Source organism: Vulpes vulpes, chromosome 8, assembly GCF_048418805.1.
Source record: "Vulpes vulpes isolate BD-2025 chromosome 8, VulVul3, whole genome shotgun sequence".
NCBI classification, from domain to species: domain Eukaryota; kingdom Metazoa; phylum Chordata; class Mammalia; order Carnivora; family Canidae; genus Vulpes; species Vulpes vulpes.
The window spans coordinates 58,854,436-58,926,291 of record NC_132787.1 but is presented as its reverse complement, the minus strand read 5'-3'; the positions used below and the strand labels follow the sequence as shown (position 1 = coordinate 58,926,291).

At 47.1% G+C, this 71,856-nt stretch overlaps 1 protein-coding gene across 1 annotated transcript; it reads right to left on the bottom strand.

Moving 5' to 3' along the window:
- Window positions 1-11,299: 11,299 nt before the first annotated feature.
- On the bottom strand, window positions 11,300-64,026 carry NGF (nerve growth factor). Its single transcript, XM_025994687.2, has 3 exons — window positions 63,981-64,026; window positions 18,978-19,101; window positions 11,300-12,208 (listed from the first exon to the last, which is right to left on the bottom strand). Exon 3 carries the CDS (start codon window positions 12,194-12,196, stop codon window positions 11,471-11,473), a length of 726 nt encoding a protein of 241 aa, XP_025850472.1. The 5' UTR covers window positions 12,197-12,208; window positions 18,978-19,101; window positions 63,981-64,026; the 3' UTR covers window positions 11,300-11,470.
- Between the last annotated feature and the right edge of the window lie 7,830 nt (window positions 64,027-71,856).

Sequence of the window (71,856 nt, the reverse complement as noted above, 5' to 3'; positions counted from 1 at the left end):
GGACTTTGTTTTTCATCCATATCAAAGCTTCCCTAGCATCCATATCTTCTCCCTCTTTGATTCCTTCCCTATGCTTTTAAGTATGTTCATACATTCCATGTTAAACAAGAAAAGCAAACAAGTAATCTCTAATCACGCCTAAAGTTCTACCTCTGAGTTCCACGATGGAATCTCAGGGTCATGATACGCACAAAGTAGTTTGACTTCCTCAAGGCATTTGACAACATAGCTCATGAAATCCTTGCAGACAGGATGGAAAAAGCAGATTAAAGGTTTATGACAACTGAGTTTAAGAAGCAGTGGTTGTAGATCAAAACTAATCTGGAGGCAGGTCTTGGTGACCAGCCAAGTGGCTCTCTCCCATGGCCTCATCTTCCTTTAGGCTCCTTGTTCTGCATTCCATTCCAGCCATGCTGGCCTCTTTTCAGCTTCCAGTACTTCTGGGCTCTCTTCACCACCAGACCTTTTACAAAGGCCTTTGCATCTGTCTAGAAACTTCTTTACTTTCATCCTCATTTGGTTGGTCCCACGCATCCCTCACCTCACACATGATCCTTCTCTCCAACTAGGTCAAACCCCTTTATTATGATGCTCAGGGGTCCCTCATATTTCCATTTGTAGCACTCCTCATGGCTGCAAAGTTATTTATTTTGGGGTTATCTTTCTTCTTCACTAGACTCTAAGGAGATGTTTCTTTTCCCATGTCCGATTTTTCTTACTGATGCAGTCTCAGTTCCTGTACAGCTCTTGGCTTGGATGAACAAATGAATGAATAGAAAAGCTGCAGTCCAAGTTAAGCAAATTCAAGACCTGAAAGTATGTGAGAGTGTGCTGCCTGGGGTCCAAAGTTGACAGGAACAAGCAAACAAATAAGGAGAGTGTTCAAAGTGAGTTTGCAGTGAATTTCTTGGACCAAGGTCACATATGTTGGTATTTCTTTTAAAAGCTCCAGGTTGGCCCGAGTCACAGGCCTCAAGCCACAATCCTCTGGAGGTTGAGCGAATCGATCAGAATGTTGGATCACCAGATCAGGATTTAGAAAAAACGCAAGATCAATGATCCTTCAAATCATTGGGCCTCTTTTATCAGTCTTACACTTTAACCTCTAGGGGGAGCTCTAGGCTTCTTCTCCTCTTACCAGGGGACCAAATAGAGGGGTGGGGCTCCTAATAGGAGGAATAATACAATGATTAAGAGGAGATGGACTGAGCAGATGCTTTTATTCATCTCTTGTTTCATGGTTTTCTTTTGTTCTTAGTTTCTTTTCTTTTTCTTCCCTGCTGTTTGTCATCAGATGGGCTTGTTTGGATGAGATCACACAAGTTCTACAGCAGTCAGAGGTGCTCCAGGCCAGGTTGCCAGGGTGGGAGACATTATGGGGATATGAGGGGGTAGGTGGGGCAATGCTATAATTAGGAGTAAAGATCAAGCTTTTGCCTGATGTATTATTGGTGCTTTTATGCCTTTAGCTGTCATCATGTTGGAAGGAAGCTATTACAAAACATAGTTAACATGTCAGTGAGCCAGGCACTGTGCTAGGTTCTGCAACACCATAATGGGCTAGACATAGTTCCTGCCCACAGAGGCTTTCGATCTCACTGTTTAGTCAGCCACACTCCTATGTTTAACCTAAATAATAAGTGGCAGAGATGAAAGATGGAGGAGTACTGGTTTAATAATAGTAAGAAAACAAAACACAACAAAAACCCAAGGAATTATAATTTACCATAAACTCAAAGTGAAAAAATCTAGAGTGATGTGGCAGCTGAAAAAGTTTTTGTAATTTTAGGCTCCATTAATAGAAATATACTGTGTGGATCAAAGGAGTTAATAGTCCCATTGTAATTAGTGCTGGTCAGTCCACATCTGGAGTATTGTGTTTCCTTCTGGACACCACATCTGAAGAGAAACATGGACAAATTAGAGTGTCTCTAGTGAGGGCTGCCCGGGATGGTAAGGGGGCTGGAAACCCTATCATACACAGATAATTGAAGGACCTGGGAATGTTTAGGCTGGGAAATAAAAGACTTAGGTGGGGGATATAATAGCTATTTTCAAAGATTTGTCATATGGCAAAGGGCATGGGCCAACTTCATGTGTTGCTACAGAGAACACTTCTCAGGGATAGCTCTTGAGAGAACTGGTGGAAATGTTGGAGAAAGATTTTTAGTTTGACATGAGGAGAAATTTTCTAGCATCCAGGCTGTCCAATGGTGGACTGGGTGTTCTCTTTTCTTACCATTTCAGTTTCTTGTCTTCTTTCCTGCCTCTCTTTCCAAGAACTGGTTTGCAGGTTCTTTTTTCCTCCCTAATGATCTCAAATTCCTGATTCTTCTTGGTCATGATGGAATGAAGTCTTAGAATTTACTTCTGTGTGAGTGGATGGTAATATTGACAACTGACACTATGCTAAGCAGCTTATTGTGGAGATACTGATTTTTATTTAAAGCAAAGTATGGAATAAATATAGTCATCATTCCATTTTAGAGAGGAAGAAACAAAGCTTAGATGGCTTGCTCGAAGTCACATACCTAGTATTGTGGACTGAGTAATACACCCCTCAAATTCATATGTTGAAGCCCTAGCCCTCAATATAACTGCATTTGGAAATGGGGCCTCCAGGGAAAAAAGTTAAAGTTAAACAAAGTCTTAAGGGTAGGGCTCTGATCCAATAGGGTTAGTGTCCATATAAGACCTCTTCCTTTTCCTCCTGATTATGCCCCCTCCTCTCTCTCTCTTTCCCTTCCCTCCATGGGAGGACATGGTGACAAGACACCATCTATAAGCCAGGAAGAGAGCCTGTACCAAAACTCAAATCAGCCAGCACACTGATTTTGGACTGCTCAGCCTCCAAAGCTGAAAAAAATTATTTTCTGTTGTTTAAGCCACCAGTCAATGGTATTTTATTAAGGCGACCCAACCTAACTAAAGCAGTCAGTAAATGAAGATTTGAACCCAGAAATTCTACTTTCATAGCCTATTCTAGCCACCCTGTTATACTTGCCTTTCTCCACCAAAATATAAATTCATGAAAAAAAAAAACCAGAAAAACAAATCAGGTAGATTCAGAGTTTGGACCTAAGTGGACTAATGGAGTAGGATTTTTTCCCCCAGTGAATGGGGGCAGGCGTACATGGCAGAAATAAGTAGGTAGCTTGTGTGAGTGTATTGAGGGCAGCATTGCTCAGTGTGTTCTTCTGGACTTGTCACTTCTTGCTACCTGAACTGTGCACAGTCTCTTTGTTAAAGGGAAATAGTACTCAGATCCACCCCGTAGTCCAGATGGTCTGCATGTGTCATCAGGCTGGACCTACTTTATTTAGTGGCACAGCCAGGATTCTGATTCAAATATTGCCTTCCTTCTCTGACACTCTCCCTTGGTGCCACAGGGATCTGGATATTCTATTTTAATTGTGTCTTTATTGCTTGACGTGGGACAAAGTCTTTTATAATGAATAAGACAATTGAAAAGCTCTTTCCTCTTAAGAGGCTCTATGACTCACTAATGCACTCAAACCACAACTCAATAAAGCCATGATTAAAGTCTATGTCGAATAAATCTCTCAATGAGCAGAGTTTTGCATGCTGTTACCACAAGTCATCCAAACCCTTTGATGTATGTTGGGCCCTCTTGCTCATAGACCCCTGTCCTATCATCACTTTCCCCAGCCATGAATCTTACGCCTGTGTGATTTCTCAGTGGAGAAGTCTTGTCTAATGGGAGGTACAGAGGGAAGGCTTCCTGGAACATGTGGAGAAAAACCAGGAAAGTGACCCAAATGAAAGGTAAGCCTAGAAGAAGAAAATCAGCAGCAAATGGATAGCTTTCCCAGCTGGACTTGCACTGAATCCAGGGGCTGCTGGAATGAGTGAACAAGACTGATTTAAAGGAAGTTTTGCCCACATTTTCATCTTCTGGTTCTTGTTCTGTGTAGAATTATGTTGTGGAAAAAAAAAAACCACACACACACATACACACAACAAAAAACCCACCCTTCAAACTGTGTCTGAAACAAAATTCTTTCCAGAGATAAATTTATATTTATCACCTGAGGCTGTAAGTACCAATACCAAGAGGTAACTGAATTATCTGAATATATGATTTCTGGTATACATGTACAACATTTTCTTTGATTTTAATGCTTCCGGCAACTATGAATTCAGAGAGAACTAACTGGCCATCTGTTCTGATAAACTCGAGGTGGCTTGAATTTTTTGCAATTTTTTTCAAGCAAAGTTTCTCTTAGGGCAATTGAAAGCCTCATTTCTTTGTGCATTCATGATGCTTTACTCAAAATAGTGATTTTTTTTAACTTAACAGGTAAAAGGGGGATTGTAATTACAGCAGCAACTGTATAGATCCAGAAAGGAGCCACATAAAGAGAAAAGAATAGAAATGGATGTCCTTTTAATTTTTTAAAAGATTTTTTTATTCATGAGAGACACAAAGAGAGGCAGACACATAGGCAGAGGGAGAAGCAGGCTCCTTGAGGGGATCCCGATGCGGGACTTGATTCAAGGACCCTGGGATCATGCCCTGAGCTGAAGGCAGATGCTCAACCACTGAGCCATGCAGGTGCCCCTGGTTGCCCTTTTTAAATGATAATCTTCATATATGACTGACTGTAAAGAAACTGTATATTGCCCTTGAAGGGTGAAAGCCAGAGGTGGAAACTCCACATATGGCCATCAAGAGATCTGGTTTGGGGTTTTCAAATGCTTCGAGTGCCTCCTGATATGGTTGGGCTATGGAATTAATCTATTTAAAGCTGAAGGGAGACAAATTCTGAGACCAATTGGAGCTACTTGTTTTACACACTTAACTGTGACTTTTTTCATTTTTACAACCATTGCCGATAGCTATATCGAGTGTTATGTAAACTGTTCTGGGTGCAGTAAAAACAGCCCTTGGGGGAAATTTTAGGACAGATCGGAATGTCTCACAGTGTTGAGGATGACTTTTCATCCCTCTGTTATCAAGATGGAGAAACTGGGGGTCAGAGAAGAAAGGGAGCTTGCTCAGATTTATTTTGTGAGGGAGAGGCTCTGTATCAGGCTTCTGTGGTGGTGCTTTGCTTGTCACTGACTCTTTTTCTGCAAGTAGGATCGAGCCTGGTGCTGAGTGGCAGATGCCCCCTTTTCTTCTTCTTCTTTTTTTTTTAAGATTTTATTTATTTACTCATGAGAGACACACAGAGAGAGGCAGAGACACAGGCAGAGGGAGAAGCAGGCTCCCTGTGGGGAACCTGATGCAGGAATTGATCCCAGGACCCCAGGATCATGACCTGAGCTGAAGGCAGACACTCACCACTGAGCCACCCAGGTGCCCCATTTTGGTATTTTCTTTAGCAAAACCCACCCAGCTGGATCAGAGAAGATCCAGCATCATAGCTCTTGAAAGCCAAGGGAGTGCCCAGAAGACCCAGATTCTCACCCGGGTGTTGACCCATCCAAGTGCCACCTCTGCACCAAGGAAACGGACCTGCTGGTTCTTGCTTTTACTGACAAGAGAAAGAGCTGGTACCTAGGTGCCAAATCCAGATCCCTGATGTGCACGGGTGTGGGTGGGGTGTGGGATGGTTAGTGCCAACCTCTGTAGAGCCTCAGGAATGAACTCCGCTTGCAACAGCCTTCTCCTGGCAAGAGTTAATGCTAAGGTGCAGCCGGAGGAATGCGAAGGCTGCAGAGCCAGCTCAGGGGATTGCTATTGCAATCAGGACGGCCCGAGTCAGAGCTCCAAAGTCCTTTGAAGGGATGCCAGCTCAGACACATGTTTCCAATTATCATATGCAATCTTGAGTCAGTGTGCAAGTTGCACTTTCATTATGTCAAAGTGAAAGGAATGGTGAGGGCAAGTTAAAGGGGAGAGAGGCCGCCAAGCCCAAGAGGGCACAGAGCTGTGGCACCCAACATCAGCCTAGGCGGCTGGCAGGCCTCCGGCCCAAATCCATCCCCGAGGCTAGGGGCTTGTGGTGCCCACTCTGAGGGCCAATCTTTTTCCTACTCATTTTGGGGATTAAGTAAACCTGGCTGATAAGGCTGGAGGAAGCTTCATCTTCAAGAAACTCTTGGACTCTTTTTGCATTTGGGCTGAGTATGAAGATTTTGTGGATAGCATGCAAGGACCTTGTGTTCATCCACAGGATTTCACACCGTTCTTCCTTGGGTTTTCCCAAGGTCTGTCTGTGCAGGAGAAGTTTTTTCCCCTTTGCCAGTTTATAGCTCAGAATGAGGCAGCTCTCCTCTCTCCCTCATCCAGGGTTGGGCAATCTCTTGGGTGGGTTTTACATGGTGTGTAAATCTAGGTAAAGTCCCAATGCAAATGATAATTTCATTTGATTTTTTTTTTTTCCAAACAGGTCTTAGAAGTTGTTTCCTTCAGGAAGTCTTCCCTGATTTACTCTTTCTACCTGATTGCTTCTTAGCACTGTGGCTGTCGTTTTGAATGTTTATCTGCACGGGTTTATATGTCCCTCTGTGTTTTTAAGTCAGTATGAGTGTAGGTTACACCGGCTGCTTCTTAGCTCTGGAGGGCTCTCTTTGTATGTGTCTTTGTGTGTTGTGTCTATATGTGGGCATACATGTATATATATAGCCATGTGCCTATTTATATATGTTTTATATACAATGATTTACAAAGTGCCAAGCACTGGACTAAGCACCTTACAATTCAACAAAGTTGGCTCTATTATTATCATCCACATTTTCCATATAAGAAGACTGAAGTGCAAAAAAAAAAAAAAAAAGAAGACTGAAGTGCAGAGAAATAAGGTAATTTGTCTGATATCACTCAGCCAAGCTTGTGGTGGGACCAGGATTCCATTGCAGCAGTCTGATTATGCTCATCACCCTGACACCAACCTCTGAAACCTTCTCTGATGACTCTCATGCAGTGACCTCAGGAAGGTCTTTAACCCCTTAACTCATTTATTGCTGACACAGGGGAGGCACAGACAGGGTGTATGTTTGGCGGGGGGGAGTTACTGGACAGGGGGTGGAGAAAAAGATAGGAATTCAATCTGTCTTAACCTGCCCTAAGGTGCTGATCAAGTGCCTGTCACATGCAAGATCGGGCCAGGTGCCAAGGGGACACAGATGAAACGCATCCTTGATTTTAAGGAGGAGCCCTGGGTTGGAGGGCTTCTCTCCAGGCTTCTGCTGCAGGAAGGCCTGCCCAATTTAAGCTTGGCCCTGGACCTCCCGAGCTGTCTCCACCAAACCCAGGTGAATTTTGAGAAGGTCGCGTCTGTTTTGTTGCACACCCAAGTGAACTGGACCAAAACAGATCCCACGTGCTTGACACGTGGAAATTCTCAGAGCCAGTGGTTTATAAACTTGCCAAAGGCCAGAGGAGTAAACACATCCCAGAGAACCGTGGAGTAGTCCTCTGGCAGTGAGGCATGCAAACAGAAAGCACAGATTTCTGGCACGCGCCTTAAGGTGGTCCTGGGTTTGGAACCCAGAGGCTTGCTCAGAGGTGAGCCGCATGAAGTGCTTAGTACTGTGCTGGCACGTAGCAAACTCTTAGGGAATGGCAACAATCACCACTAAGATTGCTTGTCACAGAAGGACCTGTGATGCATATATGAAACTGTTCATGAACCTCCTGGCCCTGTTGAAAGCTGCTCCACCCTGTTCGAACATCCTTTCAGGGTTTTGCAGCCAACTCAACTTTTCAAACCTAAAATTTATGACATCCTTCTGAAGTGCTAGGTGCTTATGGATCTTTATATATTATCTCCTATAATCATCTCTAGCCCCTCTGAGAAAAGTGCAATTATTATTCCCATTTCTCAGATGAAGAAATTGAAATTCAGAGAAGTGAAACAACTTGCCTAAGGTCACAAAGCCTAAGTAGAAGTACCTGGCTTGTCTGCCTCTGAAGCCCACACCCTTCACAGTGACTCTTGAACCTTTAGAATGTGTGTGGCCTTCCTGACCCGGGGTTCAAACAGAATCTGAAGCTGAAGAACTGCTGGCTCTTGCTCTTGACCTTCTGGGCCTGGCCATGCTGTACCCATACTCATAGTTCATGACATCCGCTGACCAGACGGTTTCCTTTACCCAAGTTATACCTCTGCCAGTAAACTGGGGTTCTATGAGTACCAGCATAGCTGTTACTTGCCTACAATCATTACAGGAATCGTTCCGTTTAGGATAAGTTACTTTTTCCTTATACATGCATAGGATGTGGCTGTTTACTTTCAAATATGTGGTTTTGCTTCCTGGTCATAACTCTGGGAGATAGGAATGATTATTTTCATTTCCCAGCTTCAGTATCTGAGGCCAAAAAGGAGCCGTGGCTGGCCAAGGCTCACAAACAGGAATGGGGGAGTGGGGCCTAGAACCTAGCTCTGCTGACACCAAGCTCCTTGTTTGTGGCATCACACCGGGGTTGCTGCCTCAGTGCCTGGGGCCTGGGGGGCTCCCCCTGTTCCATTCAAGCCCTTGGAAGAAAGCCTGAGGTCCCTGCCGATTGGGGCCCTGGGATCCTCACAGCCCACACGTGCACTCAGCTCTGCACCCCCCCGATTCCTAACTACTCCGTTCTCTAAGGAGCAGAGACACGTGGCCCGGGAGGGGCAGATCCTGCCCCTGTGTCCCCTGTCCTCCATCCAGTTCTGCCTCGGACACTTCTCCCATAATACAGATTATACAGAGGAATAAGTGGTGAGACTTCGGAGAAGAACATTCTTGTGTCTCATGGGGATGAACATGGCCATTTGCTGGCTGCTGAAAATCTGGATCTCTGGGGTAGGTGTTTTGCTGGTGGTGGAAGCTGATCTAGGGGAGGCTAGCGCTCCAGCTGGAGGAGGAGAGGTCAGAGGGATGGATTTGGAGTATAAACTAGAGCCAGGCACCATATTACTCTCGTCCCCCAAAACCAGGAATTTTACTTTTGCTAGGAGGGCTGGGCCATGTCAGGCGGAGGATGAGCCAGGGTCTGCTCTAGTTTTCTTTGGCATGCTAGAAGGAGGCCTTCCGGGGAGGGTGTCTGCTCTGACTCTCCAGGCTTTGGGGAACTGGGTGGGAAATCTCAGGGAGGTGAGCACAGGAAGGGCTGGGGGGATTCTCAGTAGGACATAATGGGTGGTTTTGAGCTATTGTTCCAATGTGTTCAAGTGTCTGGCACCCTGGTGACCTGGGCCAGTCTCTCAGAGGCAGGCCGGGTGGATCTGGAAGCCAGAACTCCCCTCTGTGTGTGGGGGGGGAGGGGCGGTTTGTGGGCAGAGTCCAAGCTGCACAACCACTAGGCTCCGGGTTGTTTTTGGACTGTTCCAACTCCCTTCGGCCAAACTGCTATCCTTGTGCGTGGTGTGAAAACACTGCCTCCCACACAGCGACTCGGGAATTGGGCCTCGAGCTCTGTTGCCTTTGGGGAAGGCCTTGGTGTTAGTGGGGTGAGGGAGACCTCCTCTTACCTGACCCTCGACCCCCGTCCTTCCTCAGAGCCTTGGAGGCTGCCTTCCCTCCAGGCAGGCCGGAAGAGTCCAGAATATATATTCTAGATGTCCCAGTGGTCTATAGCGCGGGGAGTAGCTGCTCACAGATGAAGCTTTGGGACTGGGAGCTTCCTAAGTGCCTCCCTCACTGGCTGCCCTTGTCATATCCAGGGCCCCCCAGGCCTGCCAGCCCTTGGGAGGGAGGCCCCCCAAGAACTGTCTGCAGGCGGAGCCAAGAGGCTGAGGCCACTGGCGCTAGAGCCCAGAAAAAAGCCATAGACACAGGCCAGCAGGAAGGCTCCCTCTCCCCAGCCTCTATCTGACCAAGTATCTCGGCACACAATGTTCTGGTTGGTGTTTCTTGAACATAAATCTTTATTCCAATTGCAGTAGCTTTGATAGGAAAAACAGGGCACATTTCATCATACTCTTACCCTAATCAAATGTCTCTCTTCCCAAAGCTCTCCATGTTTCTAATCTGCCCTATTTGGATTGGGTTGGGGGCGGGTGGGACAAACAAAGGAATGAATAGGACCCTTTGCTTTTTTTTTTTTTTTTTTAATCAGAGGGACCATTTAGATATAAAATCTAGTGCAGGGCTTTCACCCTGGGCAGGAAATGATGGCAAGGAAAGCAAAAAAAATTGCTGAAATTCTATTTCAGTGTAAATGAGATTTACACTGAGGGGAGAAATTATGCCTTCAGGGGAAAAAATTAAAAAGTTACTGGGGAAGGTGGCAGCTTGAGGATGGGTGGAGCCCTGCTCTCTGTCACTCCCATGTCTGGCCAAGACCTCTTGAAGTAGTCAGTGTTGAGGAGTACAACCCCTCAAAACACGACTACTCAGGGTGTTGGAGTTTGGGGAGGCCTGGGATCCTGAGGCTGGTTAAGTACCACACATCTTCCTCCTCTTCCTTCTCCGTGGCCCCCTCCTCCCCTGCCTCTCCTCTCCACTCTCCTGTTCCCAGTCTCCTATCGGGGAGGCGCAGGAGGGCAATGTTCCCTTCTGGCCTGGCCCACTTTTCCTCTGTACCTCCCTGGCTTTTGTGTCAGTTCTTACCCTGTTTACCTCTTTTCTCCACCCTCCATCTTCTCTGCAGGTTCCCTGACCCCATCCACCTTCGGCCACTTGTGGAAGTCACCCAATTAGAAATCAAATAGTTCTTGCTAGGTAGGTCTCTGCCTCCCTGATTATAGGCCAACGTTGGGACCGCTGGACGTTGCTGTGGGCTGTCAGTGGGTGGCAAGAGGGCTAGAGGCCTTCATGTTTTCTCAGATAATGAACACTTGGGCAGGAAGCCTCTGGGGGCTAGGTGGGGGACCAGCTGTTAGTCCTAAGGCAATGTTACCATGAAATCAGATCTACCATGACAGAGATTATTTCGTTACCATTCTTCCAGACAGCATTTCAGGCAAAAGCACATCTCCCCCTAAAAACAAGCCAACCTCATAGGTCTTTGGTGCAAGTCTCCTCCTACTATACAGTGAGTCGCCCCCAGGACCCAGCCTGGGCATCGCCGAGGTGGGGACCTGCTTCTGCTGAGGCTCCATGGACTTCCCCCAAGTAAAGCAATCAAGGCCCACGCATTGGGGCTGTGGGACAGGTAATCCAAGGATTTAGGTAGCTTTGGCTCTGGAATGCAGAGCAGAGTCGCAATCCAGCAGACTTCCCTTTCTAATTATGTCCGGCTTAGGCTAATATGTGAACCCAGTCAGATTTCCCTTAAGTTTGCAGAGCTGGCTGGGGTGGAGTGAGAGTTACAGCCAGGGGACGCTGTGGGTAGTCCACCCGCACAGTGGCCGGGGCTTGCACATGGTCACACTGGGAGAAAGAACTGGAGCGCCGGCACACCGGATGCTTCCAAAAATTTAATAAATAATGATTTTTTAAAACTGTATAAACTATAAATTACCATGCAGTCCTTATAATTTAAAATAATTTACAGGTTGAGGTAGGGAGGGGCCCAGGAGGGTGTGGAGGGGGAGCGCGGGGAGGGTGGGGGCCGCCCGCAGGTCAGGCTCGCAGGTCAGGCTCGTCTCCCGGCCTTCCTGCTGAGCACACACACGCAGGCCGTGTCGATCCGGATGAACCGCCAGGCAGCCTGCTTGCCGTCCATGGTCAGCGCCTTGACGAAGGTGTGGGTGGTGGTGCAGTAGGAGTTCCAGTGCTTGGAGTCGATGCCCCTGCACCCGCTGTCCACGGGGGTGGGGTCCCGGCACTTGGTCTCAAAGAAGTACTGTTTGAACACACTGTTGTTAATGTTCACCTCTCCCAGCACCATCACCTCCTTGCCCTTGATGTCGGTGGCTGTGGTCTTGTCGCCCACCCACACGCTGACGCTGTCGCACACCGAGAACTCCCCCCGGTGGAAGACAGGGTGGGACGAAGACCGCTTGCTCCTGTGAGTCCTGTTGACAGAGGCGGTGCTGCCGGCCTCCAGGTCCAGGTCCTGAGCGTCCGCAGCCACAGGTGGGGGGTGCGTGCTGAACAGCACGCGGGGCGAACGCAGTCGCCGCTTTTTAAAGAGTTTGGGATCCACAGTGATGTTGCGGGTCTGCCCTGTCACCCTGGCAGCTATTGCCGCGGCCGGGGCGCTGCGGGCTCTGCGGAGGGCTGTGTCAAGGGAATGCTGAAGCTTAGTCCAGTGGGCGTGGGGGATGGCGTGTCCTGCTGGGACATGGCTCTCTGGATGCGGTTCTGCCCGGATGCCGATCAGAAGAGCTGTGATCAGAGTGTAGAACAACATGGACATTACGCTATGCACCTGCCAGGAAACAGAAACAAGGGTCAGTCCACCGGAGCCTAAGGGCGAGGTGACCTTGGAATTCACTGTCCAAACTGGGAGACTTTTGAGAGTGAAAGGGGCTGCTGGCCATAATTACCTGGGACAATAGGCATCTATCTGCAGGGCTGGCTCAGATGACTGGAGATGTGGTCACACCATGGATGGGTAGGCTTTTTCAAGAAGGGACAGAGCCAGGGCACTCCGGGGTGGCTCAGTGCTTGAGCTTTGGCTCCGGTTGTGATCCCGGGATCCTGGGATCAAGCCCCGCATCAAGCTCCCCGCAGCGAGTCCCTGCCTCTCTTTCCGTGTCTCTCATGAATAAATAAATTAAATCTTACAAAAAAAAAAAAAAAAAAAAAGGAAGGGACAGAGCCCCTGAAATTCTGCCCTTTGGCTCCCATGTGAACTTGCTAGCACTGTATGCAGAGTCCCTTGAGTGCTGTGCCTGCCCACTTGAGGCAGCTGAGGGCGGGCGGTGTGTGCCTGACACCTGTCCTTAGTGCTGTTTCCTGCCCAGTGGCTTGACTCCCCTGGGAAGGCAGTGGGAAGGGTTGCTGGGGACTAGTCTGGACGCCTCAGCCCTGAATACACCCTCTTCAGACAGCAGCACTGGCTCAGCTCTGAGATCTGGTGACTCTGGACCCTCGTTACAAGTCCATGAAGCATCATGTTTGGTCAAAAAGCATATAGCTCTGGACCATGATTGCCAGCCTATTCAGCCACCAGTCAGCACTCACAAATACCGATGCTGAGGATAGCTCCTTGTTGTGTGAAGTTTTAAAACTTCTCAAGCACATTCATTTCTAATTTCTCATTAGTCTGTGTGTTGGGTTAGGATTTTTCATCTTTCTTTCATATACAAAGAAAGTAATCCACAGAAAATTAACCAACAGGTCTAAAGTCATCAGTGCCAACAGGACTAGAAATAGAACCCAAAGCTGACCCGTTACTCTGCCAGCCCACCCTTCCTCCTTCCTCTTCACTTTCTCTTTCATTCTTACAGGTACCTTTGCCTGTTATTATTTACTCTTATGTGAGTATAAACCAAATGGCAGAAATCCATCTGTCCCCAAGAGGCAGTGCAAGCCCCTCTGGAGCATGGTCCAGACAGGGCTCCGCACTGCACTAGAGTTGCCCACCAGTGATCACCCCCAGGGCAGCTAACTGTGGGGGCCCCAGTCACTACCTGTAGATGGATATTAGGTGTCACCTCCTCTGCAAAGCTTCCCTAAATCTTGGTAGGGTTAAAGGCATCCCCTAGAGAGGGTGCTCAAACTTCCTACTCCATCTCTACCGCCTCCCCATTCCCACAGATCATTCTGCATTGGATCTGGATCCAAACCTTATTTGGATTCCCAGCTCAGTTACTTGTTAGCAGAGGAAAGTCCCTTAATCTTTCTGAGCCTTCGTTTCCTCATTGATAAAAAGCAGGTGCTAAACACTATTTCATAGGGTTGTTGTTAGGATTGAAAGGTGCCCACACACCTACTTAATTCTGAGTCATTCCAATGTCCTGTGGTCAAGGACTTCGTCTTCTTCAGTCACACTGCTCTCTGAGCCGGTTCCATGCACACCTTTTCATAGCACGCTCATTACCTTGATTAAATTTCTTTTCAAGCTCAGTGATTTGAGCTTGTCTCCCCCACTGGCTGCAAGATCCTGGAGCACACAGCCATGTCTAATCCACCTGCCCTAATCACTCGATCCCTCGTTGTGCACCTCCCCTGTCTTCCATGGTGGCTGTGCATAGCCCTATCATCTTTCCTTAGTGCTGTGGATAATCAAGTGCATGCCTGACTCTTCAGAGCACTTTACAAGCTGTACCATTTGTAGCTGTATATTTCTGGGGCCATGCGCAGTGCTGGCATACAGTAGGTCCTCAAAAAATATAAGAAGAATGAATAAAGCAATGAATGGGGATGGCTTGAGAAGCTCACTCTCTGCCTTCTTTTCACTGTGGTACATGCTTTCTTTTGGATTTTGTGGACATGGCTGATTGCTGCATTCCTAATCTGTTTCAAAGTGATACATTCTTCTCCTCAATACTATGCCTTTTTTTTTTTTTTTCAGCTGGAACTAGGCAGCTCTTTGGTGAGACACCAAAAATAAAACCACCAAAATTCTTTTCTCTTGGGTTACTTTGAAAAACATTGGTGTTTGCCCCAATCCTCCAGCCGGCCATGCTGATGAGGTGGTGGCACATCTGGGCTTTGACCACTGCTGGGCCTGCTGGCTAATGGTCTGGAAGATAATTGTCCAAGGCAATTGCCACAGAACCGATCATTCGGTTGGTTGGCAGCTGGGTCAAGCCTCTTAGTTTGCTCCTTTTCTTTCTTCCCAATACATGGTAGCTCTCATCAGATAGAAGAAGGGAGAAGAGATGAAACCGAAATTCATCCGTTTATATCCAAATTAGTAACAGACTTTGGATGGGGAAATGGATCTCTCATCAGATAGAAGAAGGGAGAAGAGATGAAACCGAAATTCATCCGTTTATATCCAAATTAGTAACACTTAAAATTTGGATGGGGAAATGGAAAAAAAAAACCACTAAAATTTAGAGTTTTGATGGTAATGAGGGACATACTGCTCCCTATTTCCCATAACCAGAGGTTCCTACCTCCTCCTACAGTCTCCTCTTTGGTAAGGTCATCCTCTTCTAAGGAGTCAACTGAGACTTCTGTGGGATTGATGCCCATCCATACCGCACCTCCAGCCTGACTTCTCTTTTGAAAGCCTGTCCTGAACCTCCAGCCACTCTCCATAGATCCTGATGTTTTAAATGCAAGGTACCCCAAACAAAAATCTTTACATTCCTGCTCCTCATTAGGATAATCACTCCCTGCCCTCCCTGTACTCAACAGCAGCAGCCCCATTTTGGACCACTTGATGTTTTATGATGGAGTTCCACAGCTGCTATCTCCTGTGAACACCGCCCCCCCCCCCAATGTATTTCTCCAACCTTTTGCTTTATTCTGGCACTGGAACCACCATCTATTTGTTCACCGGCTCCAAACCTCAGCTTGCCACTGGCCTCTGCTCCTTCCTCCCAGCCCTCCCCCAGAACTCTGCATTCTGCTCCGGTAGCATCTCTTGAAACTGTATTTTCTATTCTCACCTCTTATTCCTAGTTCATGTCACAGAACAGTCTCCCAACTGATGTCCTGGAGGCTCCTCTCTCTTCTCCCAGTACCAACTGCCCCTAGCTACCCCATTTAACCTCTTGAAGCACCGCTCTGATCACATCACCCTGCCCAGGAGATCCAGCGGTGAGTGGTAGTCTAGGGAGCCAGGAACCAGGCAGACACTGCCCTTCTACTCCTCTTCCATGTTTCGCATTTCAGGCAAATGGCACTCCTGTGGCAGTGCAGGCTTGTGCTTCCCCACATTGTCCCTGGTTCAGACTCTTTTATGCCTGGCATATTCCCCCTCGCCCTCCTTGTACCTTTTCTGCTCCCCATCTCTGCTGGTTGGAGTCCTACCCTGTCATCTTTTAGCACGCAACTTAAACACCACCTCCACTGGGGACCTTTTTCTATTTCTACAGAGACAAACTCTCTCCTTTCTCCACCTCTGTAAAGCATTTCCTTAATGCTGCCTTAAGGCAGTTGTGTTCTCTTATCTTCCCACCTACAGGCAAACTCCCTAGAGATGGCAAAGCATCCTATACATCTCCCTTGTGTCCAGGTGACCTAGTGTTCACAGGTGACTCCAGCTCTAAGAATCAGTGAGTATGTGGATGAGTCCCTTGCTTCTGTGCTCCTTCATTTCTTCATGTGACCGCGGATCCTTAAGAAATCTTCCAGCTTAGACATGCTTCGAGTTTAAGCATCCATACAGGTCGCTGTGCTGCCTACCACTCTGCAGGTTCTACTGAACTGACTTCACAAAGTTCTTTAAGTCAAATGTGATTTCTCAGTTTGCTGTCAGAATAACACATGGTAGTGGAGGGCATTTAATCACAGCGGAGATCTACATCAGGGACAGGTTGTTTTATTAAGATTTGAAAATGTTCCAGATATATCTCTTATTTGGGCCTTAGATTAAAAAAATTTTTTTAAATTGATTCACTCATAATAGCATGCCCCATAATCTTTTTAAAAAAATTTATTTATTAATAATAAAAGTATACTTCCTAGCTTTTTTGTCAAATGAGAATATTGCCATGTCTGACATTTTCCCATAATGCAGTGATGATATAAAATATTTTATTTTTATTTGTTTATTTTCATGAAGCTTTTTATTTTAGTTTCAGTTTAGTAAACCGTGTCGTATGAGTATCGGGTATATAATACAGTGATTTAACAATTCTGTGCATTACTCAGCACTCTTCATGGTAAGTGTATTCTAATCCCCTTCACCTACTTCTTTTTAAATTAAATATGTCTTTCTTTTTCTTTTTTTAAGATTTTATTTATTTATTTGAGAGAGACAGAGAGAGCATGAGCAGAGAGCCCAATGCAGGGCTGGATCCTAGGATCCTGAGATCATGACCTGAGCCAAAGGCAGATGCCTACCTTACTGAGCCATGCAGGTGTGCCAAATAAGTCTTTCTTTGTAAAAATCATCAATGAAGCAACAAAGAAAAGAAAAAAAAGTATGATTTCTATTCTAGTGATATAATGAACAAAGCACAATTTACAAAAGAACATTCTCTCCTTGGTTGATGTGAACCAGGGAGTGAGTTTTATTTATCTATTTTTAAAAACAGCCTTTGAAGCCTTTCTTCTGAAGACATGACAGTCCTTGCCAGCGCTTCACTAAGCAGAGCCCTGTGAGCTGAATGATCAGCCAGGGATGATGCCATTAGGGGCTCACACGTGGGAACGTGTCTGTGTCATGCTGAATGTTCTGTGTTTGTTCCACTTCCTAGTCTGAATGGAGAATCAATGATGAAGAGTGTGTGTGTGTGTGGGGGGGGGGGGGGTTGCCTTTTATCCAGGGCTTCTGTGAGTGCCCTGTTCTGGGCCAGTGGTACATTCTGTGGGTTTCCAGTGGTTCCTAGCCCCAATAATAACAGAAATTTCCTGAACGATCCCACATTCTTGTGGCGAGGAGGCCTGATGGCACCGGAAGATCGTGCACTGTCCAGGGAGGGTGATAATTCCTGCCTCAGAGGGGTGGTGCCTAGAGCTGTTAGTGATTCTGGGGCCAAGGATTGGCTCACTGAATGGGAGTCACTAGTGTTAGTGAGACGAGGTTCCCATGGCTGAGGAAATCCAGCCTCTTTCTCTTCCTCTTCCTGCTCCATCTCCTCCATGAGAGTGGGCCAAGGGTCATTTTCAATGTCCCCTTGGCCTTGCTCGAAATGTACACCCGCTGCTGTCTTCAGTTGTAAAGACTGGGACACCCCCAGTTGTCAGGGCCCTTGTGGATTGTGAGAGGCATTCTGTGGCTCCTCAGCTCCCTCAGGGAGGTACCCCTGGGGCTGCAACAGAGAAAAACATTGCCAGGATAGAACCCAGTGAGCGTTTCTCCTGGCATCTCCTGGGGGAAGCTAGGAGTGGAAGGGACACCAGAGATTATCAGGTCCAGGGGTTCAGGGCATCAGAATCACCTGGAGGTTCTGCTAAACTGCAGGTTGCTGGGCCCCACTCCCAGAATCTCTGACTCAGTAGATCTAGAGTGGGGCCCCTAAATCTACGTTTCTCACAAACTCCCTAGTAATACTGATGCTGCTGGGCCGGGGACTGCATTTTGAGAACCAGTGATCTGGTCCAATCCTTAAACTTGACAGAGGAGATACATGGATGTTGGGCTGTGAGTGACCTAAGGTTCTGCAGCTAGTGAGTGGCAGGCTCTGCACGTGGATGCTTGGCATTGCTCAGCCTTAGCACCTTCCAGAGGACAGCGCCCCGAGGCCGCACTTACTGGTTACCAATATCAAAATGAAAAGTCCACTCAACAGATGATAAGTTTTACCTTCCTCATGCCACACATCTTGACACTGGGGAATGCCTGGACATTTGATGATTTTCATATTTGGTTTTTCAGGTTTCTGGGCATCAGGTAGATTTGGTCCAAAAACACTTAAAGTGCCCATGATTGAAATATGCAGCCAGAAAGCACGAGCGCGTACAGCACCCGTGGCTTTGCTGGGAACAGAAGCTACTGGTCTGTATTCTTAGACATACGTCTTAAAATGAATAAGGTGAGATCGTAATTATCATCATCCTTTATCGGGCATAAGTATCTCATTAATCATCATCACAGCAAACTTGGGAGGAGGCCTTATTGTTCCCGTTGCACAGAGGAGGAAACAGAGAGGCAGTAAGAGTGAGGAATCCGACATGGGCACACACCTGGTGGAAGTGGCACTCAAAGCTGGCCTCCATCCCCTGATCTGGAGTTCTCCCTGCCTTCTACTCCACAGCCAAGGGCGATCAGGGACGTTTCATCTCACAAGGTTGCCTGCTTAGAGAGACCAGGAGCTGTGTGGAGGGTCTGACTGATGCTCTGTCTATTCAAGGGAAACATTATCCTGTGTTCTGTTACTTCAGAGGTGGGCAGCTCAGACTCTTAACATGTCTCTGGAAGCTGTGGGGCCAGCAGAGAATATGGGGGACTTTCTCTTCCAGTTGGACGAGGGAGAGCCACCTGTGCCGTATCACTGGGACCCACCCCAGGTCTCTGATGATTAGCAGTTAGATGGGACGCCCCTTCTTCAGCCCTGGGGCTCATTTCCAGCTCTCCTGGGACGCTCCAGAGCCAAGAGCCTTGGCGAGGCCAAAGCCCCTCACGTGCTTACCTTGATGTGGCCAGGACAGAAAGCTGCTCCCTTGGAAAAGCCGTTATTGGGCCCAGACGCTGAGCTGAGCTTGGGTCCAGCATGCCATCCAGCCCCCTAGACTGCACGACCATGGGCCAGGACTCTGTGGAAGGAGAGAGCTGGCATTAGATGGGCACTTCACCATATTCTCTAGTGGATGGATAACTGTACCCTAGGCAGAAGGGGACGGATGTGCCAATAGGACAAACCCTATTCTCTGAGTTCTGGGACTTTACCAGTATCAGAACCCAGGAAGGGCTTAGAGTCTAGCTTCTGAAATTGCCAGGTGACCTTGCACAGACCTATGGTGGCACCTGCCTCCCATTCTTATGCCAAAGCCCTTGGTTTCTGCCCGGATGCAGTCCATGGGTCCCAGTGAGGAGCTCCCAATCCCACCCCAGAGTCCTGCTCCAGCAGACCCCTAACTCAGCACCAAAATGGAAATTATTCTGTACATTGCACACACAGAGATGTAGTAGATCCAACTTTGGCCCAGCCTAACTGAAGATAAATTATACAGAAGAAAACATCCTGACAATTGAGAATAAGCTGGTACTTTGATAAAAATCTGGATGAGTTATGGTGGTAAGTATGACAACCTGACTACATGATAGATAACAGAAACCTCTGATAGAATTGAGTTAGAATTGTGACTCTCAGGGAATCACAGCCAAAAGTCAACTTTTATCAATCAGAAGATATCTAGATGATATAATGAGGAAAAAATACTATTCAAAGTTTAGGTTGTAGTTCCTAGAAGCAATGGAAGGTTTCTATTCTTTTCTCACTTCTATAAACCTCATATATGTAGGTGCTTCCTTCCTTCATTCAACAAATATATCCTGAGCACCTGCTATGTGTTAAGTACCTGATCTAGGTAGGTGCTGGGGACCCAGCAGTGAATAAGGCAGACAAGGTCTTTCCTCTTATGGAGCTTATAGTCTTATGTAAATAAACAACGTATCTTCTGATTCTTTACATGTCATGGAGGAAAAAACAAAGTGCTAATAGAGGGTGACTGCAGAGTGTAGTAAAGGGATACTATAGACAGGCTGCCAAGTGAAGAGTTCTTGGAGGAAGTGGTCTTCGGGTTGAGATCTGAAGGATGAAAAGGAATGAGGGAGAGAATTTTCTAGGCAAAAGGAATAGCAAGTGCAAAGGCCCTGAGATAGAAATAAGTTAAAGTTGCTGAACATGTAGGGAAGTAAAATGGGAGGTAGAGGAAACCAGGTCTGCAAGGACATAGCTAGAGCTATGGTTTTATCATAAGGGTAATGGGAAGGGAGTGGAAGACTTTAAGCAGGAGAATGACATGACATTTTTAATGAATGAATGAACCATTACATCTATTGTAGAACTTGTTGTAGGATTGAGTCCCCCACAACCCCCCAAACTTCTAGAATGATATCTGTATCCTTCCTGTTTATATTCTCTTTCCAATTACAAAAACCCCTTTCCCTATCGTGGTTTTTTTTTATCATGTTTTTTTCCACTGTGGACCCCCAGCGCTTACCTTCCTTCAACCCTCTCTCATCTTTTACAATGAAGATCTTCATCTTTTCCAATGAAGCCACCAAGTCTCTAATCACTTAGAGGAGGTAGAGAACAGGGAAGTATAAAGAGCATCTGGAGTGTTTTTCCTGCTGCTAGAAATCATAAAATTAAGGACTAGGATGTTTCCCTTCCTTTTCCTTACCCACTCTGCTAAAAAATATCCTTTCTGTACCAGAAAGACCTTCTAGAAGTACCAGAGAAACCTTCCAATAATCAGTTGGAGTTCAAGTCTAGAGATGGAAATTTACCTAAACACCCTTTAAAAATGTTAGATTCTGTGGCAGAGTATGCTGTCACGCTTTCTCAGGGTTGGGTTTATCAATGGAGAGGGAAGATGGCATGTCCCCAGAGTAATAGGTGGACATTGTGGGGCCTGATTCCATTGCTTCCGGGAAAGAAGGTCTGGATCCAGTCCACAAATTCTTCATCTGGGTATTTGGCCAAGACTGATTGACCATTAGACAGGAACTCACGGAGCTGGGTCCTGGTCCAATTCACTCTGTTTCTTTGGTAAATCACTTAATATCTTTAAGCATCTCTGAGCTTCCTCCTCCACAGGATAAGGAACTGCTATGATGATATAGCTAAGGTCTCCAGCTCTGATCATCTGTTATTCTACAAGGTCAATTCATATTTTTCAGCCTGTATCCCTACTGGATTCTTTTTTAAAAAGATTTTAATTTATTTATTCATGATAGACAGAGAGAGAGAGAGAGAGAGAGAGAGATAGGCAGAGACACAGGCAGAGGGAGAAGCAGGCTCCATGCAGGGAGCCCAATGTGGGACTTGATCCCAGGTCTCCAGGATCACACCCTGGACTGAAGGCAGCACTAAACCACTGAGCCACCGGGGCTGCCCTCCCTACTGGATTCTTAAGTAATGCTTTCTCTCATCCAAAGACTAGAATTAATTTTTTTCCTTAATTAAAGAGTAAAACTTGCAGACCTTGTGCCAGCCACTATGTGAGGACACGAGGAAGAATATAACATAATACTTCACTTCCAAGAGCAAATAATCTAGAGGTAAGGAAAGGCAAACATATGAACACACATTTAAAGCACAGCATGATAAGTATGATGTATATTTGACTTGATATGGAAACCTAGTAGAAGGAGGAACCAGTCTTATCTGGCCAGATTAACCAGAGATACAAGTTCATGGAGGAAGTAACATCTGAGCAGAGTTCTTAAGGATGAATAGAAGTTCCTCAGTGAAGAAGGGAAGGCATTGCAGTGCCCCAGAGTTCAAGAATTGGCTAGAGGTTCAACACAGCTAAGAAGGGGACTTGTGGGGAAGGGTGAAAGGAACAGTGATGAGTCTTATACAGCAGTAGGTGCTCATGAGTTTGCAGAGCTCACTGCAGTGGCCTGCCCACTGACTGTTGTTTCCTGTGCGACATAAAAGTTCTTGGGCCATCTATGGAACAATCAGTGGATTTCTCTAGAAATATTCTGGATATTCCATTACAAGTCAGGACGGCTTCCTGTTTAAGATCATAAGAGAGAGAAGGTCTACCTCAAAAAAGAAAAATCCCATAACTTCTAGGCAGAACTGCCTTCTTGAAGATTTGCTCTAGACCTATCACAAATAGCTCCCTAGTCCTATAGATGCAATCTGGGTCAAGCCAACTTGGTGTACCAGGGTCACCTGCCAATTTAGATGCATGAGTGCTATATTTGAGATCCTGTCTAGCATCTCCTATGACTTTGACCTTCTCTTGTTCGATATAGGTATAGATTGCTGCTGGAGAAAACAGTTCCCTGTCCAGAATATTGAAACACTAAATGATTTTCAAAGATGCTGCTGTCATTGTGTTTAGTCTTATGCTAGTGAAGGTTGAGGCTCTAAAATTAAATCTGATTTAATTGTTACCAATTTCTAATGCAAAGATATGAGGGACAAGCAACCCAAATGCCTATCTATTTAAAAACCCTGTCTGTCCTCATGAGGTAATCACTTAGTCAGATGGCTCTCACCCTTTTACAAGTGCATGAAAATAAGGCCAAGCTCATTGCAGACCCATGTTCTATTCCTTCTTTCAGGGCATGATGGAATACTCTTGAAGTCTGGTGTACCTTTTCTAGACCAGGACAAGCCTAGTCTGCCCAAGGTCTCATGTTTAAGGCAGTGATTCTCAAAGTGTGGTAGTAGTAGCAGCAGCAATATCTCAGAACTTACTAGAAATGCAAATGCTTAGATTCCACCATAGACCTAGCAATGCTGAGTGAGACCCCATCAAATGTGCTTTAACAATCCCTTGGGTGATTCTGTGCACACTTATGCTTGAGAATTACTGTTTTAGAGGATCCACTCTGGCTCCCCTTCACCTGCGATCTCTCCATGGGATGAGGGATCGAGGGCCAAGTGATAGGATCAACCCAGAGTCAGTCTACTCCTCTAGACTGCCTGCTTGATTGGAACTTTCAATATTATAGTCCATCTTATGTCTAGACGATAACTCCAGAACCCCAGACAAACAGCCTCAAGTCAAGGACTCCTTGAGCTTAAGCCTCTTTGAATATCTCTCTGTTGTTGCCTGCCTCAGTGTCTCCTTCGCTTTCTTAAGGTCTCAATGATATTTTGGTCAATTTCAATCAAGAAGCTTAGATGAATAGCAAATTGTTGAAAATCCAATTAATATACAGTTTGAGGAAACTGAGCCTCTGCTAGAGAGTTATTAGGAAGTGACGGGCATCAGCTGTACAAATGCAACCTGCTAACTATCAATCAGCATCCTGCAAAGCCCTTCATGCTTGAACTTTGTGGAAGATTTCATCTGCCTCCTAGTTTCCCCTTTCTGCTGCATCCTCCCTCTGAATCCTCTACAGCAATGGCTCTCCACCCTGGCTGATCACTGGAATCACCTGCGGAGCTTTGCAAACTCCTGTCCCACCTCCAAAGATTCCAGCTTAACTGTTCTGGAACTGTGCTGCCTGGGAATCAGCATTTTGTAAGGCTCCTGAGGTAATCCCAAGGAAAAATCCAGGGCTGAGAACAACTGCTGTACAGAGTGAACAGGAAGCTTGACATTGGCTTTGATGAGCTAGCAATTAAGAGAAATTATTAAGAAATTAATATACCTCAGAAAATGTAAAGTGCAGATGTGGTCACATTTAGGCAAACAAGAAGAATACAGCTTCTAGGTGCTTCACTCTGCCAGCTATCTATATATAATTGATGTTCATGAATTGGAAGGTTTTCTTTTTACTCCTTGCATGCCACTTAAAATGTTTGGTGGTTGGAGCTATGGTTAGCTTATTATTAAGCCCAAGGATTATTTGCTGGCAACTTTAATACCAAGGATTTGGGGATGCTTGACCAAAAAGACCTTTTTGGACCATTCCTCGCATGTGCTCGGAAGCAATGGCTAGTCCCCAAGAGCAGCTTAAGCCACTTCAAAGATGCCAGAGCAGCTGGCATGAACTGTGGCTTCCTTTCTCCTAGCTTCCACCTGTCAGAGTTCTGTGCTGGGAAAATTCACTGGGGATGTTGGGCATTAAGAACGTGTAGTTGAGGGTATAATAATAATAATTGGTACTCCTGTTGTGATTTTCATTGCTGTGACCATTCTCCCTTGATTCCCTCCTTTCTCTGGTAGTTCTTACTCTGAGCCTGAATGCAAAAAAAAAGGGAATTTGAAGTCTTTTGTGTCATAAGTCTATTTTCCTAATATTTAGCTTAATCAGAAATTTTGTAGTATGGAATACAACCATGAGGTTTGCTGACTAGGAGCTCTTTAGCGGCAGGGGCGGGGGCGGGGGGAGGTGCGGAATTCAATTTTGGCCATTTAGACATGATTTGATGTGTTTTAACTATTTGGTGGTTTTGGCAAGTCCAATAGGAAAATAGTGCATCTAGCACCAAGGACTTAGGCAGACATAAAGGTTCAGCGAAACCACTATTCTTTTTGAATGAGCGTTTCAGTGCTCACAATTCTACAGCACCCTGCCACATTTCCCTGGACGATAAATGGTCCTCTGGCTCTTTGGAAGATTCTGAGGTAAATTACAAAACCCTAGCATTTCTCCAGAGAGTCAGGCGGCTTCAGGAAGAAACCACCAAGGTTGGCTGACCTTGAGCCTCTGAATCAAGGAGCATTTGCTATGAATGTGCACGGCCCTCTTGGTGTGTGTGGCTGGCCACAATCTTCATGGTATTTACCTGACTGGATTCACAAGCTGTGCAATGCCAGCACCGCAGAGAGGTTTTCATAGCGTGGGTAATCACGACACCAACGTGGTGGTGGGAGATAAGACATCTAGACATACGGCAGCCTGCCATTACAGAGCTGAGGGCAGTGGACTTCGGCAAGATTGTACTGCTAAATAACAGTCCTCGCACTGTAGCCCATCGGCCTAGTAATAATAATGACATATCTATAATCTACACATTGGTGCCAAAACCAATCCAATCGTTTTACAAACTTCTCTGTAACCCTAAGAAAACATCTTCTTGGTTCCAACTGGCTGATCCTTAAACCACAAGGAAAAGATCCATTTCAGTCCTGTTTTTGGCCTTTTCCCGCCTGCTGTTCCCATGCTTGGGACTAAAAGCAGACAGAGTACTGGGGAGAAAGGACTCTCAGGTTGGTTGGAGTCAAAGGTTGCTTTCAATAATACCAGCCCCTAGTGAGGTCTCTAACCTGCTGCAGACCTCGGGTGACCACCTGGGAAGGAATGCATGAATGAAAACAAAACGCTGCCGATGAATGCTAACTCGGATCCAAGGCCTTCCTTCTACTTGCTTTATAGGATTAAATGTCCCCAGCTCCTCTTGAGCTAGCCTTTTCCTCTCAGTGTGTGGTATGTTTTCCAAGCAATAGGTCAAGCAACGTTACAGCACATAAGTCTATAATGCAATTCAGATGTAACTTCAGAAATAAAGACAAGCTAAAGATCTATAGTCCCGAGACAGACCAAGAAAAATCCTGGCCCAACAGACACGTAGTGTTTTAGGGCTTTGAAAAAGACAGGCAGGCCATCTTGCAGTTGGTGAGGGATACAGAACAAGCTGTGGGACTTGAATGTAAGGATCCCTGTGAGGCACACTCACTTATCCGTCAGTCACACTCACTTGTCCATGAGATAAACTCACTCATCCCTGAGTCACACTCGTTTGTGAGACACCCACACTTATCTGTGAGACATACACACTTGTCCATGAGACACTCACACTTGTCCGTGAGACACTCACACTTATTTGTGAGACACACTCACTTGTGAAACACATTCTCTTATCCCTGAGACACACCCACTTGTCTGTGAGACACACTTATCTGTGACACACTCACTTGTCCGTGAGACACGCATACTTGTTTGTGAGACACTCACTTGTCTGAGACATAGTCACTTGTCCCTGAGACACCTACATGTCCCTGAGATATCCATACTTGTACCTGAGACACCCACACTTTGTAAGACACATTCCCTCATCCCTGAGGCACACTCACTTGTCTCTGAGACACCCACACTTGTCTGTGAGACATTCATACTTGTCCATGGGACACATTCACTTGTCCATGAGACACATCTGTCCATAAGTCAGGGCCATTTCTGTTTGAGCAGCTGGACTTCAGTCTCTGCAAAAAACTGCTGCACCTCAACCACCCCGAATCCATGGAAACTGGATCACAGCAGCCAGCACCAAACACATCACAAGGGGAAACTGAGCCTCAAAGATGAGTCAGATATATTCTCACACCACACCACCACCACTCTGGAGTGACAGCTGCCACCGTGTCTCCAGCTCCCTCACTCTTTTACACTGACATTTCCTGGCTTGTCTGCTGACTTCACACCCAGAAAATCTGACTCAAGGCAAGAAAGAGATAACTCAGCCCAGCTTTGCCCAGGCATGCGGCACATGCAGATCCTCGGGAGCCCGAGGCTAAGATAAGAGCTGGAAATGAAGAATTTATTTCCATGTGTGTGTTTGTCAGGGGGCTTTGAGCTGTTTTAGCTACTTCCTGTGTATGGCTTTAACTATCCCGGTCCCAAATGGGCTCTTCCCGCACAGTAACATATATCCCTGATGGTGGATGTTGTAACGTCCCTGGGGTGGTTAACTATAATGAGGGGCTATTTGATGGGCATTTTTCAGTTTATTTGAAGGAGTTTCATCTAGCTCTTTCATTATCTTAGGAAAAAGGTCAGGGGAGATGAAAACCTGCTGTCCCTTCTAAAGTCACTTGATTCTCATATAATTATATTTCAGAACATTCCCCATCTTCTAGTGTTTCTTCTTTTAGGTTTTATTTGACCATGACATCATGAACAAAAGAAAAACTCTGCACTGGTGAAATTCAGTCCAGAGCTAACAAGAGACCCACAGCACGCATCTGTCTTCGGGGACCCAGAACACTCTGGGTAATCAGAAGTTCCAAAAATGAGGGCAAACAGCTTCACCCACTTGATCATCACACAAGTGCACACATGCACGATCGTGCACATGCACACATACACACAGACACTATACCTCCTGCTGTTTCTAAAGAGGGAAGTTTGGATGTTTAAGATCTGAAGAACAATAAACTAATTTACTTCAGAATCTCAGTTGTTATTTTACATGAGGATAGAATATGAGAGCTGTAAAGAAAAGGCCGCCAGCATTCTGCAGTCCAGGTACTTCCCCTGACAAACTGGCCAACTGATATCCACAGGCCTGGAGTTGGTTGCATTTGAGCCCTGCCACTTACCAGCTGTGGGATCTTTAGCAAGTGCCTTACCCTCCGTGTACTTCAGTGCCTCCTCTTAGAAATCACAATAATTCTATTCTCCCCAGTGGCTTATTGAGAGGATTAAATAGAAGAAGCATTTAGCTCGGTGTCTAGTACCTAGTTGGTGTTACATACATATCAGCTATCCTAATGAGCATCATCAAAGACATCCAGCTAGAATCAGGCAGTGAGTTACTAACAGGCTGGGTACAGAACTGAAAGCAATGTCTCATACCCGTCTTGTGCCCCACTTGGGCTGTCTCTCTGGCAGGAAGGATCCTGCTGTTTGTCCCAGTCTGGGTTGGGATGGCTGGCCATGTACATGCTCAGTGGTACCGTCTGAGCAAGTGTAGAATGCTCCATCTGCAGCTGCAAGATGATTATCTGCAATCATTTCCCAACAAAAAAGCTGAGTAACGAACTGAAACATTTGTTTTTGGAATGATCCATTTTCTTTAGCCACAGGGCAGTCAGAGGGAGGAAGCTGCTCTAGTTGACTACAGTTTGGGGATCATGGTGCTCTTTGGCCATGATGAAGACATGCCAGGCCCTGTAGAATTGGTAGCATCTTTGCTTAGGGTAATCACTGCCTTACAAGAAAAGTGAGTCACAAGGGGAATACAACACAGAGGCATCCTCCTGGTCAAATTCATGTTCAGGGATCCAGGAGATTTGGGACAAATTCAGGCATCCGCGTGACTGCTGACTTCCTGGGGTCTTGGTGTTTTTCTAACTATGGGCTGTCCCAGAGTGGGCACTTAACGAATGTTTATTGAACGGAATTGAAAATAATTCTTCCCCTAGCCACGCCAGTGTATTCAAAGTAAATCATTTTTTCCCTATTACATCAGGAAATAACAAGTGGTCCCAATTTATATTCCTGGAAAACTGGGTAAGCCCCCTTTCATTTTGGTGAAGTTTCATCACAGAAGGACAATGCCCCATTGGTGGGCTGACAGTTGAACTGCTGAGGAAGTCTCTTCGTTCTCCATAAACCCTCATCGCGCCTCCACTACCAGCACTAAAAAGCATACGCAGGTGTTGTATTATTTCCAGCCCGTTCACTTGTCTTGTCCAGAATTTATTTGGAGAAAGCTATGCTCCAACCCAGCCACTGGTTCTATTGTGCAATCCAGTGGGATGGCAGTCACCTCATTATTTAGTTACAACTGGAGAAAAAATGAAAAAAAGAAAAAGAAGAAAAAAACCAGAGCACACACATACAGGACGAGGGTGGAGGCTGTGTGATGATAATGAAAACCATTTGTTGGTCCTTCGCTCCTTTCTCTGTGATTCCGCCAGGTTCCTGGCATGAGGCCTCTGTGCAGGGAGCTGTACCTCTCAGGCCTTCAGGGACTCATCTGCCGTGTCCAGTCTAGGGTGTTGCCCTCTGTCCTCTGAGAGGGGGGCACAAGACTGGTTGTCCCAGCTCTTTCTGGGTGCCAGCCACCAGGCCTGGCTCCAGCTCTCACCTCTGTCCCTGGGAGCCTCCCAGCTTGTGGAATCATGCATTGATCCCAGTTGTTTTTAAACTCTGCTTGAACCAGACTGGTCTGCTCTGGGCGAGAAGGCTCTCCTCTCTGCCTGCATGGTGTCCACCTGCAGTCCCAGCTTTCTATTTAACTGCTTCAGCGTTTCCTTCTCTCCACAGAACTCATCTCCATATTCCCAAACTACAGACTCAAACTAGGTTTTAAGGTAAAAATTTAAAAATTTCTAACAAACAAAGCCCCCCCAAATTCACAACCAGTAGAACAGTGTGTATCTATCTGCCTAAGCGCTTCTGTTTTGCTGGCGTTGTCCCTGAGAGAGGAATCATCTTGAAAGGCACCTTGAAGGTGACAGTTACAGGCAGGAAACCCTTGCCCTTGTGCCCATTAAGTCCTACTGCCTAATTGCCCACCTCTCTGCCCATTTCTCAAACCCATTACAATGTTCCAGTCATATCTTTTATTTTTAAATATTTTACTTATTTATTCATCACACACACACACACACACACACACACACACAGAGGCAGAGACACAGGCAGAGGGAGAAGCAAGCTCCATGCAGGGAACCTGATGTGGGACTCGATCCCAGGACCCTGAGATCATGCTCTGAGCCAAAGGCAGACGTTCAACCACTGAGCCACTCAGGCGTCCCTGTTCCAGTCATATCTTTTAGTCAGACCCATGGAGCACAGCAGAGTTCTCTCCAACCCACTCTACCACTGTCTCCATCTCTGCCACCACCACCACCACCACCACCACCATGACCACTGCCTCCTCCATCACCATGATCACCACCTCCTCCACCATTGCTGCCTCCATCAACATTGCCACCACTTCCTCACCACCACCACCACCACCATCAAAGTCTTAAAGAATTTTCTGGAGCCAGGGAAGTCTGGCCAGTGTTCCCCAAGAGCTCCCTTTATGTTGTCAATAGAATCAGCAGAACCAGAAGAGAGCCACGCCTGGGGGTCATTTATTCTCTCCAGAGTAGCTAACTGAATTGTTTAGGTCTATATAACTTCCAGTGGAGTGGTGAATAGAGCTGGGTCTAGAAATCGTATTTCTGCTTTCCTGTCTATTCCATTATACATTTCCCAGCACCTATTTGGGAAGCTGCTTTTCCCCCCGCTTCTTTCTCCTGAGATTTTGTTGTTTGTCTTGTCTTTGCTGTTATCTTTGTATTTACAATAATGTAGACAACAATATTATTCAGTTTAGACCTTGATGAAATCATCTCAAAAGAGAAATATCAATGATTGCCCCAAGGACATTATATACAGATACACACAAATTCACAAAGGTAAATAAGGAATTAGGTATCTTGGTTCTCCAAAATGAGGCAGGTTCTTCCATGTGCCTCATGCAAGGTATTAAGGATAACTGTACAATTATTTGCCAGATAGGGCTTTCTATTTCTTCATGTCTGAAGACAATTAGACCTCGTGTTTAGGCCCCTGTTGGGAGAGAAAGCTCTCCCCGAGCCCTCCCATCAATCTCCAGAAGGAGGTACTCCTCTGACTAATCTGATTCCATAGCAGTGATTGACTCCCACTTGTAAGAAGGGAATTCCCTGAGTATGGCTCTCTCCCTGCCTTCCATGCCAGCAGAAGGGGCCTGCTAGCTGTTAGCTGCTTGGCTAACCCCCTGGCATGCTTCTTTCTCAGCCACAAGGGTGAGTATACCAACAGTGGAGATTGGAGTTTGGGCTTGGTGGGAGAAAAGGTAGGGGTAGTATAGAAATATCTCAAAGATTTCCCTTAGGTCTCTCCCTTAGGCTGTCTGAGAGATGTTAATAAAGATAGAATTACCTATATGTTAGGTGTAAAATGTAATGTAATATGATGTATTAAACTGTGGATTAGAAGTGAATACACCTATTACCACTAATAATACAGAACATTTATTGTGTATTATGTGCCAGACACTCTACTAAGGAATTTCCATATATTATATTTTAAATATTTATTAAAGATCTCTGAGATCAGTATTATCCCCATTTTACAGATAACTTCAACTCAGCATGAGGTGGAGAAGTGCAAGGTGACACTGCTTAGTGAATGGTGTGATGGATAAGAGCCCAAGCCTCTTGCTCTGTGGTACCCTCCTCCATACCTACTCTGTGAGATTGCTCACAAATCTGACCATTCAAAGGAACAAGAGCTTCATCTTCTGGGTTTTGTATTGAGGGTCGGTTTCTGCTCTGTGACATGGGTGATAGATAGGTGGAATGTAGCTATTCCAATACTTCTCACGCTTTTTTTTTTTTCATTCTCGAATATACCTGTTTTTAAAAATCTAGTGCTGATATCTATAATTTTCTAATTATAAAATATCTTGACTTCTCCACTTGTCTGTCAGGAGGCTCTCCTTGTTTACAACCTCGAGGGAATCCATAGAGCATACTTCCTCCACACTGAAAAACTCTAATCACCAAGAAATTGACTCTGGGAAAACCCACTATTCTGACAGCAGTGTAGGCACAGGGCATCTGAGTGGCACATTTGGTTAAGCATCCGACTCTTGGTTTCAGATCAGGTCATGATCTTAGGGTCGTGACATCACATCCTCCATTGAGCTCTGCGCTGAGTGCAGAGTCTTCTTCAGATTCTCTTTCCCTCCTCCTCTGCCCTTACTCCTGCACTCTCTCTCAAAATACAATAAATAACTCTTTTAAAAAATGTAGGCACAGAAGCTACATGCTTAGGATGTGTAGTTTCTTCCTAATTTATAGGCATTGGAATGTAGCTATTCCACTTACTTTCATACATTTTCTGGATATGATTTACTCTTAATTATGAGACCATGAACAAAACCCACAGGCAGGACAGGAACTACTCACTCCAGGCTGGGATGTGATTCCCTGCTGGTTGGCTTTTTGGGTGTGAAGACCAAGCCAGAGGATGATGGAGCCAAGTGGAGTCTGTTAATATTTCCATTCATGGACATGCAATAGAAAACCATCTCATACATTTACAGGAAAACATCGAATATAATATCGTTGTTGAGCTTAATCAGAACCAGAGTAAAATTCCAGTCACCCAAAATAGAAACTTACCCTAATGATTTCATTTTTTAGTCCAAAATATACAATGTTTTCTCTGCCTGCTCTGTTTGTCACTTTCTAAAACAAGAAATTACCAAGCTATGACTTTGGTTTGAGGGATGGATGGAAAGTAATAAACACTGCACAGAAATGCAAAGAGATCGGATATCAAGGGCCCTTGGTGGATGAACATTCAGAAGTGGATCAGTTGTGAATTGTTGACTTTGTTTCTCGGAACTGTGTGAATTACTCAATCAGGGTTCAATTGTCCAAGCTTCATGCTCTCAGCAGTGAGTATTTCATACAACAGAAGTCAATCAAAAGGCAAAGAAGAGGAGTTGAGTTACCACCAGTATTTTTTGATTTGTGTGTGTGTGTGTGTGTCTGTGGTTTTTTTTTTTTTTTTTTTTGGCAGACATGGTTGTTTTCATTGTTAACAGGTGAAATGTTTTTTTCCTAGGTGAGTGAGAAACTCCCACTATGAAAGACAGACTACCTGTGAGGAATCATGCTGCTATGTGTGCACCAGATCGGGGGTTTCCATCTGAAGCTCTGGGGTGACTGACAGTCTCTTTAGGCCACCAGCCCACTGTCTCCAAAAACCTTCTTTCAAGGACACAGGGTCTCTGTCTTTTTTTAGCTTCTCAAGAATAGCATGAGCAGGAAAGTGCAAATCACGGGAAGGCTCTTCACCAGTGAGCAATGGCTGTCACCTACAGGCTGACAGTGACATTTTGGCAGACTCTTCAGAAGGGCACACACTGGCCATGAATTAAGTGGCTTGGCCCATTCCCCACAGGGCACGGTGGGGGATCTGAATAATGCTGGCACCAGGATGGCCCTGGCTCTGGTGCTGGACCTGCTGTTTCCAATTAGGGGCCAGCCTGGGTCTGGGCCCAGGTCAGGGACAGAGGGAGAAAAGGCCTTTCTTATTTCCCATCAGCTAGGAGCCTGAGGGGTATTGGTGGCATGAATAGATGAGTCCTGAACAGATGGCATCAGACCAGCCAAACACCTGCAGGCACTGGGACAAACTAAGTGAGCTGAGATTCGCCCTACCCTTAGGAAATCTGATGTCATTATCGAGGGGAACTGAAGAAGCTGAGTGAGAAAGACGGAACCACAGCTCACCTTTGAACAACATGGGGGTTGCGGGCACCGACCCCCGTGCAGTTGAAGATCTACACCAACTTTTGAATCTCCCCAGAACTTAACTACTAATCGCTTTTTGTTGACCAGATTCCTTACCAATAACGTACACAGTGTGTTAACACATATTTTGCATGTTGCATGTATCACATACTGTATTCTTGCAATAAAGTAAGCTAGAGGAAAGAGAATGTAGTTAAGAAAATCATAGGGAAGAGAAAATACATTTATAGGGCTGTACCATGTTTATCGGAAAAAGTTGACATATAAGTGGACTGGTACAGTTCAAAGGTCAGCAGCATAGTAAGAAGCAATGGAGAGAGGCAGGGAGTGGGCAAAGCAGAAGGAGGGTGAAGAGGGAGACCCACAGGCCAAAGGAGCAAGAGCAAGGAGAGGGAGAGTAGCCTGGAGAGGAACCAGAGAAAGTAAGCGGTGGAAGAGAGACAGTGATGAACAGAATACTCTGAAGATGGTCTCAGCCTCAGCTGTCTTGAGGTGGAGGAAATCCCTGCCTGAATTACAAACAGACTCACACTCTTCAGCCTAGAGAAAAAGCCTAAACAACAGGTAATCAGAGTCATTTATAATTAGCGAGTCCCCCCAAAGAACCCAGATTTTCACTGAACTGGCTTCTGATAACCTTACAAGATGATCCTGATGATGTTTCAATTAACAGCCCATTAGAATATGATTTTTGCTGGAAAAGCTCCAAGTTCAAGTCCAAGCCCAATGATAACATTGTGTTGGCCGGATGACACAGTGATTTCATTCCATAGGTTAGGATAGGGCCACATCCCAGGGTACACAACATTTTCAACACAAAATCCTTCATCACAGAGCCGCCGTGCTGGGAGTGCCAGACTGGCCCTTAAAATAAATGAGATCGAATGACCTCACCATTATCAGATTCAGAGAAAATGACTTGGAAGAGAAATTGTGAGGGAAAAGGACAAGAGGACAATATCAGGGGAATCGGGGCTTCCCATTGATGCTTAGATCCAGCTGGAGTTGGTTAGAGTGTAAACTTTGTTTAATCAAATCCTCTGTCATTAATAAAACCCCAAACCAAATCCAAACACAGATAAATGATGATGTACTTGGATTTCACATTGGTTTGCATCATTGCTTCTTCCCCAGGTGCCATCCGTAAGTCTGGAATGCAGGCTGCTGGAGCTCAGGCTGCAGAGACACTGGCCTGGGGGTGTGCCTCCCTCATTGTGCTTGCACCCTGCTACTCCCCTGTTACTGGACTCAGGTGGTCCGAGAACAGAGGGGACCCACAGCCCTCCTCTTTCCCCATGGCAAGAATTAAAAGCCAAACCAGGAAGGCGAGGCATCTGGAAACCACTCCAGAACAAAAATGACTGGATGAATTAGAGATGGTACAAATTCAGGAAGGCTCTCGCAGGGGAGGGGGGAAGAGCTGGTCTCCATGGCTCCAGGAGACACAGCTGGGATGGATAGACAGACTGGAGGAGTAGCAGGTTCTGCCTACCTCCACATGCAGTTGCTCCTGATATCCAGAGAAAGGACCGGGCGGCCCACTGAGATAGAATCCCCTGCCATGAGCCAGCCATGTTCAAGTCCGGCTGAGTAACTGGAATGGCCTCTCCTTTCAAAAGCATTGAACCCGTGTGGATTCGGTTAAAAGCAATTCGAACGAATACAAGGACCTCCCTTGTATTCCTTGGAGGAAGTAGGAAGGAAAGAAGAGAGAATGGATAACAATTTCATAGTGAGGGTGGTTCCTCACATCGTTCCACCCATTGAGCATAGGAGATGGAGACCATTCTTCCAGCAGTATTAGCTCCCCCTGACTTGGCATTCTCAGCCTGTGTGTGGATTTGCCATCAGGGATTTTTATATGTTTTAAACGGGATGGCCCCTCTGCAAGCCAACTACTTCACCTGGTGCTCAACCAAAGGAAGAGCGATCTGTTCTCACACTGGAGGAAAGCACAATGGTTGGACTTCTTGGTGGCATTATATTATTCTCCAACGTGGAACCTTCCTTAGGGGTTTTTAAAGATCCATCTGGCGATGCTTCACAGATCTCTTGCACACTGACTTGCACACACACAGCCCGGGCACGAGAGCAGCCAGGCTCAGTCTGATAAGAATGCCCAATACTAGAGAGGGTCCTGTTGGCCGGAAGGGCAGATAGCCTTTAACAGAAGGTGGATGATGGGGTGTGCCGAAGCAATTAGGGTAGCCCCTGAGCCTCCTTCACACTCAGACCCCTTCGATATATACTTGACTTACTTGTCTTAATTGAGGCTGGTGGCATATGTAACTTCTCCTTTAGAAAGTCTACTCTTGTTACTATAATGAAACTAATTTTAAATAGATACACATATTAAAGAAGACACAGGGAAAACCACTAAAAGGAAATCCAGTACAAGTAAGTTATCAGTGGTTGACCTGAAGGATGGTGTGTGATTTTTGTTTTATTTTTTATACTTTCCTATACTTTCTAAATATTTTGCAGTGAGCCACTGAACGCTTTTACAATCAGAATGGTGTAAAGTTTTGCCAATATTATATTGAAAACTATAGAAAAGTTCATAGATTTTTACCTATGAGTCCCACTTTTGAGACTTGATCTTCAGAAAGTGATCCTAAAAGGGAAAAAGCTATATTTTCGTGCCTTTTGTTTTTTCCTAAATGGTTTATTTAGATTGCAAAGTCAGAAGCCAAATGTTCTACAGTAATGGGGTAGTTCATTAGTTACATCGTGGAAAATCTTTTTCAAGAATTTCTCTGTAGTCATTAAACAAGAAAACTGTGAAGACAATAAGAACAAACGGGGACACTTGGGCATCTCGTGTGAAATTGGGGGAAAACAGGTTAGAGAAGACGATGCATGAAATCACTGCAGCCAAGGGAAATCATATGTGCACAGACCAGGCCTGGGTGTAAATACATAAAATGAAAACAGTTGTATTCAGTGTTAGAACTTTGGGTGATCGCCTTCTCTTCTCCCCCATATTGCAAATGGTTTGTAATGTTGTTATAATGCCTTTATAATGAACATAAAGTCCATAAACCTTTCCATATGTTCTTTCTGTAAACCCCTCAGGTGTCAGGTGATACCAAACATGCTCCCCCATGTCTGTATTTCCCTTGTGGTGCCCAGTCCAGGCTGCTTCATTCTTGCAGTGGCTGACTAGGGTACTGGGCTTATTCTATGGCTTTGGGGAGGTATGTAGAGGGGACATGCTCAACCTGTGAGCAGCCTCTTTCTTTATTCAAGTTATAGTTTTATGATGTTGAACAGAGAAAAAGAAATGCATGAGTGGTTCCGATGTCGGTGGGCACACTCCCTATATTTGGCAGTTCTTGGGCATGAATGCAAAGGGTTCATTTGCATTCATGGTTCCATTATCTATTGTTGACTTAGGTGGTTCTATCTTCTGAAATTCACATAAGGTTTGGATAAAGTGTCAGCTCCTGATTATCTATTCTATGGAAGGAAAAAGTTGGCAACAAACCACGAAGCTATTTGTAGTGCACATCATTTGGTTGTGTTCTCCCTCGGCTTTAGAGAAAGAGGAAAAGGAGGAGGAGGAGGGGGAGTGGCCACAGGAGGAAGGGAGCTACTAACATTTAATACACGCCTGCCACTTGCTAGGTATTACACCAGAGGCTTTTTGGTGTGCTGCTCAGTTACACTCATCAGACAGACCAGGAACCTGAGACTCCGAGAAGTTAGACTTGTCCTAAGGCACACAGGCTAGAAAAAGGAATTACCTAGTTCCAAAACACAGTGAGCATTAGCTTCCATTCTCTGGGCACATACTAACAGATAATCCACAGAATGAAAAAAAATCTAGAACCCACTCAACCCACTGGGGGGTTCTTTTATCATCAGTGATTCTCAAACAGGGATGGTTTTGACCCCACCTCATACCCAGGGGGCACCTGGCAATGCATGGAGATATATTTGGTGTCCTAATAGGGGCGGAGGGGGGTTCCTATCAGCATCTCATAGGTGGCCTGTGAATGCTGCTACACAACCTATAGTGCAAAAGACCACCTGCCACAACAAAGAATCATCTGTGCCAAAATGTGCTGAGACTGAGAGGCTGTGCCATATCATAATAGAAGGCAATGGAACTTATCCCCACTAAATTCACTTCCTTCTTCACTTATGAAATTAAGTGTCTGTGGTTCTGAAGAATTCTGAAATACTTAAAGCATCCGAGGTGCAGTCTGTTGACTGATCATACAATTAGGAACCACTCAGCATATGTAAATCAAATAAATGTGCATAAAATCTAGATGACAATGCCAAGTTTAAATCTAAAATTTATGAAGAGAGTTTACAGTGAAATTGCCAGCAAGAAATTAACAACTCCCCAAGTGTTACCAATTGTGGCTAACCCTAATCTGTATTAAATTCTACGATGAATAGCTAAACATTCACTTGAGTCTTGGGATTCCCATATGTAAAATCAGAAACTTGGCTGTTTTCCGATTACAAGGCCAAATCATTAAATTTTAACACTTAGGATATGTCTATAAGTAGAGGGTAAATTGCTTTAGTTTGCTGTGGCTTGCCTATTTGGAGGAGCAGCACACGTTAATTTTGTTACTTGTATGGCGTTAAGACAGTTCCTGGAAAACTAGAGCCATGAATTATTTAATATTTTCATGGTTCACTGTAATTTCGTAGGCAAAGAGTTGTACCAATATTTGACAAAGACTGAGAAACTGCAAAACTAAAAATGACTAAGGGATCATCTAGTTTAGTCTTTTTTTTTTTTTTAAGATTTTATTTATTTATTCTTGAGAGACAGAGAGAGAGAGAGAGGCGGAGACACAGGCAGAGGGAGAAGCAGGCTCCATGCAGGGAGTCTGCCGTGGGACTTGATCCCGGGACTCCAGGATCATGCTGTGGGCCAAAGGCAGGAATTAAACCACTGAGCCATCCGGGCTGCCCTAGTTTAGTCTTTTTTGTTTGTTTTCATTTGGTTTAGTCTTTAATCATCCAACTAGTATTTACTGAATAGTAGGTCTACTGTGTCCAATTCCGTGCTCAGTACCAGAAATACTAGACAAGTATCAAGTATGAACTTTGCTTCAAATAATAAACAATATAGGGGAGGAGATAAGACCAGTGCACAGGAAATGTTTAGCGAGTAACTTGGGTTCTCAGTTGTGTTTACAGACTGTCAGCAGCAATGGGTTTCAGAGAAGACTATCGCAAGAAATTGTTGATATTTGTTCACATTTATCTTTCCCATTACACTGACAGCTACCAGAGTGCAGGGACCTACACACTTTCTTCTTTGTATGTGCCTTGGTGTCCAGACAGAGCTTGACTTGTAGAATCCACTAAATTAACAAGCACTTAAGAAGTGAATGAATGATCTCAATAAGCAGTGGACCTTGATCTTGGCATTGAAGTCACAGGAATGTCTAAACCAGTGTTTCCCACCCCTGAGGATGTCAAAAGACATTTGGTCAAACAAGGGTTCCATGGTCAAATGCATTTCAGAATTGTTTGGTTGGAAACAGCTTTCTTTATCGAAGTGTTCCATATGTTGGTATACACTGAGAATCTCTGGAAGGATTCTCTTGTGTGAAGTCAAACTTAATCATGGGAACTTTTTTTTTTTTTTTCTGAAGATTTGGTAATAGAAATTTGGATCAATATACCAAAAAAAAAAAAAAAATCACTTTGAGAATAATTAGTCTAACCAAAGAAAATGGCTTCTTGAACTGATCAGTGCTTTGATAACCAGTACAATGGAACCTCAAAAATTAGGATTTGGAGATTTTTCTAGAGAGAGGAAAACGGAAGCCCTGTCCCTGCAAGCCAGGCCTAGAAGGGAAGGGAGGACCAGGGATATTTTTTACACCATCCATAAGCAGCTTTCGCAAGTGGCCTCTTTGCAGCCATGGTTTACACGGTCCTGCTTTGGCTTGTTTTAACGGCTTGAGCCCTGGATGCACATTTTTCAAAAATTTGGATGGATCTATTCTTAATATTCCCAGTGGGCTTGTACTTTTATTTTTCAAATGTCTTTTGCCCTGAACTGCTCAATTGGGCTTGATAAATTCTCAGCAGATTGCTGGCCCTGGAGCCCTAGATGATCTGGAGCAGCTGCTGCTTGTTTTTCTGTAAATCTGCACTTGCTTTGATTTTGGTGGGTTTCCTCACACAGTTTCCAATTATAAGGATCACTTATGGGCACCAATCCACTGAAAAGGTAAAAGCAAAAATACCTAGCATATTAAGTTTCTTTACCTTATTAAAAGCCTTCCCTTTTTCCCCCTTTCATATACCTTGCAAATGTATAGTTGTTTCTTCTTTTCTCATCAACTTTCAAAACAAGCCTTCCAGATCCCAAAGGAGTTTTACTAAAAGACAAAGTTGTTGGAAAAAAAACAAAACAAAACTGATGGTGAACCAGAGGACTGAGTAACATTCTGCCCCCACCAGGAGACACAAGCAGATAGTGACACATTTTGTGAATTATTTCTATTTACACATTTGAGCCCGAGGATACAGTTGAGGCAGAGCTAAATCCGTTTTTGCAAGTAGCTTTGATTTTAAGATAAATTTGTAAAATGATTCCTGGTATACTGTGTCATGTTCTATCCCAACTTATAATCCTGCCTTTTGTTTCTGGATGCCTTCCAAAGGCGCTGGTTATTGGGAAGGGGCCTCAGCCCAAAACAGCCTCCCTGACACCAGGGCCTCCGGCTATGGGTCCTGAGGGTGGCATTGCAGAAAGGCCCTGTCCCTCACCACAAACGAACGGGCGCGACTTCAAAGCTGCTGAACAAAGTTGCCAGTTGCTGCGGGAGGGCAGCAGAGTAAGACAGGAGCACAAATCCTGGTGGGTCTGACTCACTGAGGTTTGTCTGCATGGTGCTGTGGTGGCCGGCTGGCTTACCCTTCCCCTCCAACACAGACCCTGTGACCCTCGTGGCTTAGGTTCATCAGCCCCTTTGGTCATACTTACTTCTGCTGCTTTCCCCAGAGATCTGCTCTAAATGCTTGGGCCTGGACAAAGCTCGCTGTAAAGAGCTGTGTTGGTCTGCACCTCCCTGTTTTCCCCATCACACAAAGCTGCATTTGTGCTGTGCCTTCCCGCCCCCCCCCCCCCCCCCCCCCCCCCCGCCCAGAGTTGCCCAAGTTCTAATGAAATGCTGGGACCATCTCTCGGGAAAATTAATGAAGCCTTTCGGCAAAATGCCTCTTGTAGAGGATACGAACTGGACTGAAGTCACATATAATTTGTGGCTCGGGGTTGGCAATTGTTCAATTTAATTCAACAAACATGTAACGAGCACCTGTTCCAAGCAGGTGACCATGCTTGGAACTACAGGAATTACAGAGGGAAATAAGGCTGGTCTAGCCAGGGTAGAAAGACAAGTACACACACAACTAAACAGAAACACGGAATGAAAGCATACTGCTGATTCAGTAATGCGGCAAATATATATTGAACACCTACCGTGGGGCAAGGCACCGCTTCAAATATGGGGATACAGGAGTGAACAGAGTGGGAAAGCTCTCTGCTTGTGGAGAGCTTAAATTCTAGTAGGGGTGGTGGACAGAGCTAAGAAAAAAATAGCCAAGAAAATGTCAGTCGGTGGCAAGTGCTAGAAAAAATGAAGCATGGTAAGGCTTCGGAATTTTAAGTCGAGCAAGTGCTAGTTTAGTCGAGGGAAGGTCTTTCTGATGAGGTGATGTTTATAAAGAGACCCGCATGAAGTGTGGGAGAGAGCTATGAAGAAATGTGGGAAGAACATTCTAGGTAGAGAGGATGGCCAGTGTAAAGGTCCTGAGGCAGAAGCGTGCTTGGCAGGGAACAGTGAACATGCTCCTGTGGCTGGGGCAGAGTGCTCGCCCAGGAGAGGGTAGAGGATGAGCTCTGAGACACAACCATGGCCCGGTTTTCTAGAACTTTATGGACGCTAGTGAGGGCACCTTATTCTAAAGGAAAAAGGAAGCCAGTAGAAGGCTTTGAGCAGGAAAGTGACTTGAGTTGGTACATTTTTAAAGGAGCACTCTGGCTGAGCCTGCATGGTGGAGTGCAAGAGCAGATGCGGGAAGACTGCCCAGGTGGCATCTGTCATCATCTGGGCAAGAGGTGGTGATGATCAGGGGTAGGAAAGCAATGTAGGGAAGGCGAGAGGCTACTCTAAGTGACATGTACGGAAGGAGAGAGGCAAATAGGATTCCCTATGCGACTGTGAAGTGGAGGAGAATCAAGGATGGCTCCAAGGTTTTCGCTCCCATCTGGGCAGAGAACACTGGGGAAGAAGCAGGTTTCAAGGGCAGAAACAGAAGTTTAGGTTTGGACATGTTACATTTGAGATCCCTATGGGACATACAAGTGGAAAGTCTGACATAGAAATCTGGAGTTAAAGGAAGAAGTCAAGTGCTCTAAGTACACATTTTGGAAATATCTAGCTTTGGAAGCGATTGGGATATGGAACCTGGAGAACAAGTGCATTGAGGTGTTTATCATGTGACCCAATTTCTGACCTTCCATCTTCTGTAGAGGAAATTAAACAAGTTTCCCCTCTCTGAGACCACACCAGCCCCCCCCCCCCCCCGCCATTACTACCTGCAGTGCCTTCCCTGATAAGTCTTTGGAAGCTTCCGGAAAGCAGAGACTGTCTTATTTAGCTTCCTATCCTTTACATTGTGGAGCACGTAGCTGGCACATCAGATGACAAAAGTCATTGTTGAATTGGATTAACAAACCATTTGCCAAGGACACATTCCACGGCCAGGGCTGTGCTGCCTGCTGGGTGATGTTACTAGTGGTATAAGTGGGGCGTCAGGTACCTCAGCGGGTGGAAAACCTGAGAGACCACCTGTCAGAGTGAGGGATGCACCAACAGTCAGGGCCCCAGGGTACAGCTTTGTCTCGGTTACTCTGTGCTGTCAGGTTAAGTCATCCCACCTCTGCGCTCACCTTCCTCATTTGTAAGATGATCTGGACGCATCATCTCTAAGATTCCTTGTGGTCCTAAATTCCAGCCTCATCAAACTAAGCATTACAGGGAGGCTGGAGGGCTTGAGCTGGGCCCTGGATATTTGTTTCACACTCACATCTATTTCAAATGAGGCAAATTCAGAAGAGAAGATACTCGATATCTGCTCCTTTGCCCACTTATTTGCTGCACTCTTGGTGTCATCTTTAAAAGAAAAGTGAACTATTATACTCATTTCATTCAAATGAATACAGAAGCGCTAAAACTGATCAAGTACCTGGTATGTACCATGGATTAAAAATACTTGAAATAGATGATCTCGCTTAACACCGATAATACTTCTATGGGTGCAGTTGTCTGCTTTGTGTACAGAGGAGGAAACCAAGGCTGAATATACACTACAGATTTGCCTAGGTAAACCTCAGCAACCCGCTAATCCACAAACCCATACCAACTTAATGTTCTACCCAGATTCCATAATTTCAACCTAGAGTATCTCAAAGAAAGTCAATACGACTTAAACTTCGAAATATCAGAGCAATTGAGATAGTTTGTTAACTAGCTAGAATTTCAAGATAAAGTGATGTCGAAGGATATTGCATTAAAAAAAGATTTCATCATAACCTCAGGAAACCTTGGAAAATTCTTTGGGGATCGAGTGAAATTTTCTCAAACAAGTATGTGCAATTCTAGATACACCATCTTGGTTTTTTATTCTAATCCCACCAACTCGGAGATGACTAACATTTGGAGCACATCCTTCTAGGACTGTCTGCAGCCTTCACATGTCTATACTACCTTATCTAGAAGTACCTTCTTTCAGCACGGGTTTGTGCCCTCAGAGTGTGCGACAGAGAAGAGAAGGCCTTCCTCTCTCACCCAGTCGGTAAAAATGGAGTTTCACATGGCAGTGAAGAGAGGGAGTCATGGCTCTTGAATTTTCCAACGTGATGGCGCTTGCGTGGAGGCACCATCTGTTTGTAGGGCAACTCTGAGGGCCGGACATCTGATTTCAATAAGCATGGAGAGTGGTTCCATCCTACAGCGCATTAGTAGGCAGGCACATCTGCTCTATTTCCACACTCCAGAAGCCAACGGAAAGTTCGTCTCGTGGAGCCTGTGGTCCAGCTTGACAAGAGAAGACGGTAGTTGCTGTTGGATCTAGCCCAATCCCTAGGGAGGTCAGACCCAGAGCCTTTTGGATCTCAAAAGCCAGGCTAGTATTGTTCTTTATCATTAGTTGTGTTGTATCAAATAGAAAAAAAAATCCATGAAGTCTGGATGCAGAATTCTCAAGTCCGGAATTCCTCCCACATATGGAAAACAGTACTCACTCAAGGAAACAATGTCACTGTGTTTGTCACCCACATACTTTGGGATCTGACCACAGAGAATAATTTGCACTTTATCTGAGCACTCTTCACCTGGGGTTGTCAAGGAGCTTCCACCCAGTGGGGCCAGTCAGGAGACCCCGGTCAGGTGACTCTGTGGCAGCAGAGTGAACACTTGGTGCTGGCTGTATTACCAGAAATGCATCCCTGCTGTTGGCAGGAGCCCCATGTTCACTGTGATCTCGGATAATTATCAGCAATAGGATGTCTTATTTAACTATATTTATGCAATGAGCATAATAACATAAACAAGCTAATTACTTCAATGTTCATAAGGAGAGCCTCCCTTCCCCTCCAGACGGCATGCATTTCAGTGGAGGAAACAGAGAAACCGGTGCAAGCTCCAGGAGTCAGTAAGTGGGCAACCCTGGTCCTCACTTTCCCCTCCCACAAGGGCAGCCTCTCCCCTGTCCCCCCATGGCTCCCGCCTTCCCTCTCCTCCGGGCTTTCCCTCTTCTCTGGAGGCCCTCCTTGCAAAGCCCATGGGTGCTGCCCAGGTGCTCGATGCAGGTGGGCTACCTGGAGCCCTTGTGTGCAGTAGCAGAGGAAGCCCTCTGCTCAGGCAGGTGTCAGTGGGATGGCTCCAGAAGCAGAGTCCCCACCTACCCCCTTGGCCAGACACTCTGCATGGGACACATTCTTCACAACCACGCCAGACACTGTCTACCTTCCTCCACCGGTGGCTTATCAGGGGTCCACTGCGGACTTTCTCACTGACTCACAGCACCTGGACCCAGATCCTCCAATTACTGCACATTGGCAGAAGGGCCAGCAGGCACCCTGGGGACCCAAGGCAGTGTCAGGGAAGGCGCAGGGAGGGGATGCAGCATCTCTGCAGGGCCCTGGAAGCCTTACATCCACCCCTTTTTCCTGTATTACTGGGGGCGGCTCTCTTGGTGCCACCTCCTTCCCCACTGCTCCTGTGATCTCCAGCCCCCCTTGCCTTCATGGTCTCCTTCATACTCTGAACATATAGCACTGACAAAGCCAACTGCTTCAGCAGCAGCACCTCCCCACCACACCGGCAGCCGCCCTGCTGGCCTCTCACCCACACCTGCCTTGGGAGGCCTTTGCTCCCTCTGTGCATCTCCTGCCACCCTCATGTGCAGCCTGATGACCTAGAAGTGAATCCAAAAGGAGGTATTAGTAGCCAGTAATGCTGCCCTGATCACTTTCAGTTTTGCTTTGAACAGAAGCCTCTTGGAGACTCACTGTCCACCCAAGTGGCCATGCCTGGAGTGGGGCTCTGGGCAGATGATGTTGGGGGGCTTCACAGGACCCCCTGAGTCATGCCTCTTCATGCCTGACTTTCACAACGAACCCTGGTTGGGAGACTTAATGGGTGTCACCCACCTTTCAAATCAGATTAGAGGTCAAGGTAATAAATGAATGGCTCAACTTCCCTAGCACAGCATGGGCAAACTGTGGCAGTCACTGGCTCCTGTCCAGGAACTGGAAGGGAGCAGCCAGAAAGGGATTCTCTCCATCCTCAGTGCCCTGCTTCTTTTCCCAGCCAGACCCTATGGATTTGGGATTTTCCATCTCAAAGCCCTGCCTGCCTTGCTCACGTGCACCTGCACCACCATCCACAGCCACTATTTGTTCCTCCATGTTCCGTATGCACAGCAGACACTACACATGCACACACACACACACACACACACACAGGTGCACATATGCCCTGGAAACAAAGGTACTTCCCCTGCAAACACTGCCTCTGGGATGCCCACCCACCCTCTTTGCAGGTCTTTGTAAGGACTCAGAACTCACTTTTTCTTCTGGCAACTGTCCTCAGAGAACTGGGGCGGCAGTGGGGTCTCAAGGGCAGCAGCATTAGTTGTTTTAAAAACTTGACCAAGTCATCTATATGGTGAACTCTGACCTCCACTTGCTCGGTATTTCCTGTGCCCAGAGACAGACTAGGGAAAACAGCAGTGGTGCCATCCCCTCATCTCCGTCAGCCCCTGGTTCTTGTGCCCTGAGCAGCCCAAGTTATGTTAAGGAGGAACAATGTCAGCCCAGAAGCCCCAACCAGGCTCCGAATTCCTGAGGGGTCAAAGCCTGACTTGCAATCTGCCCAGCCAAGTGTCTCACAGAGAGCTGGGCCAGTGTGGGTGGTTGATAAAATATCATTAGATGGCAGGGGGGTGACGAAGACCACAAGAATGGGTTCTTTCTTGCTTGCTGGTTGCTTGCTATTAACTTGCTGGATGTCCTGGATCCCAGGAGAAGCCAGATGGCCCAGAGTCTGAAATAAACAGCTCTATGGCCCCAGTAACTTGTTGACAGTGCCTTTCTGGGAATAGGCTCTTCATGGAATTTCTCAGGAAGGGGATCAGGCATTTGGCTAAAAGGGTAGGGTCTGTGCTAGCCTCAGCTAGGAAGCAGGTGGAACATGTGGAGCCCCTGGTGTATTCGTTAAATCGGCTCTCCGAAGGGAGAGGCGTCCTGATTTGTAGCACCTGCTGCTTTCTATGGTGTGACTACTCCCACCATGGCCAAATGGAAGCTAGCAGTGTGACCTTACTCAGTGGGAGCTAGGAGGAGAAGCTTACTGGGGAGCAGGTGTGAGCTTGTTGTGAGCCAGCCCCATTTCCACCACCAATCAAAGCATTTTCCTAGACAGGGTAAGAGGACTGTGCTTCTTTGCTTTGGGAGCATCTGCCCTTCAGCCCCTGCCTACCTTGCCGATCTCAAACGAATCTCAAATACCTTCCTGCTGGAATCCTTCCTGCCCTGCTAAGGCACCTTCTCTAATGGCACATGAACCTCTTACCAGAGTAGAAACCCCTCTAATGGCATGTGAATCTTTTACCAGAGTAGAAACTCCCAATCCTTGGTGTGACTGTTGATCACTGTCTTCCAGGCAAGGCTGTAAGCCCTGTGAACCCATTCATATGCATATATATGTTTATATATATGTATATATATGTGTGTGTGTGTTTATATATATATGTAAAAAAGACTGCAAGACTTCAAAAGGGTGGTGCAATTTTCAAATATTTGCAGCCACCTCAGCAATGTGTCCACTTTTTTGTGTGGTGTGTGCGTGTGATATATGTATGTGCCTATATGTGTTCACGTGTGTGCGTGTGTGTGTGTGTGTGCATGCCTGCATATGTCTGTGAGACAGAAAGAGAGAGAGAGAGAGGAAGGGAAGAAGAAAAATCTTATAATGAAATGTTTTTGTTTCCTTTTCATGTCCAAGGCCCTGGGTCATAGAAGAATTCATGTGACAGCCAGCCCTGTGGTATTAGATTCATGTCCATCATTCTTTTCCCAAAAGGCTAAAGGCTTCCTTGGAATTAAAAGGGAACTAAGAACTGCCAATCAGTTCACAAATGCCTCAGTCATAAGCATCCCTGCTGTCCACAAAAGCCCAGAACAACACAGTACATACAACGCACACCGCGAGAGCTCAGGGATAGACACCTGCTGAATACCTAGCTTCAAGACATATCTCACCCTGCTAGTAAGAATTAGTCTTCATTACTAGTTGTGGTGGGAAAAAAAATGTCCTTCCATGTTTACATGTTTGCTTGAGGACACATGGATAGAAACGTCTTCAGAACATTTTACGAGTTTTGGTAGTTTTGATCATAAATGAGACAACTTACAATTTACTTCTCCCCCAGAGTCTAAGAAACATACAAGATGCTTGTCTCTGGGACTTCTTTTCTATCCAGGTCCAGCACATTCTGGCAGAGCCAATGGCAAATGCTAAGTTTGGTGCCACTTTCCCTTTGCTGGTCACTGGATACATTCATTTAAGGGACTGTGGCTCCCTTGCTTTGGTGGCCGTCCCAGGAATGAGAGATGAGAGCCAGGGAGGGTCACCTCCAGGCCCCTGTGGGAAAGGAAAGGGGCTCTTCTCCGTCCGTGCCTAGCACGATATTGCCTTTCCACGAAACAAAGCCACGTGGAAGCAGTGAAGAGTGGATCCCAGAAATCCACTGGAGTGACTTTTAACTGGCTGCAAATGCCCTGTGGCAGAAACAGACCCTGAGAGGTGAGGGAGAGCTGTCCCAGCCTAAATTCTGGAATAAGGCTTAGGAACCCAGGTTGCACCTGTGTGTGTAGAAGCTCGACTTGAAGAAAGGATTGATGGAGGAACTAGTATGGAGAAAACAGGTTGTGATTATGATAACAACAGCGCTAAACTCTTTGAGCCTTATGTGCCAGGTGCTATGGTAGCTGTTTTATAAGCATTACTGCCCCCATCTAACAGATGGCTTTACTGAGGCTTATGCTACAAATGAGCAATCAATCACAGTGACATCATGACACCTACCTTCTGTCTTCCTTGTCTAGAGATTTAAACTCCATTCCCTTTCTCTCTCACTGTACAAAGAATTTAAGATCTAAAATATTTCCATGAGCCATTGATATCTGAAATCTAACTTTCCAAGATTTTAATAACATCTGCTGTTTGAAGGAAGCCTGGGTGGTTCAGTTGGTTCAGCATCTGCCTTTGGCTTGCATCATGATCTCAGGGTCCTGGGATAGAGCCCTGCATGGGGCTCCCTGCTCAGTGGGGGGGGGGGAGGGTCTGTTTCTCCCTCTCCCTCTGCCCCTCCCCCTCCCATTTGTGCTCGCTCTCTCTCTCTCAAATTAATAAATAAATACAATCTTAAAAAAAAAGAATATCTGCTGTTTGAACACCTTTTTATGTGCCAAATACTGTGTGGTTATGTACATTCTCTCATTTAACCACTACTATATAAAGGAGGGATTATGATTATTACTATTATTTCAATTTTACAGTTGAGGAGACTGAGAATCAAAAGGAGTTTATATGATATGTTTTAAAATCACACAAACAAAATAAATAAAATCACACAACCAGTGGGAAGGAGGGACCAAGGCCAGCCTTTTGCTTGCTCTGTTGTCTGTGCGTAGTTCTGTAACCTGCCTTCTGATGGAGAGAATTTGATGGCTGCTAAAGCTTTTGTGCCTAGGATGAGCATCCGTCTGAGCCCTATCAACCATGTTATTTATTTGTATGATGAACGGTAAGAGGTCACCTCTTGATGGAGAAGTTTGAAAGCATCCAACCTCTGTATACCAGAAAGGAGAACTAATGATGGAAGGTGGCCCCATTGACAAGTTGGCAGACAGGTTTTGTGAACAAAAAGTCAAAGCCAGTTGTTCTCTGAGGGAGCATGGAAGGAACAGTCACTCGGCCATTTAATGACTTCCTAGGCTATGTGACAGACAACCTCATCACCTTCTCCCTACGAGGCAGCTATGAGCCATGTCTGTGGGGAAATACACATTTCTATGGACTGAGTCAGGGCTAAATTAGACATTGGGGTAATGCGACACATGTGAATTTCATCACTGTTACATCATCCTTTAGACCTTGTAAACGTTCATAATGATATTTTTGGTAGGCTGGAATAGGCCGTCTCCATCAGAGGTGTATTAGTTTAAACCTACATTTAACAGACTAATAAAATGAGGTGTTGGCCAGCTAATCCCCTGTAGTCATATCCTCAGAAGTGTCCAGGCAGCAAAAGGAACCAGAGTTATGAGTAAGTGTCCTGAGGTGGCCCTGAGGGCACAGACCCTGACCATACTGTGTCACTTAGGGGAGATGGTGGGACAACCAGAGCCATTTGTATCTGGGACCAGGCATTCCCCTCCCATGGGAGACTCCATAATCTATACATCTTGGAATTCTGAGACCTTGGAAGATGATCCATGGTCTGAACCGAGCCCCCTACCCCTGCCTCAAGAACTGGACATCATCATTTTGATTGTGAGGTGGCACAGGGGGCCAGTCTGGGGACCTGAGGAACATCTGCTCATCGTCTGACATGTGCTAAATACAGACTATATGCCATCACATGTGACATTACGGGAGTCACTTTTTTAAATTGGAGCATAGGACCAATGTTTGACCCTGAAGACTAGCTCGGAACCATGATTGCATAATTATCTCCTGTACAATCATCTCAACACAGGTCAGTGTGCTGCTCAGAACCCAGTCTCTGCCAGCCTGTGAGGGATACTTGATTTCACCCCTCACTGGGCCCTTCCAGTGCTCTAGGTCCTACTCAGCCCCTCATGGGCTCCTGGAAAATGCTGGCGGAAGATCCCCCTAGTTCCTTCTCCACAAATGACCAGTGGCCCTTCAAGATGAGCTGACCCAGAGATCTTCCCCTGAGTTGGCTACTCTTCTCTCCTTCTATCCTGGGCTCTGCTCCTGACCAGAACCAATTCGAACTTAGATTTCTCTCTCTTGCCCCTGTTTTTCTCCCACTCACCTCCCTTCCCTGACTCTTCTCTTCAGTTGTACATCTCAGAGCCCTCCACCCTTGCTTTCCTTCCCATTTGATATTAAAGTTCACATCCAGCTCTGGTCCACATCAGCTCCCCTGTACATTTACCAGAGGCGGCCAAGCCTCCAGAGCTCTGCTCCATCTGGGGGCCCTTAGCTGAAGGGGACTGCACAGGCTTGCCAATGTCACGCCTCCTCCAGGAAGCCTTCCCTGAAATGCAGGATCCCACTGATGTCCTTTCCTAGCTTTCGGTCATAATCTATGTCTGTGCCATACTTATCAACTTCATTCATTCATTCATTCAACACTTATTGAGCTCCTATTATGTCATGCACTTGAGAAACACAACAAAGTTCCTGCCCTCATTCTTAGATTCCTGTGAAGAAAGCAGATAATACAGAAACAAACAAATACTAGAATTAAGTACTGTAAAATAAATAAAGCACGGCAAGGGACTATAGTCTACTGATGGCAGGGTGTGGTGGGAGGTAAAATTGATATTTTAAATTAGAGCAATCAAGAAGTGACGTCTGGGGATCCCTGGGTGGCTCAGCAGTTTGGTGCCTGCCTTTGGCCCAGGGCATGATCCTGGAGACCTGGGATCGAGTCCCACATCAGGCTTCCTGCATGGAGCCTGCTTCTCCCTCTGCCTCTGTCTCTGCCTCTCTCTCCCTCTCTCTCTCTCATGAATAAATAAATTAAAAAAAAAAAAAGAAATGACATCTGAGCAGACCTAAATGATGAACAAAAGAACCACACAAAGAAGATCTGTGGGCAGAAATTATCCAAATAGAGGAAATAGCAAGTGCAAAGGCCCTGAGACAGTAACCAGATTAGTGTGCTGAAGACATAGCAATAAGGTCAGTGTGGCTGTCACATAGCTGGCAAGGAAAAGAGTGATGCAGGATGTCAGAGAGAGGGTCGGGGTCCAGATCATATGAAGGCAGAGTTTCTCCCAGTAGGGCTTTAACCCTACTGACATTTTGAGCCAGGTAATTCTTTGCTGTGGAGGACCATCTTGTGCATGGTAGGATGTTTAGCTACATCCCGGGACTCCACCCACTAGATGCCAGCGTCACCACCCCGTCCCCAACTTGTGACAATTAAAATTTGTCTCCAGATGTCGCCAAATGTCCCCAGGGGAGAATCACTCCTAATTAAGAACCACCGAAATAAGGCCATGGCAAGACTATGAGTTTGAGTCCATAATGGGAAGCCATTGGAAGGAAGATTGAGGACTGTGAAATGATGTGATTGACATCTTTTTTTTTTTAAGATTTTATTTATTTATTTATTTATTTATTTATTTATTTATTTATTTGAGAGAGAGAGAGAGAGAGAGAGAGCATGAGGGGGAGGGGAATGCAAAGGGAGAGAATCTCAAGCAGACTCTCCACTTAGCATGAAGCCTGACTCACAGCTCCATCCCACAACCCTGAGACCATGCATGACCTGATCCAAAACCAGGATCACTTAACCACTTAACCCAAAACCAAAACACTTAACCCACTGAGCCCCCCGGGTACCCCATTATTGACATCTTTTAAAAGGCCACTCTGACTGCAGCCAGACTAAAAAGTCTATGGGAGAAGAAGAGTGGAGGTAGGGGAGCTGCATTAGGAGGTTCCCGTACTAGTCCAGGGGAGAGATGACAGTGGTCTGGACCAGGCAGTGGTAGGATGGTGAGCCTCAACTGAATTCAGAATTTATGTTGAAATCAAGGCTTGCCAATGGATGAGAAGCGAGAGGTAATGAGGAAGGTAGAATCAAGGTTGATTGCTAGATTTGGGGTCCAGATAAGAGTGGGGATAGTGATCTCATTATCTAAAATAGGGAAGACTTAAAGTTAAGACCTAAATTTGCAATATCCAAGAGGATGTGACAGTAGCCCATGAGAGCCGGGAGCTTAGGGGAGAGGTCCGTTTTGGGAACAGACACCCAGCAGTGGTATTTAATGCCTGGAGAGGATGAGACATCTAGGGAGAGAGTGATACAGAAAGAGAAGGGGCCTGGATTAAGCCCCAGGGCATTCAAATGTTTGTAGTCAGGAGAAGGCAGAGCCAGCCAAGGGGATAGAAAAGGGAGAAAGGTCATTGGGAAAACTCATGTCCCTGAGGCATCTGGTCCGGTGACTCTACCTGCCTCCTCCTGTCCACGGTCCAGTCACTGAACAATCAGGCAGCTCCTTAGGTATCCATCCCTTTCTCTCTCTTTTTTTTTTTTTTACGATTCATTCATTCATTCATTCATTCATTCATTCATTCATTTGAGACACAAAGAGAGGCAGGGACACAGGCAGAGGGAGAAGCAGGCTCCCTGCAGGAAGCCCGATGTGGGACTCGATCCCAGGACCCTGGGATCATGCCCTGGGTGGAAGGCAGACCCTTAACTGCTGAGCCACCCAGGCGTCCCCTTAGGCATCCATTTCTTTTCAGCATCAACGACTCCTAGGAAACCAGGTTTGGGGCAAGCAAATGACTTAGAAGTCATTGTATTTTAATCCTCACTAAGAAGAGCTATTAGGCCCATTTTCAGCTGATGAAACTGCAAATCAGAGAAGTACAGTAAGTCACCCTTGATCACATGTTTGTTTTTTTGTTTTTTGTTTTGTGTTTTGTTTTTCCCCCACTCCTGGACCTGGAAGCCTGGTGAGTCTGATCCCACTTCCAGACTTCTTCCACACTGCCCTTGCCCTCTTGCATTAGGGGCCCACTCCATGCCTGGCATGGGCTCTGTTCCCACCGTGGCAGGAACAGCTCATTTTAGCCAGGCTTATGTGAAATGCTTTCACACCTGCTGCTTCATTTGGTGTGGGCAGAAGAGAAGGGGGTCACTCACACGGGGCAAGTGGCTGTCAGGGGCCCCCACCACCCAAGGGCAGAGCCAGCACCGGTACCTGGAGTCTCTCTCCTTGTCCAGGGCTTTTGTGCCTTACCAGCTGGCAACCATACCCAATATAGCAGCCCTCTCCCATACACAGTATCATTACTCTCATTTTATCAGATTAAGATTCGGAGGCTCAGAGAGGTTCCGTGATTTGCCCAAGTCACACAGCTAGGAGAAGGCTGAGTCAAGAGTAAATCCCTGGTCTCCTGGATCTCAGTATTACTGAGGTGAAAGAAGTACCCCCTATCCGACTTAACCACTTTTTCTTCCTAGTAAAACAACTCTCCCAATCCCTGAAAGAAAGAAGCTACAAAAAGGTTTGTAGAATTTTGCCAAGCATGAGTTTGCCAGTCAGAATTCTGTAATAGGCCCATAATCATTTCAGACATTGAAGTGCTTAGGAGGTAGACATTCTGTGTACGGTGCCAGTTTAAATTCTTATTTTGCTTAACTGTAAAGATCCTTTAAAAAGAACCCCTGAGACATACTTTTGCTTTATTAAGCCTTCCACTTTCTGACATGTCTTACTGTGTTTTAGAAAAATTCAAAACAACAACACTTAAAAGCCCTCCCCCTCCCAAATATTTTCTTTCATTTCCAAGATACGGCGATGCTGACATGTGGGCGTGAAGCCTGGAGTAAGGCTTTGGTGTCTGAACTCCTCCAAAAAAGAAAATGAAGACATTTCTGGGTGTCCACACTTTCCCCAGGAAAGGACAGACACGACAGTCTTGAACCCAGATGAAAAGAAAGGTAATTCATTTCAAGCCTAAGAAACCGTCTTGGTGATGGGGCATGTTCTGGGACAATTGATTCCATTTGTCATTGGAAGTTTCAGAAAGGGTGAAAATACTTTCTTTTCCTGCTCCCTGTTTTGGACACAGGAAAAATAAGACAGCATTTGTTTCTTCCTTTAAAATAAAAACAACAGGGGCAGCCCTGGTGGCACAGCAGTTTAGCACCGCCTGCAGCCCAGGGTGTGATCCTGGAGACCCTGGATTAAGTCCCGCGTCGGGCTCCCTGCATGGAGTCTGCTTCTCCCTCTGCCTCTCTCTCTCTCTGTGTGTCTCTCATAAATAAATAAAATCTTAAAAAATAAATAAATAAAATAAAAACAACAAGGGATGCCTGGGTGGCTCAGCAGTTGAGCATCTGCCTTTGGCTCAGGGCATGATCCCAGAATCCAGGATCAAGTCCCCCATTGGGCTCCTTGCATGAAGTCTGCTTCTCCCTCTGCCTAGGTCTCTGCCTCTCTCTCTCTCTCTCTCTGTCTGTCTGTCTTTCTGTGTCTCTCATGAATAAATAAATGAATAAATAAAATCTTAAAAAGAAAAGAAAGAAAACCAACAAGACCAGGTACAATGCTGATGTATTTAAACAGCCTCTCGGCTGCTTTATTGCAGTCCCCCCTCAAGCTCCAGTGTTTGGCTTAATATAACTCACGTGCTTGGGAGAAGAAGGGAACCGGGTGTGACATCCCTCTGTTATAAACGTTAGCTACAGTGTACAACTGACCTGGGGACATTGATTCTATAGGGACTAGCAGAATGGGTAGTGGGGAGGAGAGGATACTCTTACAGAGATGAAAATCACCATTGGAACCAGGGCCTCTTTTTTCCCTTCCATCCCACTGACCCAAAACTTCAGAGTTGTCTTAAGTGCCCATATAGGAGCCTTAAATCTTTGGTCTGGACAGGAACTCAGCATTTGAGGAGATGTCACTAATAATCCTCTTTGAGTCTTAGTGGTGAAAATGGGGCCCAGTGAGAGGGCACTTTATAACAAGAGAGTTGGAATGAGCCCTAGGGGAGCACAGAGAAACACAGAGCTGGGGCAGGAGACAATTCTACGCCAACAAAGAGGCAAGCAGTTCATCATTCCTGTCCATCCTCAGGGGCTGCATTAGCTAGGCTGTCAAAAAAATTGGGACATTACACCTTTGTGGTCCCAAACTAGGATCTTGGTGTGTGGGTCACTTGTGTACCTTCCACTGAGAAGGGAAGTTCTGGGGTCAGTGGCAGATTGTGGGTCGGGGTAAGGGCTAGGGTTAAGATTAGGGTTTGGTGTGCCTGAAGGTGACCACTCCAGTGTCCTGATGAGGAGCCCTCACACGTTTTATACCAGGGGAGAAACTTAAACCCCCCGCATTGGGCAGCCTGGAGCCTTGCTCATGAGAAAATGTTAGGCTTTCTGCTCTGGGCAGGAACTTCTTTAGAGTTTTGACAATGTCAACATTTTAATGGCATCTTAGCTCTGCTGCCCTTATAAAAATATACTAGAGGGGAAGGATGTGATTTGTGGGAACAGAAGCTCCTTCCAGAGTCACTGTGCCCACTCTAGGACCAAAGCATTTATCCTGGTCACACAGCCAGGAAAGGCAGTGATACTCTTTGATGGTTCTTGGTCACAGAGAAGGATGCCTTGTGTCCCTTGGATGATTATGTCATGGTCAAGAGTGGGGAACAGAATCACATGAAGATGGCTCTGCAAACATGAAATGGGAGAAAGGTGCTATAAAAGGTGGGAATGGAGTCAGGGTATGATCATTGCTGTCTGTGCTTGATTTTGATTTTTTTAAAAAAGATTCTCCTCTCTTACATTAAAAGAGAGAGAGACAGAGAGGATAAAGGAGGAGGAGGAGGAAAGAGAAGACAGATGCTAATAGCAGCTCTCACAGAGGGTCTCTCTGGTGGCAGGCACTTTATACATCTTTTTCACTTAATCTACACAACAGCCTTATGATGATGGAATCCATGCGACCTTACAGAGAAGGACAGTGATGCTGTGCAAACTTAGGTCACACAACTGGGGATCACAAAGCTGGGATCAAACTCCAAGTCTGTCTGCTTTGGAGCTATGTCCCCTCATAAACCATGCTGTCGTCTATACCGGTAGTTTTTAACCTTTTTCAACCATGATTCATAGTGAAAAAATTTATTTCCCATCACCATCCAGTTTGCACATATGTATGTGTAAGCATATTTACAACAAAAACAAAAGTTTCATGAATACTTTCCCTTTGCTACTTGTGATGCATTTTGATTTTTAAAAAAAATTTTCCACTCTCTTGCATTTAAAGAGAGTGTTGTACCACTCAAGTGGTTTCACATCCTCCTCATGGGTTTCAATCTGTACTTTGAAAAACATTTTCCTTCTCTCTACTCTATGGTGGTTGACTTCAAATGTTTTTCAAGCTTCCTGCTTGATCTTGCTGGATGCTGGGCAGCATCTTTGCTTCTGAGGCATGCTGCTAATTATGCACTCTGGACCATCCCTCTGGTGGAGGGGTCATCATTAATCAAATATTTCAGAAATTACAAATATCTGACAAAGCCGTTTGCTTGGAAAAGAGTCAGTCTAGGAAATCATCCAGAAAACATAATCGCTGATCTCAGGCAGCAACTAATACAATATTTTAAGCAGTTGATATGCATGCTTGTAAAAGAAACTCTTTTCTCTGCTTGTAGAATCTAAAGGACTCATCTGCTCTTGTGGGCCAATGCACGCTCACCATCTCGCAATCAGGCCAAAGGAAAAGGCACACATGAGGTGTTGTGGGGAATCCATCAAGAGTAGTGTTGGCTTTCTCAGTTTTTTGTGACTCCATCTAGGATCTGAAATTAGACTGCTTTTTTAGGGGACTGTGCAGGTCTCCACCCTGGTTTAGGACTTCAGGGACAATTCTGTTTCGACTGCTAGGGACAGTGACAGGGGTTGGTTGAATCAGATTTAGGTCACGGAAAGTGAAGTCCAGATCAGATGGCTCAGCGCGAGTCAGCCCTGACGAGCCATGGACTCAGTGACTTCACTCCAAGCAATGTGCACGCTAATTGAGAAAACATGTTCCTGGGATGGCCTCATGCAAAAATCCAGATTTACGAATTTTTTTTTTATTCCTAAGAATTCCTTGAATATTTGCCGTGCATGTCTATACAGCCTCCCGGAGTACTTTTCCTTCTTATTGAGTAGTGTTTTTCTGCTTTGGCCTAGGTCAGGTTTTTAAAAGGGTGAGATCCTGACAGAGAACAAGTGGGCACGTGGCCACAAGCCTTGCGGAGAAGGAGGAGGAGGGTAGGAGAGGAGAAAGACAACCAACACCTTTGGTCCTTTTCCTGGGGCAGAAAAAGCAACCGAGACCCAAGTCTTTGAAAAGCAACTGTCCACAGAGCTCTGAGAGGAACCCTTCCCTTTCCGGCTTCTGGCCCTGCATTCTGAAGCCCTCTGGGCTGGCCAAACCCCCACCCACCCCAGCATTAGGAGCTAAGCTCAGGCTTCCAGGACACTTGCTGCGTTGTGGCTTCTAGGCTAAGTTTGGGCTTTCTGGCGTTCTCTTCTCTCACCTTATGATTGCCCTCTGAGATCGGTGTTACGAGTCCTTTTTACAGATGAAGAAACTGAAGCATACAGGGATTAAGGAATGTGGTCATAGAAGCAGCCAGAAGTGGAGGATGGATCTGAAGCTCCTGCTGTCTGATTTTGTGCCGGGGATGCTTCTATCCAGCCCTACCTGCCTACAGGACATGCCACCTCCAGGAAGCCTCCCTGGAGTGCACCACATCATTCACACCTCTCCCTTCCTGTGGCTCTTACAGTCACCACATTAGCACTTTTTCCACTTGTCTCCCCTTCTGGTGCTGCTCTTGACTGCTCTGAGTGTGTTAATCTAAATGAGAAAATAAAAAAGCTACTGACAGATTCTGTTTAGTCTGCATAGAGGTTCTGAAAGTGAAGAGATCATACATTCAAGTTCCAAGTTTTGAATTTTCTTGAAAAGTTGGAAGATCGAGTCATATTGGACCCATGATCCTGCGGACAATAGCTGGCCTGTCGCCTTTTGATGGGGCACACACTCTGCAGTTTACTGTGGTCCCCACCAGCCTCTGGACTTACCCCTCTTACATTATCTGATGAGCCTGGAAAGCCATTTTACTTTTGACTCCTGAGCAAGCTCCTTGGGTGGGATCATGACTTATATTTATCATGAACCACTCCACCCCCCACCCCACCCCCGTGCCCAGTCCCCTGGCTAGCACATTAATAAAGATGCTGATTTAGGAGAAGGAAAATCAACCCAGTGGCCTAATATCCAGAGGACCTGCATCCCCAGTGGCGTGGGGACTGCCCCCCCTCCAACCGCAGGTATTATGTGGTTTAGCAATAGCTGCTCAGCCACAGACCCTTGGTATGGTGAGCACGACTGCCCTGCTGTCACAGAAAATCCACTTCCTCCTTCTTTATTCTCTTGTAAACTTGATAAGATACATAAAATCCTAAAGACACAAGTGGTTGGGGGAGGAGGCGTTGGTATGTGGGGTAAGGAACCAAAACACACTTCAAGCTGCCAGTACAAATGGCCATTCTCAAGAAATGCCTTATTTAGAGAGCACGGCCTAACATTTTAAAGTAAAAGTCTGAGAAGTTTGCCGTTGGAAGGAAATCACAGGAGACGATCCACGCGTCTTCTTTTACCCAGAAATTATGAGGCAAAGATAATCCAGAAATGAAGCATTTGGTTAAAATTCTATCAAAATGAGGATGTTAATTACAGAAGGTCCAAATATAGGTGAGGAAATTCCTAGAGAAGCCCTCAATGCTACCAAAAAGATTTCTCCTCCCAACTCAGCAAAGTTTTCTTTTTCTTTCTTTTTCTTTCTTTTTCTTTCTTTCTTTCTTTCTTTCTTTCTTTCTTTCTTTCTTTCTTTCTTTTTTTTTAAAGATTTTATTTATTCATGAGAGACATAGAGAGAGAGGCAGAGACACAGGCAGAGGGAGAAGCAGGCTCCCCACGGGGAGCCCTATGTGGGATTCAATCCCAGGACCCCAGGATCATGACCTAAGCTGAAGGCAGATGCTCAACCCCTGAGCCACCCAAGTGCCCCCAACGTTTTCTATATGCAGAGATATGAAAAGGGCAAAGATGATATTACAGGGCCTGAAGTGAAACAGCATGAAGAGGGGGCCCTGTCAGACTGAGAGCCCCTGAGGAAGAACACATGCAAGGGAAACTTGTGCCCTCAGAGTGCCTCCCCTGTGCCAGGCCCGTGCCAGCATGTGTCCCACTCACGATGCACAGCAGCTCGACCGAGCAGGTACTACGGTTACTTCTGTTTCATGGAAGAGAAGCCCATGTGAGAGATGCCGCCCCGCAGCTCTCCTGCTGGGTGATCGTCCCCCTCCCCTCGGCCACCCAGTGCAGCATCTGTGAGACAGTGAGAGCCCAGCTGCGAAATCCCTCTCTGAGGGGATCCTGCTTCCCTTGGCATTTCCCACCACCTCAGCGACTCAGCATCTAGTTATCAACAAGGGGGAGGCAGCAGCCAGTGCATTAATCTCTGAGCCAGGTGTGCTCAGGGTCAAACACGAATGGCATGTCACCAGACTGAAATATAAGTTACTTCAACTGTGCCTCACATCCGCAGTGACGGGGAGGTGAGACAGGACCTCCTTCCACCCCCAACCCGGCCTGAGCTCTCATGGCCTCTACCAGACAGTCGGTCCCCCTTGGGCTCACCAAGGAACAGCAGGCAGGATGCAGACACGTGATCATGTCACCAATCCTGCCTACTTGAAGGAACAGGCAAAGGACACTGGGATGGGACAATCAGCCCATCTGTACCAAAGAGCAAACATCTTGTGGTTATCAGGCAATGATTCCAGTGGTAGTGGATACCAAGTGCCCTCAGGGTGGAATGGTTTTGGTGGGAAGCTTGGGCCATTCGCTCCCACTAACTTGGGAACCAGGTCCTTGCACTTGCAGGCTTACCCACCCCATACAGTGCTCAAACGTCTCTGTCTGCTCAGCCTCGTGGCCGATTTTCAGGCAAGCCCTGACTGTCTGACTCTGACTAATACTACTACTACTGATGAAAAGACTCTCCACACATGAAAGATGCTGGCCCAACTCTTGGGCAATTTAAAAAAAAAACACTGCTGCTAGTCCCACCTGACAGACTGCATCACCAGACCATTCTCAGCCTCACCAGGGATCTCCCTCAGTCTCCTATGTCCTTTTCCCCCAGCCCAATGGTGGAGTAGTAGGAGTAGTAGGAGGAGTCAACCAGCCCAATGGGTTCTCAACCCAACCCTTCTCTCTCTTGCTACTAGTGGGGCTCAGGGCAGGCAGGTGTTTCTATAACACTCTCCAAAGGTAACATCCATCTTAGTTAGCCCTTTGCACTGTGAATACTCAACCGCTTCCATCTTTTGTCCTATGGTGAGAGCTTGGGGTAGGGTTAAGCATAACATGAGCCAGTCTCCTTGAGAAGAAACTCAGTGCTACAAGCACCACCCCTCCCACATAGCACTGCTTGCTGACTTTTTTCAATCAAATGTCACATTTTTGATTCCCATTTATTCTCACAGCTTGGGCACAGTTGTATTAATTTGATATCAACATGTCCCCACGTTGATTGAAGTGCTGGCAGTGCCGGAGAGAGGTCTGCTTCCTCATTCTCTCATTCAGAGAAGGGACCTCCTGGTGCCAGAGTGTGATCCATTTAGTAGAGGAGGGAAGGATTCCCTCCCAGAGCCGTGGACACCTGGGGCAGGCAGTCTGCCTGTGTTTTTCATAGCATATGGCAGAGAAGGAAAGCTGCCATGCTCTAATACCACCTGTCCCTTCCCCCTACTCTTTTTTGTTTTCTTTTCATGTGGGTCATTTGTAGTCACACTCCACTGACAAAAGGCAAAGAGTGATGTCTGGTGGGACCATAGCACGGAGGTTCCTGCCAATGGCTTCCTGGAGCCTGCTATCCTGGTTCTTGGAGATGAAGTCCAGGGCTGGAGTTCTAAAGCCCCATTTCCAGGATTAAGTAATTGATGCCCTGACAGTATGGCCTAGAAAGAAAGGCCTGTATTGGTAATTTCCAAAGGAAATTTTGACTGGGAACAGTATTATCCATTTAAGAGGCATTTAGCCATATGTGGGGATGGGGGGGGGGCAGTATATTTTTGGTTGTCACCACGACTTCTGACACTTAGTAGGCAAGGTAGGGATATTAAACTTCCTGCATTATTTAAGTAGGTCACACTTAACCAAGAATTGGCCCCAAATGCCAACAGCTCCACTGAGAAACACTATTAATTCCTATAGATGGGAAAAGTGGAAAAGTGAAGCCTGACAAGTTTAATGACTTATTCAAAGTCACAAATATTTTTTTTTCTCTCCTGTCTCTCAACTCAGGAAGCTACTATGGAACGTTTGCCCAAAGCACAGCAGGAAAAAGTCAAGAGATCATCTCAATGTTTCAACCCAATTCCTACTATGTCAAAGTCTGAGGCCAACAATATATAGAGGCTCCTCAAAAACATGTAAAGCAGACAAAAAAAGAATAATAAAAACATTAGGAAGCACGAGAACTCTTCTTCTGGTCTTGGTCAATCATTGTGGCTGAAGGTCTATCTTCTTTGGCTCCAAGGCTCCTCCTTAGCTTGTTGGCTCCAAGGATGGGCAACTCTATCCCCATGCACACTCAACCGAAAGACCAATTACCCCAAAGCCTGGGTTTCTCCAGCTGAATTTCTGCCTCAGGGCCATCCTGATGTTACCGCTCTCTGGAGTCAGGATGTCAACTGTTTGCCCACTGTCAAGAAGGTCCCTGAGAATGGGTTGGGGAAGGGTCTTCCATCTACATTTATTTGCCTGATGCCACCACATGCTGTTCTGTGAAACTGGTCCATCACAGATTTGATTTCTCAAGACTGGCTAAACCTGAGAGCTGATGGTTTAGTTGGTGGTTTGTAAGATCAGAGGTGCCAGTCAAAGAAAGAGAAACCCTTTGGAAACATGGGCTGTTTGCTCAGAGATACTCAGAGATTTTATGTGAATCCTCAGCACACCTTCCACTGCCCCTGGGTACAGAGTATTTGCTGCCCGCAAAGGTCTCCAAGGCCTGCTCAGGACCCCGAAATCCCTCCAAGTTCTTACTGGGAGAAGACAGATGGCTGGAACTCTGGTCCCTGGTCTTGCACTGATGTCTGCTTGGGGGTCGGGCCTCACTCCTGCTCCAGGCAGTGAGGAATAGCAGTAGCATACTTCCTTGTAATTTCTCTGCAGCTCCAATGCAGTTGCCGATGCAATAGGGCAGTCAGTGAATCTGCGGCAGTAGTGCTCAGCACTTGTTTCAGAGTGAAGAGGTGAGATTTTCTCATCAATTTAATCTCAGTAATGATGAGAAACTTCCCTCAGGCTCCAGCCCTGCCCTGCCATGCCCTACCCTCCCTGCTGATGTCGGCAGCTGGGGCCCCCTTCCTGGCCACGACACAGATTTCTACATGGAGGAGAAGAGGAGTGTTGAGCCTCCCTCTGGCCCCCCAGCCAGGAGAGATGTAGGGTGGGCAGTAGGAGGAAGCAAGCACCTCACTCCTTTGAGAAAGACTGAGGGGACAGAGTCACCAAGACTAGGATGACTGTCCTGAGTGGACCCAGTTTTCCTGATTCGCTTGTAGGCCTGGGCTGCTCCGGGGGAAAGATGGCTGCCCAGGGAAGGTGTGGCACCAGCAGCTGGTTGTAAAATCCCCTGAGGTGCTACTACAGTTCCATCAAGACATGTATCCCCATGCCCCCAGAGACCCTGGTTTCCTATTTGTAGTGTCTCCTAACATTTTCCCCTTTAAGGCTGCCCTTTTTCTGCACCTGCATAAAAATGTTGGGAAAAGGAGGAGGGGTTTGGCAGCATGTGACCTCAACCCCACCCCCTCCAACGACCCAAACCTGAGGAACATGTACTTCTGTGAGTCAGTGCCAGCAGCCCCAGTCCCAGCCCCCAGACCACTCCTCCCCACCCGTGCTGCCCAGTCCTGAGGTCCCCTCTGAACCTCCGGGAACGCTGCCCAACACGGATTGACATTTGGGTTGCCCAGGCTGACATATGACTTATTCCGGAATAAGACCCACAGAAGGCGCCCATCCAGATCTAAAGTAGCCTTTCCTCTGCAGAGGGAGAAAGTTTCAGACATTTGGAAAAAAACAAAAACAAACAAACAAACAAACAAACAAACAACAACAACCTGTAAACATCGCAAAGGAAGGTCTGGCAGACCTACGTGCTGCTGCCTTTTCTGCGCTGCCTGAGAGGCAGAAGTATTCCCTACAGGAGACTGATTGACAGCTCAAGAGTCTGAAGACCCTGCAAAGATGTCGCGGGTGGGCCTGCCACCACTACGTCTGAATTTGGAGGATGCAGCTGGCCACGCACATGTAGGGGAAGTGGGGGCTGGCACTGGCAGTGGGTGCGCCCAGAGGATGGAGCCAGGACAATTAATCAAGTGCCTTTTCTCCAGGATTTCCATTGGCCTCAGATGACAGATGGGGCAGAGACACCCAGGAGAGCACTATTTTGGTTTCCAGCCGGGAACGTGCACTAAGTTTTCCTTAATACCCACAGCACCCAAAAGGCTTTGCTGTAATACACTTTAATGCATGAAACACCCATAAATTATCCTTCAAACTGTTACAACTTCCAACCTGGAACAACTTGGAAAAACCAGCCTAGCAAGCAGGATCTTTTTTAATCTCTCAAGTCACAAGGGAAGAGAAAGTTCAAGCAGAAAACACCTTCCACGAAAATCTCAGATTTTTTTTTTTTTTTGAAAGATGGAGAGTTGTAATCAAACAGAGCTGAGCCACTTGTTTATGTTGGCTCAAAGATGCCGTTCCTGACCCCTGGGTCCTCTCTCTGCCTCCTCCCCTCTGCCCTGGCCTCCTGGACCCAAGGCGCTGCCCGCCCCACCCCTCCACGCCAGCTTCTCCTACACCTGGCAGCAGACAACTGGAGGTGAGGCGTGTGACCCAAGGAGCAGCAGGGCTGAACCCTGGCGACCTTGGTCCAGCTCGGCTTCTTGGAGGTCCCCCGGTGGTGCGCAGCCTTCTCCTGGCGAGCCCCGGGGGGCCCTCGCTCGGGTCTCCCAGCCCGCCAGCAAGGCGCAGAGGAGCCCGGAGTCCCTGACTCGGTTCCCCGCACCACTTCCAGCGCGCCCTGCCCGCTTGGTCCCCTTCCTGGGGGCCGCGCGGCACTTCCCGGGCTCGGCGTCCACACCCGCCCGGGCGCGCTGCGCACTGGCCCCCGCCGCGCAGACCACCCTTCCTCCGCCCCGGCGCGCCCGCAGCCCGCGCATCCCTCTCTCTAAGCTCTTCCGCGCTCCCTCACTTGCGCGCTGTCCCCTTCCAGCCCTCCGCCCGCAGCCCCCGGCATCGCCGCGTGGCCACCGCAGACCCCAGGGCTGCCTCCCGGACCTCGGGCCACCGGGCGACCCGGAACTCCGCGACCCAAGAGAGAGCGCGCCGCTCGCCTCCGACCCGCCGCCAGCCGGGGCCCCGCGCTCCCGCACCCACTCGGGACACTCCCGCCCTGGCTGCACTTCAGCCTGCGGGAGCCTCGGGGGAGCCCGGAGGTCTGGCCCGGCCGGGATCGGTGCCCTCGCTCCAGGGAGCCCAGCCGCGCGCGCCCGCGCCCCTGCCCGCGCAGCGCCCCTCTCGGGGCTCGGCTCGGGGCAGCCTGACTCACCGCTGCGCTCCCCTCCGGCTCCCGGCGCTCTCTGCTGTGCAGGAGCGCCGAGCTGCTCTAACACAAGCTTCTTGAATCCTTAGCCCCTCCTCCCGGACTCCTGAGTCACTCGCTCCAAATCCTTCCCCCCACCGCAACCCTCGCCAGCCCCGGCCCCGCACCTGCTCTGGGGGGCGGAGGTGCCCGGCTGTAGGGGGTCCTGGGTGCGAGAGATCGGTGGCTCCCGGGAGGGTCGGCTCCACGCAGCCAGGAAGGGGTCAAAGGGAAACGCACGGGGGTCGGCACCGCCGCGGGCAAAGCCTGGAGGGGGGTCCTCTGCGGCACCGCAGAAGGGGGTGCGCCGACCGGCTATTGTGGGCGGAGTTGTCCGGGGCTCCCGGCACCTCCCCACCCCTGCCTCGCTGCTCCCGGGGTCGGCCCGACGTCACGCTCGGTGCCCTAGGCTTTGGCCTCCACGTTGAGCAGCCAGAGACAAGAGCCCAGAGAGTCTTCGGCCTGGGACACCACCCAGCACCTGCCAGAAAAGAGCACCCAGGGGAGCTTGGCGAGATGCAGGTGCCAGGCTCCTCCGGTTCGGGGGAAGGTGGAGGCTCTGAGAAGCAGAACCAGGTAAAAGGCCCGCCCCCCGCCCGCCGGGCTGGGGTGAGTTGGCGTGGAGACAAAGTCCGGAGTACTTAGACGGCAGAACCTAGACTCAGGGCTTTAAATTAAGGGCCTGAGTTCCAGAAGCTTCCTTGGTGGGGTCACTGAAGCCTCAGAAATTGTAGGCGAACTTGTATGTCTGTGTTCAATGTGTGCATTTTTCTGGGTAGAGGGTCTGCAGCTTTCTTCAGCTTTGCAAGATTTTTGTCACTCTAAACTGATCTAGGCAGAAAGAGGCTCATGCCCTGCCTTAGGCCCTAAACAAATTCCTTTTTACCCTCACAAGTGCGGACACCAAGTGAAGCTGGAACTCTGGGCTTTCTAAGATTTCTTGGGTTCCTGGATTCAGAGCCTCACAGGGGAGCGCTTCTGGATAGGCGACCTGCCTTTTCCCACCCCCACCCCCCCACCCCCGCCGCCCCAAACTAGCAAGGCAGATTTTTCACCAAGTGTGTGTCACTCATTGTAACGTCTGGGGGATCCATAGGTCTTTGAAAATTCACATCCCGACTCCTTCTGGGGCGGAGCTCTTCAGATGTCTTCACTTCTTCCTTGAATAAATTGTATGCGGAACCCCTCCTCTGCGCCTGATGCTACAAGGAGGAACAGATGTGGGGAGAGGCAGAGGCAGAGACCACCCTTTTGGTGAAGCCAGTGCTGGCACAATTCAGATGAAGGTCACCTTCTGGTGCTGGAATTTAGTGAGACACAGGGGTGGACTTCCTATTGTAAGTCCAAGAGTGACCCTTTACCCCCAGTGCAGGTCACTTGAGCAAAGTCAGGCTCTGCTTTGGCAGATCCAATCCCCCTGAGACATGCTGGTCTGAGCTCTTTGCCCCCTCCCTAAGTTCACTCCGTTGATGCATACTGAGAAGGTTGAGGTAGGTAGAAAGCCCCAGAACTGAAAGTCAGCTTTAGCTTTGGTATGACCTCATTATGTCCCAGCAAAGGCTCTTCCACTTCTGAATTGTTCAGAAACAGACTGGAGGCTGAACACACTTCCGAGGTGGGAGCTAACGGGGGGTGGTGGTGGGGTGGTGGGGGGGACACTGTAAAGGGCCTCTGCGCAGAAGTAGCAGCATCACAGTCGAGTGATGCATGAGGAAATTCAGCATTGTCAAATAAACAAAGGGATTTCCAGACAAGAGGACAAATTTATTCATCAGGTGTGTCGTGTAGAAACTTGCTTGAAAGCACCAGCCCTAAGCCTTACCTAAGAGCTGCCTGAGAATTTAGGGATGACGTCAAAGATTTTAGAGTTAACAGAGAAATTTGGTTGTTGGAGGCAGAGCTTTTGTATGCAAACTTGTGGCATCACCCAGAAGGACAAAAGGATTCAGGGCACTTGTGGTTCTTTTTCATGTGGTGTGTAAAAGGGAAATTTAAAATGATGTAAGCAGAATATAAGCCCAGATGCCCCACCCCCCGAATTGGTGATTATGTTCTGATGGCACATGTTGGTTTAATAAGAGCTACTTCCATCTTTGACTTCGTTTCAGTCCCTCAGTTTTAAGGATCTCAAGTAAATAAGGACATGTCAATGACAGACAAATGAGCAAACACTTCAAAGATCACTTATTGAGCACCTACTGTGTGCCAGGCACTGTGAGATGGCCATGGTCCCTGGTCAGAGAGCTCGTACTCTTGTGGGAGCCCGATTATTAGGTCCTATCTGTGTTTATCACAGTCTCTTCAGGTCCTAGCACAGGTCCTGGCACATGGTAGATGCTCAGTAAACGCTTGCTGAATCCAACAGTGGTCAGAGTGCAGCTGGCAGACGACCTGTTCACACTGCAGTGCTTTCCAGCAGGTAGTGGATCAGGCCAACCTCAGCACAGAGACTGCAGCTGGGGGTGGGTCTTCTCTTACCCCTTCCACTTGCATGAAGGGCCCACGAGGAAATGTCCTTCTCGTGGGTCATTGAGACAAGGACTTTATGGCCTGGACCAGCGACATTTATAGAGATGCAAAAGCAGCTGGAGGGACAGCGGGCAGAAGGAATGGTGCAGACAAGTAGAGGATGAGAATGTTTTTCTGTACTAGATTTTCTCGAAAGAGCTTTTTATCTAGGGTATCAAAATAGCCAGCAGCTGATGCATTTGCTGCTTCGGAGGACAGATTGTGGTGTGTGCAGCAATTGTTATTTCTGAGGCTTCGGGAAGCCTGCAGCCATCGAGTGCCTCATCAACAGCGACACTCAGCCGAGCACAAAGCTCCTGCTTCTCTCTTGCTTCATTCCAGAAGCCAGGACAAAATGCACATGCTATTTAAAACACCAGGAGGCTCGGCAGCGATCTGCCAGCACTGGTGGAATCGCCGGATCTGCTCGCAAGACGTGGGAAACAGAAATATTGTCCCAGTTGCTGGGGGAAGTGGTAGCTCCAGCTTGAAGTTAGGCTTTTTTTTTTTTTTTCCTTCCTTCTAATCAGAGTGGAGAAAAACTTCAGGAGAGGAAACGTTTTGTAATGCTTACTGAGGTGGTGCTTACAGAATCAGGGATGGTCACCCCTGCCGCCTTGTTTGTTTACACAGGAGGAGGCGGGGTGCGGTGGGGGGTGCCTGGGAAAGTAGAGGGCTCTGCCAAGTACAAATGGCCAGTGTCAGGGTCAGACCTTGGGCTTCTGGCTTTCTACCACTTTCTCTGACCGAGGCTGAGAGAGAGAGACCTCTGCCCCTGGCCCTGGTGGGAGCAAAGACAGTTCAGGGTGTAGACAACAGTCAGGGGCTCCATCTACTTACGGTTGGAGGGTGAGGGGCATCCCTGCTTGTTCCTGGGGCCGACCCCTGGTGTCTCGGGGATGTCGGGTTTCTTCATCTCTACAGGGTACTTGTGAACATTCACTTGCCTCTTCTCTGTCAAAGAAATTGCTTGGCCCTCCTGCTGCCCAACCACCAGATTTCTCAACTTCCTTCCACTATCAAATTCCTCAGCAAAGTGATCTACACCCACCGTTTCTTTGGCTCCCCTTAACTTCCTGCAATCTGGTTCCCATCTTCTTCCCCTCCCCTCCCCTTCCCAGTACCGAACTGCTATTTTCTCCTTAAAGGTCACCAGTTGCAATAACAGCACCACCACCAACATAATAATCACAGTGTTTCTTGAGTGCGTGCTGTGTTTCCCGCCCTGGGCAGGGCATCTTCCGAGCTCGGTCAGTAGGTATGTTTGCGAATAAGAAGCCTGAAGACGAGTAGGTAAGTCTCTGGCTCATCCTAAGTTCCTCGTAGGCAGTAGAATGGCCAAGTAGAAATTTGAGCAAGCTCTTGCTGTTAAACTCCTTGCCTCCTCCTCCATTCAGCCAAGCTCAGCTGACTTTGCCAGTCCTCTGTCTCCTCTCCTGAGGACTTGGTACACTTAAGGCTTCCTCTCAAGGCATCTATGGCTATGCTGTCCTGGCTTGCAGCTGTCCTGTCTGATGTCTCCATCTGCCCTCAGAATGCACATGCTTCCATGGCTCAGATAAGGGCTTTATATTCTTCCCTGCTCTAGGTTCTCCTCATGTTATGATTCTGCCCCTTCCCCCTAGCCCCAGCTCTGACCTCTCACCCTTGCTCCTTCGGTCACTAACATTTTGAGCATTCCTGTTTGCCAAGTGCTACCTAGGTTCTTGTTTTAGGCCACCTGCCCAGGCACTGGCAAGGTCTATCCCACCTCCGACCTTTAAGTGTCTCCAAGCAAAGTCCTTGGTCTCAACTCAGCTGTCAGAGCCCCCCACCCCCACCCCGGGTGTCATCATTGGAGCAGGTCAGAGAATCTAGTTGGGCTCAGGGTAGTTCGGCTCTTCTCCAGCAGGGGCACTGCAGCCCAGGAGAACCAGCAGCTTGGAACCCAAATTTAGCTCAGTCTATCCCATCTACTGTGGTCCTGGGAGAAAGATCTATCCCCTTTCAGCCATGATAAGTCTAATTCCTTATAATTATATAACTAGATATGTCAAGTGACTCATTTCTGAGCACCTGCTAGGTGCCAGTCCTGGTCTAGGTGCTTGGGGATTCAGCAAGTCAACAAAACAGCCTCTCTCCACGTGGCACTCAAGTTTCAGTAAGTGACTCCATCCATCTGATAAATATTTATGTAATATACTTGATTTGCCAGGCCCATAAAAAGAAAATTGTGATCTTGGTAAGCTTGGTTTGTAAAGGGCGGTGAGACAGAGAAATCGGCAGCGATGATGCAGATGATGACCTCCTCAGTGCAAAGCGAGCGGAGCATACCTCCCAGTGGATTGGAGTCCATGCTCCGCTCTCCTGACCCAAGCAGCTGTGAACCTCCAACTCCTGCGTGCTTTCTGTCCCCACAGGGCCTCTAATGACCCCACGGCCACTACATGGACAGCGAGCTCAGGTCTTCATTGGTGCTGTCTTTGGAGAGCTCTGTGGCTGTCGGAGGGGCGAGCCCTCGGTGCTCCTCCTGAACCTCCCCAGCTCTGTGCTGCCCCAGGGTCTTCATCCACGTAGCCTCTTGCTACTGGTGTGGACCATCCCTGCTTGGCCACCCCAGAGTTGCCCCTGGGTCAGGGACCCCTCAGTGGTCAAATTCTGCCTGCAGAGCATCCCAGCTGCACTTTGATGTCACATGGTGTGGTGTTGACAATGAGGCTCCTGTGCTGAGGCAGGATCTGTGTTAGCGATAAGGAAACAAAGATTAGGAAATGTTTTCTGCCATATAGGAGTGTGCTACCCACCGGGGAAGAAGGCACAGGAACCAAGAAGACCTATCCCAGGGAAGATAGGGAAGCTCAGGGGATGCAGCATTTGACTAGCATGGAGCTCAGGGGCTTATCCTTCTTGTTGCACTCGCGTCGAGTCCATAGTCCTGAAAATGACACGAAGCCCTGTGTCATCCTGCAACCTCGTGCCTCTTTATCTTTCCCTCTTGCTACATCCTCTTCTTTGCTATCACTCCATCCTTGGTCAGTTTTGTTTGTTTGTTTTAGTTCATTTAACGAGCTGCTCCAGCACACGTGGGCCCTCTATGCTACTTCCAGGGCCTCAGAAACTGTCCACCCTCCCACCCCCTTCATTTGACCGGTTCCTCTTCCTTGGAGACTCATCTCTTTAAATCCTAGGTGACACTTCTGATGGGATGCTCTCTCTGGTCCCCCAGGGAAAGACTAGGGTGCCCTTTCCTGACACTTCTGTAGCATTCTGTATGGTACAGAGCAAATGCTTAATAAAGGTGTGTAAATGAGGTATTGTCGGAGCTGAGCTTTGAAGCATGAGCAAGAGCAAGGAACGATGCAGGGAAGGGCATCCTGTCAGGGAGAGGGACAGCTTGATCTAAGGTGTGCAAGTGTGAACCAGCACAGTGTGTGCAGGAAGCTACAGCCAGTTCAGAATCAATGAGCACAACCCTCATCCACAATGAGCCATGGATGAAGGAGGGCCTGGATTTCAGAGGGTGGGGTTGAGTATGGGAAGAGCACCTGGGGGCCCACATCATCTCTGGTGGAAAATGAGAGAGCCGGGGTGTTTATCTACCAATTCCATTCAAACAGGGTTGAAAGTGATTTCTGGGGAGGGGAGAATAATCTTCCATCACTACTCTCTGCCTTTGGGGTTCCTTGAACACACTCTTGCGTCCAGAGAAAGCCTCCAAGTGCATACAGAAAAGGCCATGGGTATGTGCCACAACAGTGGGATGGCAGGGAATGGGCAATGGCCCCGATGCAGTCCCAGCCTGATGCCCCAGAGTCTTTCATTTTCTTCCCCCAGTTCATCCTCCTGGTCTCCTAGGATTGAAACATAAAGTTTTACCCAAGTGAACAATGATGATGGCTGTCTAAGCAGGGCACAGGGAACTGAGCGGGGAGAGGGGACGCATTCAAGATGAATTCAGGGAGGAAATCTGTCAGGACATAGGGAATGGTGGATGGTGGGACGAGGGAGAGGAAGAGGCCCCCCCACACACACCCTGGATTCCCGAATTGCTTGACCCAGTAAATGGTGGTGCTAACTGCCAACTATGTCTGAAGGGGGAGCCTGTGAGAGGCCCAGGAGACAGAGGTCTTCATTTGGGATACTGTGGGACCTATGGAACAGTTGGGGGCATGAGGCAACACAAAAGCCTGAAGGTCAGGAAAGGTGTCGGGGCTAGCAGGTGCTGCACTGCGCATGCCGGCTGAAGGAAACCAGCGCCATCATCTCAAAGTCTGCACTGAGGACTTCCCTCCCCATTCATGCCCTACTCATACCTCCTCCGTGTTGGTCCCAGGCCAACTATGAGGCATCTCTCAGAGGCCTTGGCCCAGGGAAATATGCCAGTGGTTCCAGCAATCTCTGGTTCCCTCCCATCTGTTTTGGTAGCACTCACCCTGCACCCCTCAATTTAGGGCCAGGCCAAAGAGTGGGCCTAGTATTCCCACTAAAGTATAAATCCTGTGAACTGTCCATTCCTAGGACCCATCATAACACCTGGGGTATAGTAGGTCCTGAATAAAGGCATTTTATATGACTGAATAAATTGAAGCTCAGAGACTTGAATAACCTGCCTGAGGTCACACAGCTAGTGAATAGCTAACTGAGTCTGTTGGCCTGTAAAGCCCACACCCCCAGTACTACACCTTGTTGATGGATATTTGGGGGAATTTTTAAAAAACTCAGTCTTAAATCATTCTTTGCCAGCATGGTAGAGCTAAAACCACCCAGGTGTGCTGGCAGGTTTAATTCCACTGCACCCTTGGCCATGGGGTCAAGAAGCCGTGGAGTTCTTTGCCCCCACTCTCCAGGGCTGTCCTCCTGCTCAGGAAGCAGCAGTCTGGGCCCAGCAGGATATTGCTTGGACTGCTCTCAGGTACTGGAGGTGGGCTTCCTCAGCATGGAGCTGCAGACTGCAGGTGTAGCAAATGTGAGATGCGTGTCACCCCTGCCGATCGCACCTTTGGGGCAAGAATCCATTCCAGCAGGACTTCGCTTCTGCCAAACTGTGAGTCTGGCAAAAACTGCCTCCCTCTGGGGGGCCTACAACCACCCCTGGGTCTTTATCCTACTTTCAGGACGTAGCCTGGGATCCTCATGAGTCCAGACCTGAGATGCACTGAAATCATGGCTTTTTCAGGGATGCCTGCCTTTTAGCCGATGGCAGAGTTGATTCAAAACACAGAAGAGCTAACCTGTAGATTAAGAGAAGGAGGGGCGCCTGGGTGGCTCAGGTGTTGAGCCTTTGGTTCAGAGCATGATCCCAGGGTCCTGGGATCAAGTCTCTGCATGGAGCCTGCTTCTCCCTCTGCCAGTGTCT

Coding starts and splice junctions, on each gene's coding strand:
- NGF (XM_025994687.2), bottom strand. CDS start 12,196: ATGTCCATGTTGTTCTACACTCTGATCACAGCTCTTCTGATCGGCATC.